Here is a 60,948-nt window from a genome sequence, read left to right on the forward strand (position 1 = left end):
TCACACGTGAGAAACGTGTAGATGGGGTCCCTGCCTGGGATAAAGGAGGCCGGAGAGATGGTGACAGAGCAGTGGTCCGGGGGCTGAGCCCAGGGCCCGTCCTACTTCTGGCTCTCCCGAGCTGTGTGACGGAGGCCGGCCACTGGCCCCTGCTGGGTCTCGCTTGCCCGTAGAACACAGTTCTCTCCGCAGTTCAGCAGATCTGTGCTCAGCGTCCGCCAGGGTCCCAGCTCCACATCAGGGTCTGTGGACGGAAATGAAAAACCCGTGTCCTAGACCCCGAGGATTTTGGAGAAGACAGTCTCGGGAGCCCATTCTGTCTCTGCCATGCTAAAAGCAGCTGAGATAAGCTGAAAAAAGACCGCAGGTTGACTTAAAAAAAAAAAAAAAGAAAAGACCACAGGGGCCAACAGGAAACCAGGTGGCAGGCATTGATTTTCTGTTGCCTTTTTTTAGTGATTCTTCCAGAATCTTAAAGGCAAAACTGGCCGCCCCGATTCCTCTCCAGTGCACGAAGTCCCTCAAAAACCCTTCTGAATGCCCTCCTTACCTTAGGGGAGGGGAGACAGCCACCCCCAGAGGGCAGCACAGAGCGCAGTGAGAGAGCAGGGCCTCAGAAGCCCCTTCAGGCATCCTACTTCTGCCCCCAGGGCCTCACAGGGAGAGCCTAATCTCTGCTCCCCCAGGCAGGTACAGGAAGGGGGTGATCACGTTTCCACAAACCCTCCTTTTCTAGGCCTTTCTTCCTGAACCCGTCCCCAGTCCTGATTCCTGCATTCAGGGGTCCCCAGGGGGCCGAGAATAACCAGAAGGGGAAAATGACAGGCAAGACGGGGTAGAGTGACATCGGTGAGCAGGGATGGATCCATGAGTTAATTTAAAGATCCAAGAGAACGTTGGCGGCCATGTCAACAGAAGCCCTTAGCCAATATGGAGAGACGGCAGGGAAGGAAGGGCGGCTTCCGTTTACAGGTGGGAGGGGGGTCCGGAGGCTAAGGGTGCTCTCCCTTTTCCCACCTCTGTTCCCACTTCAGTTCTCCCTTCCCCTTAGAAGGCCTGCTCTGAAGATGTGTATGCTCGCCCCTTGCCCATCCGTCACTGCCCAGCTTGAATGGCACCTCCTCCGTGAAGCCTTCCCAGATCTCCCAGTGGGGGTGGGGGTGGGGGTGCTTTGTCCCTCCTTCAAACTCTCGTTGCATTTTCCCTGCATTGCTCTAGACATTTAAGACTCCCCTGCTCCGTGTTCTAGGTGTGCTTCTACAGGAACACCGGGTCGTAAACTCCCGGGATGGTTTTGATTGTGTCTTGCTCATTTCCAAAGTCTCCACAGCACTGAACGCAAGGGCTTCACTGATGTTTGTGGGGTGAACCAGAGAGAGAAACAACAGCCAGCCCCCCGATAGGTGCTCTATGTGCATCATGATCCCATTTCAGCCCTACACACATTAAAAGCTGCAGATTGCTGTTCGGTCACTTTGCAGATGAGGAAACCAAAGCCCGGAGAGGTTCTCCAGTTTTTCCAAGGCTGCAAAACTCATTTATTACAGGGCTTTTTCTGTTCTTTTCCCCCAGAGCAGTCTGCTCTTCACATGTGGCCCAAGCGGTGTTTATTGTTTTTAAATTTTTTTTAACGTTCATTTATTTTTGAGAGAAAGACAGCGCAAGGAGGGGAGGGGCAGAGAGAGAGAGAGAGGGAGACCCAGAATTCAAAGCAGACTCTAGGCTCTGAGCTGTCAGCACAGAGCTCGACACGGGGCTTGAACCCATGAGCTGTGAGATCATGACCTGAGCCGAAGTCGGACGCTCAACCCACTGAGCCAACCAGGCGCCCCCAAGCAGTGGTTTGTTTGTTTGTTTTTAATGCTTGGTTCCCACTCCACTGGGGATGATTTAAAAAATTTTAATCCTTATTTACTTCAACGTTTAGTTGAAAAATGTAATCCACACAGTGAGCCTATTATTTCAGAAATGTTACTGCATAAAATGAGGCCAAAGGAGGTACATGAGTTGAAAAAAAAAAATCAGAAGCTTCATGGGGGATGAATTCAAATTAAATTCTAATTAGAGAGTATGCATGGTGAAATTGTCAATGTGGTTCCATGACTGGAGTTTGTGAAACACTGGTGAAAGGGAATCCAAAACTTCCAGAAGTGTTAAAAAAAATTTTTTTTTAAGTAGGTCCCACACTGGGTGTCTGATGCAGGGTCCGAACTCATGACCCTGAGCTCAAGAGTTGGATGCTCAACCCACGAGCCACCCAGCCCTCCCTCACCTCCACTGCCCCCAATTGTCTTTTTTAAATGATGAGGAATAGTGCTGCGTATTAACCGGAGAAAAACTGGGCAATTGAGGTAAGCCAGAAAAGAAAAGCTGAAGTTCTCCCCTACCCCACGGGGAGGTGCTTGTGCCACCGGCTGGGATAGCCTTCCGGGGGGAGCCGAGCCCCGGGCCCAAGGATGGCACTTCCTCGGGGACCTGGAAAACACATTCAGAACCTGGCCTGGACGCGGATGCCTTTGGCTCCGTGGATCCAGGCTGCCCAAGTCCAACATCAGTCGCAGACAAGGGGGGGCATCATCCTGTTTCCCCGTCCCTGCCCCAAGCATTCCGTGTAAGCCCCAGGGGCTCGTGCAAACTCTCTCCGCTCCCACCTAGTGCTGCTGCTCTGTCCCTTTGCCACCTCTGGTGGGCGAGTTTATTCACACATTTAGCATCCTCCTCCAAGCCTCTGTAGCTCTCGTGGGGTCGGAGCCCTGCAGGGCTTTCACGCAGGCGTTGGCACTTTGTGGGGACGAATAAATGAAAACTTTCGTCAGTGCAATCCTGTTCGGAGACTGATCTTGAAACTCGGTGGGGCCCAGAGGGAAACATCCTTGGAGTCTATACTCTTTACCTACGAGACAAATTGTCTCTCTCCCTGTGGTCTTCTTGGCTTTCACTCTTCCTAAAAAGTAATCGCGGGATATCTATCTACCTGGCTGTCTGTCTGTCTGTCCATCCATCTAGATCTGCAAGGAGGATAGTGTTTCTCCTTCGGGACACCAGGGGGAGGAGGGCAAGACTATGATTTCCTATTGTGTGCAGCTGTTATGTTTCTGACCCAGGTTACTCCGCGTGCTTTTTCTGGCTTTTTTTCATTCAGTCATCACACCTGTCTGAGATGTAGGGTCCGATTATCCTCCTTCCTTCTGCAGGCAGGAAGCTGACTCAGGATATAGTCTCATCCAAGGGGATCGTGCCTCGTCATGCATGTGGCTCACCAAATGTGTTTGGTTGACCTCCATGGCACACGGTAGGATTGTTCTTCCTTTGGAATTAACCTGTGGCCAGGTATTTGCTTTAGCCAGTGAATGGGAGTGCCGTGTCCCCTTCCACTGCCCAGACAAGCGGGGGCATTTCAGATGTTGGAGACCCTTGACAGTCTTAGTTCTGGAGGGAGGATATCGTGGGAGCCGCGCCTGCCTCCCACCAGCTTGCAAGGGACATGTAGCTTGAGTGAGAGATGGACCTTGTCGCAAACCCCTGAGTCTTGGGGATATTTGTTACTGCAACACAACTGAGTCCTTTCTGGATCAAACACGTACAAAGCGACTGAGTTGGCAGGGCTAGAATGTGAATTTCAGGAAGTCTGGCTCTAAAGCTATTGCTGTTCTTTCTATTCCCACAGTTTGTGACCAAGTTGATGCCTACATGTATCCTAAGAGAGCTTCCTAGCAGTCAAGGCGAAAATGGAAAGAGATGGGGTATGCACTTTTCATCATCCGTTGGAAGGAATTGTGCTGACATTTTGTGCTAAGGAAAAAGTCTGACATCCCAAGGAAATTAAAGTTGTCCCATGGCTCCTTTTATGAAGAATACTGTAGAGTGCGTGAGTTTTTGTAAGACTTTTTATTTTGAAATAATCAGAAAGTTATAGAAAAGCTGCAAAAATAGAACAAAGAACCCCTGTATGCCCTTCATGCACATCTACCCTTGTTAATATCTGTCTCATTTGCTTTCTCAGCCTCTCTTTAATTTTTTTAATGTTTTATTTATTTTTGACAGAGAGAGAGAGAGACAGAGCATGAGTGGGGAGGGGCAGAGAGAGAGGGAGACACAGACTCCGAAGCAGGCTCCAGGCTCCGAGCTGTCAGCACAGAGCCCGACACGGGGCTCGAACTCAGACTGCGAGATCACGACCTGAGCCGAAGTCAGAGGCTCAACCGACTGAGCCATCCGGGTGCTCCTATCGGCCTCTCTTTATAATGTACACTTATTAGTTTTCCAAACCCTTCGAGAATGCATTGCAGAAATCATTCCTCATCCAGATTCCAACCCAGACTCACACATTACATTCAGTTGTAACGTTTCTTTGGTCTCATTGAATCTGGAACAGTGCCTCAGTCATTGACATTTTTCCAGAGCAGATAAGTTATTTGTAGAATGTTCTCCAATTTCGGTTTGCCTGGTGCTTCTTTGCGTGTAGGTGTGGGCTGTGCACGTTTGACAGGAATATCACCAAAGCGATGCTGTTGTGTCCTCCTCAGTGTATCGTATCTGGAGGCACATGATGTCTTGTGCATCTCCTTGTTGTGGAGGTTGACTTTATCCTCTTGAGTAAGAGGGTGTCAGCCAGTTTTCTCCAGTATAAAGTTACTGCTTCTCTGCTTATAATTAGTAAGTGATTGAGGTAAGATACTTTGGGATGATGCATATATCCTATTAAACTGCAGATTTGCACATGCGAGTTTTAGCATTTCCTGATGATTCTCAGTGCAAATTTCTTAGCAGCGGTTTCACGAAAGCTTCAAACAAATTCTTCCCAAGACAATTTCTCGTACAGAATCACCGTGAACATCTGGGATATCACCTCTGCTTAGAAAGGCTATTTTCAACTCACTGGACTGACTGAGGGCTCTTAATATTCCTTGACTGCTTGTCCCCAGGAGGGGAGAAGGCTAGAAAACTTGGAGTCACTCCAAGTATTTGGGAGTAAGCAAAGGTTGCTACTCTTTGTAGGAATAGGTGACAGAAGGAAGGAGAGGTTCACATCTGGAGAGCCAGACCTGGTGTATCTATGGCGGTATTTTGCCATCATAACAAAATACCAGAGACTGGGTGGCTTAAACAACAGAAATTTATTTTCTGAGTTCTGGAGGCTGGAGGTCCAAGATCTAGGTGCTGGTAGGGTTGGTTTTCTCTGAGATCTCTCTCCTCAGCTTGCAGATGACCATCTTCCCACCATGGCCTTTTCTCTGTGGGCACACACCTCAGGAGTCTCTTCTTCTTAGAAGGGCATGGTTCATATTGGATTAAGGCCCCACACTTGGGCCTCATTTTGTCTTAATTGCCTCTGTAAGGCTCTATCACTGAATACAGTCACATGGGGGGCTGTTAGAGCCTCAACATATAAACTATGGGGGACACACGTGGTCCATAACAGCTGGATAGGGGAAATAATCAGGATGGCTAAAGAGTGATCTAGAGGCGTGTGAGTTCCTGTCCCCACGCACTCATGGGGCTGTTCATAGCCACCATGAGTGAAGAGCCCCCATGAGGGCGGGCCTTCATGCTCCTTCCTTCAGATCACGGCCAATGCTCTGGCAACCCCATAGTGTACAAACACCTCCTGTCTCCATAACGTTGCTTGCCTGAAGGGTCTTCCAAATCATTCCCGATTCAGGAATAGACACGAAGGATAGAACCCTAGTTCTGGATTAATCTGGGGTCCATGCCACACATTGCCCCCAAGCCAGCTTGCACGGGGAGTGTTCGGGAGGGCTAACCCATAACTACAATATTAAACCTATAGGAGCCAACCCTCAGACCTCATCATGTTTCTTCTTTAAATGGGGTCCTTGGCTCTCTGTGTACTTTCTCTACACCTTCTTGGTGACAATGAGTTCATCTATAAGGAGCAACTCCTCCAATCCAGACATGAAGTCTTTTTTCTTTGCTGGAAAGTCTCCTTTCCTCCAAGGCACATTCTCAAAGAGCTCCTTGGTGAAGCACATTGGGGAAGGTCCTCCCCGTATTCTTAGCTTCTTGAGGCTAAAGGGCTCCCCAGCAACTCAGTCCTGCTGTCTTGGGGTTCACTTAGCTTTGTCCCCCACGGCATCAGCCACAGCTACCTCTGGCCATCCTCCCTGCTTCCAGATTCTGTTTTCCCTCCCTACTGTCCTTCACCAAGTCTGATGCATGAAGCCCACAGCTACTCGAGAGCGGTCCCCAAATTTTTCTCTCTCTTCCAGACCCTACAGGGTGGTGCCATGTGGGCGGAGGTGGGGCGCAATTCTCCGCCTTCCTGCAACTCAGCAAATTGCAATTTATGAGTTTCAATCCACATGAAAGGGCTCCCACGAAGTCTCTCTGGATTCATTTGGAATGTTGAATTAATTTGGAAAACAAGGGGAAAAAAACAACTTGGTTTCAGCCCAGCGAGGGCTCATGACATTTTACCAAGTCCTGTCACCCCTTTGCATAAGGAATGAGCACAAGTAAAGCGGGGGTGGCGGCAAAACTCTTTTCTGTTGCAAGGGTCCCGTCGTGCGGGCCACCATTCACCCGAGAGGGAGGGCAGAGAGCCCTGGACTGGACGCAGGACACCTGGGGTCCAATCCTGTTCCTCACTAGTTACCTTCCCTGATCTTTCAAACGTCCTTAACTCTGAGTGAAGTCAAGGGACGCGTGAGGGGTTTACTCACAGGAAAGTGGCAGCTACTGACAAGGCCCTTTCCCCACGGGCCTCCTCCTACGCAGTCTTGTACCTCAGATCTGTTCTCTGCCTGGCTGCCGGAATGATCTGGAAACCAAAACTGGATGGCGCCACCCCACTGTGTTTAAACCCCTCAGGGACTCCCTGTCGCTCAGAGGACAAACTCTGCAACCATCCTTGTGACCTGGAGTCCCTGCATGGCCTGGCCTCCGCCCACCTCTGCCACTGCTTCCTGAAGCACACCTGCTCCCCGCTAGCCATCGGTCTCTCCATTCCTGCACGCCCCCTGTGCCTCTCCAGCCTCGTTGCATGTGCTGTTTCTCTGGCCTGGATGCTTTTCATCACTGTGCCCTCCGTGGTCAGCTCAGTCTTTGCTTCCTCAGGGAAGCCATCCCACGCTGAGTCAACCCTTCCCTTTACTCACCCTCCCCTCAGAAGCACTGACCCAGGAGTCATTCTACATTTCTGTGTGTGACAATTTCATGGACTTCTCTCTCTCCCACCGGACAACCTGGTCCAGAAGGCGGGGCCCATATCTGTTTGCTTTCACCATTGGATCCCCAGTGCCTAGTACAGTAGCTGAAACACAGGAGGTACTTGGGAACGATCGGCACATGAATGAATGAGTGAATGAATGAGTACAGACAAGGCATTGGTTTCTTTTTGTTTAAGCCATTGGTGGCAAAAGACCCTACAAGTTCTTCAAGAGACACCACAGGGGTCCCGCCCAAGCACATGGGCGTCTAAGCACAGGGGAATGACATCTCTTGAGGAGAAAGTGCAAAGCCCAGACGAGGACCAGCTCCTGCTCATCTGTTAGGTGGGGATAATTGTAGCATCCAATCATGGGGTTGATGAGATTAAGTAAGAAACAACATGTGTGATGTTTTGCACAGAACAAGGGCTCGGTGTGTGGCTCTGTTCTTTTCAGTTTCTTCTTCCTTCTGTTGACTGCTGATTTACTCCTGGAGTAGATTATCTAGAGGCCAGGCCCGTGGTCCTGAGTTTGCCTGTGCACCTTCCTTCTTTCCTGCACATTTTGTTAGCCAGGGCTCCCGCTGGCCCTGCTGTTCTGACCAGTGAAGGCACCTGGTGTCCACTGGGAGTGTTCACGGGGAGCACCATTCTGGATAAACAAGTGGATGTGGAAGTAAGGAGTTTTACAGGGAACATTTCTGATGATCTCGGTGCACACTGAGGGGTTTGGCCCTTTGCACATCTCTGCAGAGAGTGAGTGAGCCTAAGGGAAAGGAATTTCTAACGGGGACATTCTTGGCATTTGGGAAACATGAGCCTTGAACTTCAAGGCCTACAGCCTTGGATTTGAATTCTGCCTCTCATACATTTCTTGAGGATTGCCTTTCCAAATACCCTTGGGGGGTTGGGGCGGGGGGGGTTGGTGGAGGGGACAACACAACATGCCATCTGCAAACGTGTCCTGTACCTGTGCGTCTCTCTCCTCTAGTGCTCCCTCCTGAGTCCACAGGTCTCCCTCCTTTCCAGCTGCGCTCACTGCTGGTCTCCCTCTTTCCACTGTCCCCACCCTCCCCCCCTCAAACCAAGTCTCCACGAAGCAGGCAAAACAGTCACTGTAAGATGTAACTCAGATCACGTCTCCTCTCGGCCAGACCTTCCATCGCTTGTCGTCACACTTGGGTACAACCCAAACGCCTCGCCGTGGCACTGGGTAATAAAAGCTGGTCCCTGCCTTCCCCCGGACCGCATCCCCTCTCCCTGACCCTCATCCCCATCCAGGCACTCCCCTTCTCTCGGCCCCTCAAACCCACAGGCTCATTTGCCGGAACCTTTTTCCCCCTTCACCTGCTTGGCTCCTTCTGGAACTTCCAGGTGTTAGCTCGATGCCCGTGTTCCAGAGAGGCTCTCCCTGACCTGTCCATTGACAGACACGCCCCCCAACCTAGCCTGTTTTGTTTCCGTCGTTATTACCAATGGAAAGGATCCTCTCCATTTGGTGGTGGTTTTGTTTTGTTTATCGCCCGCCTCCCCCACTGGAGCACAGGGGATCCATGTGGATCCATGAGCACAGGGCTCTCTCTGGTAGGATCCATGAGCACAGGGCTCTCTCTGGTAGGTCTTGTCTACTCCTGTATCTCCAGGGGCTGCAAAGGTGCCTGGCCCATGGCAGTTGCTTAACAAATGTTTGTGGACTGAATGAATGACCAACGAGGGGGCAGGAGCAGACAATGAGACCCTCGCAGCAGTGGACTGGTGAGGGTCTGGTCAACAGCTGTAACAAAGAGCCCCCCCAAATACAGTGGCTTAAAGTACCTGTCATTGCATTTCTTTTCTCACATAGCAGTCAAGGCTGATGGGGCAGCGTGACCGTCTTTAATAGGTGGCTCTCACGTGACTGCTCTAATTCCAGCCACGTCCCCACCAAACAGGCAGAGGGAGGGCAGAGGGCAGGATCCACGGACCCAGCATTTTAAGGGCAAGACTTGGAAAGACACTTGGTACTTTCGCTCGCATCTTATTGGCCAGAACACAGCCACACGGTCAGACTGAGTTGCACAGGAGTCTGGGACGTGAAGCCATGGGTCTGGTTACAATTATATTACCAGGAGAAAGGGAAGAGCAGGTAAGGGGACAATTCCCAGGCTGCCACCAGTACCCAGAGCTGCCCTTGAGGGCTGAGGTGCCTCTTGTTCCCCTTGGGGGACACAGAGTAGACTCTCATGAACGTTGGGGAAACGAATGAGACAGTGAGGTCCAGAGAGAGCCCCAGCCACCCTGATCGAAAAAGCAAACACTCACGTTGCCTAGTCCTTCCTCAAATTCCACTTGTGTGACCTTGGGCAAGTCGCTTGAACTCTCCGAACCTCAATCACTTGATCTCTAACGTGGGGATAATAATAGATTAGCTTACAATATAACTTGCTTAAAACACTGCCTAGCACATAGGAAGCACCCAATCCGTGACAGGTACCAATATTGTTGTTTTAATAGAATTGCAAATAGTTGTTGATGCACTTTGTAACTGGGGATTTACTGTCTCACGGGGTGCAGGGACACTTACGGGCGGTGTCCTCGAGCACCCCCATGGTGGTGGGAGGCCCCATGTCATGCCCTGCCCTTAGGAGGCCTTGGAGAGTTGGAAAGAGCATGAACTTCAGTCAGATGTTGCAGAGTACGGGTCCCAACGCTGCCATTTAATTACTATGTGATTTAGAGCAAGAAACAAGGCCCAGTCTCTTCAGAAAGGAGGTACGAACAAACTCCCGATGGCTGGAAGGGTTGATGACACCCATCTGGTCCTCAGTAACGTTCCTCCCCCGGAGGGTCCCATTTGGCCCCTGGAGAAGGAGTCCGTGAGGGGTTCTGGCCCCGCTGCCTCTCTCCGTGCTCAGCTGCTAGGGCCTTGCCGTCTTGGAAGAAACGGAACGTTCTGGGGAAAATGACCCCGGCCAGGTTGCTAATGGCCAACACCCCTCAGAACTGGGAGGGCCTCCCCATCTCCTGAGTGAAGCTGGTTTCCTCCGGGCTGTCCCTCTCCCTCCAGGCCCTGAGCACAGGTAGGAAGGGCGGGAAACACATAATAAGGACTGGCAAGTAGCTACTGGCTCATGCGAGAACTGACCTATGCATCACCGTGGCCCCGCTGGCTGTTGCCAGTGGAGGGCACTGGTTAAATTCTCTGAGTCTGAGCCGGGCATGGGGTTCAGATCCTTACACCACTGTGTATTGTTCAAGCCCAGGGGGCTGCAGTCACACTGGATTCCATGGAACCCGGGAAGCTTAGCAGCTACGGCCCCTGTGTTGGTGCGGCAAACCTCAGCTTCCTCATCTGTAAAATGGGTGCAGGGTGACTGAACAAGACCACGCAGGCAAGGAGGGAGGTGAGCGTAGCACATGCCCGAGAAGTGGCAACTGGGGTTGTTTTCTTCTGCCTCTTTCCCTCTGGGTACCCTTGCTGTGTTCACTGTGGAAAGCCCTGAGGCCTCACTGGTCCGCCCAGAACAATTTCCCCCACCGGGAAGCATTGTTCTCGGCATCTTCATAAGTAAACACACCCTCCGGGGCGAATCTGCCCAGTGGAAAATACCCACGGTGGCTCCCAGAGACTCTCTTCCCTCAATTCTTCCGACTGGACAGGGGGGAGAGTCGCCCTTGGGTCCCGGCTACTGGGGTGAATTTAGGCAGCGGACTTCCACCAGGGGTCAGCTGGCCGTAGCCCCAGGAGAAGATGCTGTGGGACCAGGAGCGAAGCTGTAACTCCTCCCAAACTGGACCGTCACCTCTCTGAAAGGTAAGGAGAGGAGAGGCCTGTGACGGGCCGCCCCTCAGCCGTGGCAGCCGGCTGAGGTGGGGAGGTGAGGCCTCTCCGTTTGCTGGAAATGAATCCATGGAAAATGCTGGAATGATGTCCCCGCCTCTGGAGCCACTGGGAGGCCGCAGACCTCAGGGGCGGGGGGAGGGGGGGGGGCGGGACGGGCTGTGGGAACACACAGAGCAGACGGGGATCAAACTGACTTTTTGACACGTTTCTGTGGGAAGGCGGCCCTGAGTGTGAAGCCGGCTCCCAGAGCAGCTTGGGACCTTTCATGTGGCGTCTGGGCTGGTGCTGGAGCCCTTCACTGGATGCTGGGGCCCCGGGCGGCCCCGGGCGGGGAAGGCAGAGGGGGGGACGGGAGGGGGCTTGGGGGGGGGGGGGCTCTCACTTCTTTCTACCTCCGGCACCCTGGCGTCTTCCCCGCCAGAGGCTGGAGCAGCCTGGGCTCTGGGCTCAAATTCTGACTCAGCCAGTTCGCCGGCTGTGTGACCCGGGACAAGCCACTTGACTTTCTTGCTACTGTTTCATTAAGGAATGTTGTTGTATTGAAATAGATTGCATATATTATTATTTCATGGGATCAGAACAATCCGGCAAGGCAGAGATCATTAAGCCCACTTTACAGATGAAGAAATTGAGTCTGGAGCCTAAGAACACCCAGACCGTGAGGGGCACGGCCCAATGCAAACCCACGCCTTTTGCGTCCAAAGCCTGGGTTTTTTGTTTGTTTGTTTGCTTGTTTTTGTTCTTGTTACATCCAGAAACCTCTCTAGTTAAGGCTATTGATGGAAACATGACCTACTTTTGTTAGCGAAGCTATCGTGAGTACCTGGGGCACATAGCACACTGCACGGTCCCGGGGTTGGAGCCTCCGGACATTCCCCATGGGGACGGCGCAAATGTCCCCATTTTATGGGGGATGGGGTGACACTGGGGCTCATAAGACCAGTAAAGGGACCCAACAGGGAAAGAGCGTGGGTAGCATGGGCCGGTGCAATGTCCAATTCTCTCCTCTCCATGGTTCCTGTCCTGGAACCATGCCAAGCCTGGGAACCGTGGGGCTTTGGAGAACACCACTAGAGAGGACAGGCAGGAGGGGCCCACCCTTGGCCTCCCTGAAGCGCCCCCACGTAGCTGGGGAATGAGTCACCCACCCCTAGGGGACTTCCCTAATTGCCCACAGGTATGCAGAGCCCTGCGGGCCCAGCCTCTGCAGTGCTTGACAGAGTCCAGGCCCAAGTGCAGGGAGCTGGGAAGCAAAAAAGTGACTGGAGAGGCTCGGGTGAGGTCAGGGAGGGCCGTCCTCTTTGTGTCACCTGCCCTGGGACCACGTGGGAGGACGGTCAGCTTGGGAAGACAGACAGAAGTGGCCTTGAGATCCAGTTCTGCCACACCAGCTGGGGGACCTTGGCGGACTGACCGACCCTCACCGAATCTCAGCGGCCACTTCTGAGGAAAGGGTTAATAATGGTACACTCTTCACAGAGGTGATGAAGGACCCCAAATACTGTCTGGCTTACATGGTAATAAGGGGTTTAGCACATGGATACACTCAATATGGGCTGGCTGTTATTGTCGTTGCTGTTACCATCCTTGGGCCAATGTCCAGAACCTTCTGCCGGCTCAAAGACACACACTGAAGGGTGGTGCCCAGGGCTGGTTTGAGAAGTCAGAGAATCACGTAACCCCATTTGGGGGACCCTGAAAGTGAAGCTTTTGTTGGATGATCGAGGGATGGAGTGCGGGGCTCCCAGTGGGGCAGTCGGGGTGGGGATGCTGGCGGGGGAGCCTCAGCTCTGCCTTCATGGCCTGGCAGAACTGGCCTGCACTCCCACACTCTCATGCAGCGGTCTCTGGGATGGCACCAGAAGCCCAGGGTTTCAAATTATCCTGGGTTGCCCTCGATGCGTCCGCTGAAGGCCACTGACAGGACATGGCCAACCTTGCTGCTGAGGCGTGGTGCCCTCTGGGTTGCTAGAGGACTGTGGGGCTGGTTCACAGTGGGCTTTAGGCAAGACGAGGTCCCTCTCCAGGCCTCAGTTTTACCTTCTGAGAAGTGGGTAGAGGCTCTCTGGCTTTTTCTGCCTCCCTTGGAGGAGCTAAAGAGGACACAGAGGCTGGCCTCGGCTAGAGGGACCCAGGAGGAGCTCCTGGTCTGTTTGGGAGCCACGCTGGGTCCTTCTGGGCTCCGCAAGTTGGCGGCCTTGTCCGCACCAAGGGTGGTCAGCACATTCGAGGACTCCGCCTGAGCTCACACCGCCATAGCAGGCCCTTGCTTTCTGGGAAAGGAGTAAAGATTAATTAAGGTTGTCAGGGCCTAAGTAAAATCACCAATGTCAATTTCCTCCCTCTGGTTCTTGCTGTCAGAATAAATTGGACAGTCATTACCTAATACTCAGCCCTATTTTCCTAATATTTCGTGCATGCTGAAGCGTTGATGGGAAACAGGGAGGGTGAGGCCTTTTGGAGTGGCAGAGAGGGCAAGCCGTGTGGAGCTAAGGGTGTCCTGGCAGAATGGCCTTGCCTCCCTCCACTCCCTGGAATGGTGATCTCGGGAGGGGGCCAGGGGTGGGGCTCTGTCCACACAGGGCACTGTTCTGACCCAAATGAGACAGATAGACCTACTGGCAACAGCTCCCAGGGACCGTCAAGCAGCTGGTACCTTCGGGGACTTTGGTTTCAGACCAGGCTCCAAGGGCCACAGCAACTGGTACCTTCACGGACTCCAAGATAGCCTCAGTTTCTTAATCTGAAAAATGGGAATGAATGAAAGAGCTTCACTCACAAAAGTGGACAGTTTGTCCGTCCCCAGGTGCAGGTATCTCCCCGGGGAACACTCCAAAGACCGGAAATCCTTCAAGTACCAAAATAAGAGCTGAGGGTCCTGATGGTAGCCTTTCAAGGTCCCCCACGTAGGATTACGTGCCTCACTGACTTACGGAACCAGCCCTAGGCACCGCCTTTCGGTGTGTGGCCTTGAGCTGGCAGAAGGTCCTGGCAATTGGGCTAAGGACGATAACAACAACACCGATAGCAACCAGCACCTACTGGGTGGATGTATGTATATACTTGTCAGCTGATGACTGAGAGCATTTTGTGAGAGCGTTAATGGGGAGGGGGCAGAGAGAACTCTCTGGGGCGCTGGAAATACTCTATTTCTTGATCTGAAGGATGGATATCCCAATGCATACAAACAAATATTCACTGAGCTGCGCACTTAAGACTTTGCTTCACGTACGCTATGGGTCACCGAAACTTTGGAACAGCAAAAGGATTCAGCCATCGTTGGGATCTGAGTGTTGACCATAAGAGGCTCTGAAATACTGAGAACCAACTGAGGGTTGATGGGGAGTGGCGGGGGAGGGGAAAGTGGGTGATGGGCACGGAGGACCGCACCTGTTGGGATGAGCCCTGGGTGTTGTATGGAAGCCAGTTTGACATTAAATTATATTTGATATAAAACAAATACAAAAATAAAAACTGAAAAGCACTCTGTGATGCTACTTCCCTGTGGAGAAAGGGCTCTTGATTGGGCATCACCCTGGGCCTGGCATGGTGTGACAGGGCTCCACAGGCTCTCTTACCTTAACTCCGCTGGTAAGCCCATGAAGCAGGACTCGCCATCCCCAGTGCGGAGCAGGCAGCATGGCGGGAGGGGCGGGAGACCAGGTCTGCAGCCAGCCTCCAAGCTTGGGCAGGTAGGTCTCAGTCTGCACACCTGTGACAGAGAATGATGACAGAGCTGACCTCAGAGGGACAGAATGAGCCACTGCTGGAGGGAATGTCAAGTGGTATAAGCCCTATGGAAACCATACGGTGGTTACCCATAAAATAAAAAATGGAATTACTGTATGATCCAATGATTCTCCTTTGGGTATATACCCAACAGAGTTGACAACAGGGCCTCCAAGAGAGAGTTGTACATCCATGTGTACATGATAAACACTATCAAGAATGTAGGGGCGCCTGCGTGGCTCGGTTGGTTGAGCGTTGGGCTTCAGCTCGGGTCATGATCTCGCAGTCCGTGGGTTCGAGCCCCGTGTCGGGCTCTGTGCTGACAGCTCAGAGCCTGGAGCCTGCTTCAAATAGATTCTGTGTCTCTGCCCTCCCCTGCTCGTACTCTGTTTCTCTCTTTCTCTCAAAAGTGAATAAATATTAAAAAAAAAAAAAAAAAAAAAAAGAATGTAAAGTGCTTGCCTCAGAGAGGCAAAAAATGAAGGCTAAAACTTCAGCCAAGTGACTCCCCTTCTCTGGGCCTTGGTTTCCCCCTATGCTGGGGGGTGTATGTGTCAGTCCCCCTGCATGGATTGTCCCCACTGATGGGTGCCCCCAAGACCTGAAGCCCCTTGACCTGCAGCTCTCGGGAGTGCCCGGGCATCAGGGATGGACGTGGGCAGTTTTCTTTTGAAGAAGGCCTCTGTGCTACCCTTTCAACTGGAGCCTGAAAGGTTGTACACCCGTACTCTTCAAGTTCACAGCCAGCCCTGAGATCTTCTAACCTTACCAGGTCACTGGGGAGAAGTTGCCTCCATCTGATGGAGGCAGCCCAGGCCACTTTTGGACACAGGAGGACGGTGCTCATTTCTTTTGCACACTAACTTTTTGGAGTTCCTACGTGTGCTGGGCCCTGCGCTGGGCTCATGCAAGGTACAGACAGTATGTCAGGGATGCCGCCTCCAGGGAGCACAAGAGCAACCAGGATGTCAAGTCTTGCCCACAAATCTCCATAATCCAAGAAAATAAGTGATAGAGGTTGTGAGGAAGGGATAGAGTGAAAGTGGCAAGGGAATTCTGAGCTGCGGCCACCAAATCTTACACAATGATGTTAGTCTTTGTCAAAGGTCCCTTGAGCTGGAAAGGAACTTCTATCACTCAAGGACAGCAAACTGCCGGAAGACCCCCTCTAGACATTCGGACGGCCCTCTCGGAGTCCCAGGGAGTAGCAGCCCTACCTCGGGAGAAAACATTTGCAAATCATCCATCTGATAAAGGCTTCATATCCAGAATATAGAGGAAACTCCTAAACGCAGCAAAGGAATAAAAATTCAAAAATGGGCAAAGGACTTGAAGAGACAGTTTTTCAAAGAGGATATACCAATGGCCAATAAACACATGAAAAGATGCTCAGTGTCACTCATCATCAGGGAAATGCAAATCAAAACCACCTCACACCCATTACAATGGCCACTATCACAAACAAAAACAAAAACAGAAAACAGAAAAGCCCCAAAACAGAACACAAGTGCTGGCGAAGATGTGGAGAAATCGGAACACTCGTGCCTTGTTGGTGGGAATGTTAAATGGTATGGCTGCCGTGGAAAACAGTCTGCAGGTTCCTCAAAAAATTAAAAATAGAATTACCACACGAGCCAGCAATTCTACTTTTGAGTATATACCCGAAAGAACCAAAAGAAGGGTCTCAAAGAAGTATTTGCCCACCCATGTTCATAGCAGCATTATTCACAACAGCTAAAACATGGAGGCAACCCAAGTGTGTACCGACTGATGAATGGATTACTAATGAACGTGCACACGTACAATGGAATATTATTCAGGCTCAAAAAGGCAGGAAATTCTGCAATATGCTACAACACGGATGATCCTGGAGGACAATATGTTCGGCGAAATAAACCAGTCTCAAAAATATTGTATGATTCCACCTACACACGGTGCTTAGAGGGGTCAGAATCAAAAAGCCCGAGAGTGGAATGATGGTTGTCAGGCACTGGGAAGAAGGGAGAACGGGGAGTTTGGGTAAATAGAGTTTCAGACTGACGAGATGGAACGCGTTAGGGGGACGGATGGTGGGCATAACCACACAGCACCGTGAAAGTAGTTAATGCCACTGAACTGCACAGTAATAAACGGTTAGGTGGTAAATTTTATGTTGCATGCATTTTAACACAATGAAAAGAAGAAAAAATATCAGGGCGCCTGGGTGGCTCAGTCGGTTGAGGCTCAGCCTCGGTGCAGGCCATGATCTCGTGGGTTCGTGAGTTGGAGCCCCGCATGGGGCTCACTGCTGTCAGCCTGTCCGCTTACAGCCCGTTTTAGGTCCTCTGTCGTTGCGGCTTCCCTGCTCACGCTCGGTCTCTCAAAAATAAACATTAAAAATTAAAAAAAAAAAAAATTAAGCATGGAAGAGTGAGACTAGGCGCATCCTAGACATTCTTATGCTTATCCTGGGCGGGACCCTGAAAGAAAGATTGAGACCCTCCCTCAGTTTGGGGTGTGTGATGAGGGCGGGAGGGGGGGGGGCACCTCCTGGAAGGGAGCAAAGTTTGAGCAAAGACTGGAAAAGGGAAGGGAAGAACAAGAGGTCATGGAGCCTTGTTGTTTCTCTTCCTACCCAGTATGTGGGTCTAGAACAGACACGGTGTCACCCCGGTCCCCAAGTCCAGAGACACCGGCCTTGATGTGGACATGATACACGCCATGCCTGCCCTCTCCGAAGGCCCCGGCGTTCCCAGGCCTTCTTCAGTCTTGCTTAATTCCCTCAAATATACGCAGCCTTTAATTTATGGGGACACAGTAGTGGCCCCAGGGTCTGAACTAGAAATCAAAGCAAACAGGCATCATTTGCCATAAACAGGCCGCTCCCCAGTGGGTTCTGAGGCCCAGGGACAAGGAAACCCCGAGATCCTCAGATGGGGAGCTCACAATAGGCGCGGGGCTGCGGTCCAAGGCTCCGACCGCGAGGCCCCTCCCAGCTCCGGTCTTGGATGAGCCTCTGAGCCGCTGGGAGGGGCCGTGGACAATGGGGGGCGGAGTCCACCGGCGGGATGGGGAACAATGGGTCCAATCAATTCCGGAGCCTCCTCACTTGTTCTAAAGTAAGTCCTGGAGGTCTGGGGGTGGGTGTAAATCCCAGTAGAGAAGAGCGGCCTCGCCTCCCTCCGTTAGGGGGGTTGGGCTCTGGCCCCGAGTACCCATCGCAGCGCCCCAGCGGCCCGCGGGTGTTGATGTGCTTCTAAATGTTTAACAACCTGCTCCGGAGAGGGTCAGCCCTGGCCTGGAGGCTTTGCTGATCGCCCAAATGGAAAACTTCCCGAGGCCAATTTCAGGCTCCCAAGGCAATATCCCAGAAGGCAGAGCTGGGAAGAGGTCTGCGTCGGTGCACCATAGTGGGGTACTTCCTGCACATGCCATAGATACAAGTGATCTCGTGGCATTCATGATAGTAAATATATGTACTGGAGAGCGCCAGCAGGGGAGGGGCAGAGACAGAGGGAGACAGAGAACCTGAAGCAGGCTCTGTGCTGTCAGTGCAAAGCCCAATGCCAGGCTCCAGCCCTCGAACCATGAGATCACCACCTGAGCAGAAGTTGGACGCTCAACCGAGTCCCCAGGAAGCGATGAGTTTTGATTATTTGTTACCTTTGTTTTAATATAATGTATTTAACTGTGTGTCCATATCATTGAATTTTTAAGGGTGAAATTCCTGAAAACATGTCGGGGAGGTTCACGAGTTGGAACAGGTTTGTATGAGTTGGTGTGGGTCCAGCACACCGCCGAGCACAGGGGACCTGGGCTAGGCCCATCGCCACCTCCTCTGCAGCCTCTGGATGACCGTGAGCAGCATGAGGCCTTCTAGGGGCTTCGGCCCCCTCAGCTTGCAGGGCCTGGGGACAAGTGAGGCCCCTGACACCACTTGAGGTGAGGGAGGAGAGACGATGCCAGCGTTGCCGTAAGTGGGGCTCTAGCCCGTGATACTTCGGCCTGGGCACCGTGCTCCTCACTCAGGCTCCTCCTAAGGTGGGACCCTGCCTGACCCCAGCCTCCTCTGGCAAACCTCTGCTCCCCCAGCAGGGTATCTGACCAGAGTCCCCCATTATCCTGGCCACCGAGCGATGGGTAGTTCTCACAGAGGCAAGGTTCTGTGGCTTTCTCACTGGGAAACCCCGTGGCTTTATCATCGCTGGGCTCCAAGATGTTTCTGGTACCCCGTTCTGCCCACACTGCACCTTGCCTGCCTAGGACTACAATGAAAGCTCACACATTTATGGCCTGCTGCCTAAGTGCCAGGCTCAGGGCTTCCACAATGTGAGCCCATGTGGTAGGAGCCACCGTTAACCCGTTTTTGCAGAGGGACAAGCCAAGGCACTCAGAGCAGTGAAGCCATTTGCCCAAGGGCATGCGAAGCATATGTTTCGAGCCAAAGCCTGTTTTGAAAGCAATTATTTTAGTTTATATTTACTAAAAACAGTTTTGGTGTGTGTGTGTGTGTGTGTGTGTGTGTGTGTGTGTAAGTTGGTGCACAACTGATCTTGCCCAGATGTGCCCATGGACGTCCCGGGTGGAGGTGGAGGGACGGAGAGAAGCTTGGGGATGGGCAGAATGGCCCACACATGCCAGGAACGGAAGTTGGCCTGGGGGCAAAAACACACGGAAGGCATTCTGGTTTTCTCCTTTGGTCTGCTCGTCACCCGGGATCTGCTCCCTCATTGGGGGCTGGTTCCTAAAATACCTCAATGCCAGGTTTGAGTCCTGGCTTCCCCACTTGCCAGCTCTGTGCCGTTGGGCAGGTCGGTCAGCCTGAGCCTCATCCGTGGAAGGGTCCGCACAGTTGTGGTCTGTTGTAGAGAACGGGGCAGAGCGCTCACTCAGCACCGTGTTGGCTCTTTATTGCTACCATTCGTCTTAGGGCCCCGGTGACCTAGGCCGCAGTCACCATGGCCCTGACGGTAGCCTTTTCGAGGCTCTGGCCCCTGTCGCCACCCCTTCGCTGGCACCACTAGCCGCCTGCCTCTCTGGTCTTTTGCCAACAAGATTCAAACCCCCGTCTGCGTGCATGGGTCGGAAATGTTAATGGAGCTCTCGGGGAGCGGCGGCTGGGTTCCCCTGCTCTGGGGCCGCCTGGTTATTGGCGGCTTAAGTGCTCATGTGAAACGCCAGCACCTCACACTTGCCAAGCTGTCCCCAGTGCTGGATGCTGTGTTTGATCATGTTGAAAGGCCTTGACACAGACCATCCAGGTCTGGAGGCCAACAGGGGAAAGCGTGTCGAAGATCAAGCATCGACAGGGCACTCCTGGGACCCCAGCCCGGCCCAGAGCAGGGCCAGCAGCCCGCACCAGCCTGGCGCTTCTCACCAGACACAAACCAGGCCTGGGAACGGGTGAGGGCAGCCAGGAAGCCAGCCTGCCCGGTGCCACAGAGGCTGGGGATCTCCGGGACTGTCCCTGGACCTCCCTCCTCTACAGCAGCCACTCTGGCCCCTGCCTCTGAGCCCACACTCTTCATCCACAGGGGCCGGAGCAGTGATGGGAACAGAGGGGATCAGCACACCTCTCTTCCCCAACTTGGCCCCAGAGAGACGCCCTCGCCGCTCAGATTCTCTGATGGGGACCCTTTGACAGCTCTGTAACGCAACAGGCTTAGCTGCATCATCCTCACAACCACCTCTGGGAGGTGGGGGAAAGTCCCACTTCACAGATGGGTAAGTGGAGGCCCAGAAAGGTCCAGTGGGTCAGCTGTGAGCTGCAGTCCCTCCCCTTGATCAGCGTCTTCTGATTCACGGCCTGCTGTTCTTGCAATGAGGCCACCGCGGTTCCCATGAAAGTGACTGGGTGTGTGGCACTAGACGGAGGGAAAATTTCTTCTCGTCCTTCTTCCATAAGGGCTATGGCCACCCCAAGTCTGGCAGCTTTACAAGAACAGGCTTGTAAACTCAGCAACACCCCATAACCCTTTTTATGGGGCCTGCTGTGGTAATGGACGTTCATCAGCTCTCCCAGACTAAGCCTGGTGGGCCCTGGGGGCGAGAGGCGAAGGGGAGCCAGGCCCGCCCGTCTGTGCAACCCTCTAGCTGGGTAAAGGGTCCCAAAGGAGGGGCAGAGTCCACATGTTTCTGAACAACGCCAGGACTCTCAGCCAGGGGGTGCTGTGCAGCCAGGGCAGGGGAGGGAGATACAGAGGAAAATCACCCGTCAAAACACCAGCGTGGGCATCACCTTTGTATCTACCCAGAAACGAGTGAGCTGGGAAGAGGGGAAACATTGTCTCCAATTCAAATTCCCAGGCTCCTCTCTAACCTCTTGATTCAGAATCTCCAAAGGTGGCCCCAGGACTGTGTGGTTATTAGCCCTTGATGCAGCTAACATTGTACATCCTCTGCTTTAGGAAGAGGCAGAGGGTAATGGCGGGGAAGTGAGAGCTTGGTCAGACACCTAGATTGTCCATTTCCTCGCTCAACAAACCCTTGCTGAAATCCGGCCTCGACCGTGGACAGGGGAGGCCACCCTTTGCTTCCATGTGGGTAGGTAGCGTCTGCCTCCACCCTCACCTGTACAATGACCTTGGCCACTCTGCTGCCCTCCATCAAAGGAGAGGAGAGTCTGCAGTCCCTTCCAGCTCAAATACCTTACGATTCAAGCAGGGTGTAGCCGATGAACCAGGATTACCTTGTAATCCTTTAGCTTCTTGAGCTATTAGGGGACTGAGAGTAGACCCTGGAGAGACCTTGGACCCAGAGCTCCAGGCCAAAGAGCTTTCTCTTCTTTACATCTGCCCATTCTTCCCAAGGATGGGAGCTCGTGCCCTCTGAACCAGGACAGCCAGAGCACGACGGTCCCTCCCTCAGCCAAAGCAGAGCTTGGGAGGTCCAGCAATACAGTTCTGTAAGGGCCTCGCCTGGATGCCTTGACTTAACCGTGATCTTGAGGCCCCCCTAAGCAGTAACATTGCTTATTGGGTTCTCGTTTGTTTTGTTTAGTCTCATTTGGGTTTTAAAAGTTATGTGCAGTATATCTACATGTTTTTAAACCATGAGTGATGCTGTATTTGGGTAAAAACGTCTAGATCAATGCTTCTGAACTTTTAAAATGTGTCTTAACTTTCCCCATCTGTAAAATGGGATAATAATAGCAGAGCTGACCTCAAAGGCCTGTTGGGTAGATTAAATGGCATGATACATATAAAACATTTAGAACAGTACCTGGGACGTTGTAAACATTCCATATAAGTTGTTATTTAGGTGACACTCTGCCACTTTGTCACTCCTGAGCACAATCCGTGTCCTTGTTTGCTTGATACACTTCCTCAAATCCATTTCTTTTCCTTTTCTTTCTTTAATGTTTATTGATTTATTTTTGAGAGAGAAAGAGAGGCAGAGAGAGGGAGACAGAGAATCCCAAGCAGGCTCCACATTGTCAGCGCGGAGCCCGATGCGGGGCTCGAACTCACAAACCGTGAGATCGTGACCTGAGCCGAAATCAGGAGTTGGAGGCTTACCTGAGCCACCCGGGTGCCCCTCTTTTTCTTTTTTCTTTTCTTTTTTTTTTTTTTTTTTACCGAAGGAAATTTAATTAAAAAGGAAATGTTATGTCATTACTGTAAGTGGAAAAATAGTATCAATTGCATAGAGAGACTACAGCAGTAAAAAGTAACACAAAGGAAACAAAGCCATGTCGTTAAAACCTAGGCAGATCTAGATTGTGGTGGTAGTTACCAGAATCTACCAGGACCTGATACAATGGCGTGAAACCATACACACACATTGTCCACAAAACCAATGTCCATCTCCTGGGTCTGATTCTGTACTTCAGTTAGGTAGGACGTATGCACCGGGTGACGAGTACGTGAGACCTCTCTCGACTAGCTTTGCGACCTCCTGTGAATCTCTAATTTTAAAACAAAAAGTTAAAAAAAAAAAATCTTCGGCAAACTGGTGCTTTCTCTTAGCCTGAGGCGGAGTCTCTCCATTTAAAGAGGAACCAGGGGCGCCTGGGTGGCTCAGTCGGTTAAGCGTCTGGCTCTTGATTTCAGCTCGGGTCATGATGTCGCGGTTTGTGAGTTTGAACCCCATGCTGCGTTCCGTGCTGACAGCATGGTGCCTGCTTGGGATTCTCTCTCTCCCTCTCTCTCACTGTCCCTCCCCAACGCACACTCTTTCTCTCCTAAATAAATAAACATTAAAAATATTTAAAATGATTATTAAAATAACTTAAAAAATTTTTTTTAATGTGGCCACTTAAAAATTGTAAATTATAGATGTGGCTCATACGCGTGGCTCCCATTATGTATCTATCCGACGGCAGCTCTGAGAGCCTTCGGCAGATTTCCAAAGGGGTCTCGTCTGTGACTCACAAAATGCTCCAGCTTCTCCAAGTTAGTGATGGAACTTTGTGCTTTTTCAGGTAGCTGCCTGGATCCTGCTTGGGGAAGGCGCTTATGGGCTCTCGTGCGCACAGATGGGTGCCTCCCGCCGAATGTCCATCTCCTTCCCCAGTGGCTGCCCAGCCCCCATCCTTTGGCTGAAAGGCGCTCCCGAGAGCACAGGGCTTCCTGTCCCTCTGCCCCATGTGATTTTCATTTGTCTAATTAAAGCTAATCTGATAAAGGCAGGAATGGCAGAGATGCGTGAAAGCTCCAGTGAGCACAGGTCATGGCCTGATCTAAAGAGGGGGCCTTTGTCTCCCTCCCCGCCCCCCACCCTCCCCGGGCAGCGGCCAGCTGGCCAATGGGTCACCCAGGGGAGTGGGCAAGGGAGCCAAGACCGAGGAGGGGGCTCTTCTGGGACAAGCTGGACTGACATCACCGTATTTACCATTTGTAAACCAACCAGAAAGAAACCGAAGAAAGAAGCTAAAAAATGAGAAAACTCTGAAAATCCCAGGAGAAAAGCCCTGTGAAAAACAGGAAGGCTCAGGCAGCTCTTTGTGGACTAGAATCGTGGTCCCTTGTCACCTTTCTCTTCTGGTCAGTGGCAGCATCTAGGAAAGAGAGAGGCTGGGGCTAGGGTCATGCTCCCAGACAAAGGAGGAGGGTTAGATATGGCTGCCTCCTATCCTATAGCCATGGGCACCGGGTTCTCTCAGGCCTCGGGCTCTACCCAAGTCCAGCCCTGGAGCCAACCCCCCGGGGCTCCCCACAGAGGCACTTCTTCAAGAGCTTAGACCCCTGGAGCAGCCCTCCGACCACAGAGGACATTGTGCCGCCCACCTACCCACTCACTCACTCAGAATGCTGGGAACCGAAATGAGCTGGACACAGTGTGGAACATCAGAGATTTTTCTGTGTTTGCTTCACTTCCACAATTGAAAATCCTCTCCTTTCTCCCGGGTCGGGGGAGACAGTTCAGTTGGGGAAAACCAAAGACGCTGCCCATTAATGAATTAACCAAACCAGAAGTATTTACCCAAGAGCTGGTGTATACCCGGGCCTCTGCCGGGAATTTGACGGAGATGAGAAAGAAAATAGGAGTCCCACTCTCACTGGGGGTTGAACTCACGCACAAGAGAATAAGATGGCCAGACGGAGCGGAGCACAGCCAAGGCTCTCGGGAGAATGGGGAGAGGGCAGAGGAGTGGGTGTCAGGGCAGACATCCTGGAGGTGGGCTTGGGCCGGCCTCATGAAATGAGGGTAAGGATCACGGAAAGAGGAGGACAGTGGCCTGCGTTCTACTAGGGTTCTTATACCAACTCGGTGAGGTTGGCCAACACAATCTCCTCCCTGGGCCTCATCTTCCTCATCCGTAAAGTGAGAGTGGTGAGTGCCTTGGCATCCTTACTGACCATAGCGTCCTAGGATTTGAAGCACCAGAGAGAAGCAGGTGAGAATTCCAGGTGGGAAGAAGCATTGGAACAGTTCTGATAGGACCAAGAAACTGTCGGTGGGTAGAGGAACCACGGCCAGGGATGCTGGAAACAAGCTCCCCAGAGCCGGGGAGAGTGGCCCAGATCTTTCGCTCATTCCAGCCCATCTCAGGGCACGCAAGGCCTATGGCCTCGGCGGGGTCTCAAACAAGTGGCTATATTGTGTGTGCCCAGCTGGGGTGCAGGCCAGGGCGGGTGTCATGGGAACTGCCCCTCTGCTTCTGAGGGGAGAAGGGAGCTCTGGCCTCAGAGGCCTTGCCTGGCGCCTCTGTTCTTTGCCGACAGAGATTTGGCCACTTCCCTAGAGCCCCTCTCTGGCCTTCACCATCATCTTCCCAAGACAAGCAGAGCCCAAGTCAGAGCCGATGTGCAAGGGGTGCAGGAGGGCGTCAGATGTGGATTCTGGAGAAGTGTTCAAGATGACTTCCGCCATTTTGGTTTCATCCATATTGGAGCTCCATCCAGCCACAGGCCCTGTTACGCCAGCTTGGTTTTAACCTCTGAAAACCTGTCAGGAAGATCACGACAGTGAGCGTTGTTTCCTCCTTTGTTCTTTCAACTGAGCAATTCGCAGGTGGTTGTGGAAGGCTGTCGCGTAGCCAAAAATCATGCCATACAGTTTGCGAGCCTAGCTCTTCCAGTGCTGGAAGATATTCCGCATGAACCACACCCCGGATATGGGTCTCCGGTGCAGGGAGTCTGAGGCTGTGTGTCTTTCCCCATCCGTTACCTGGCTTTATCTTCTTCACACCCTCATCACTGTCGAAATTATCTCACATTTATTCACTTGTTTACCACCCGTGCCCCCTGCCCCTACCACCCCCCCCCACATTAGCATATAGCCTGCCCTGTTTACTGCCGTATCCTTGACCCCTTGATTACCTGGCAGGTGGTGAAGAAATGTTTGTCGAAGAAATGAATGTGCAGACACGGATATGCGGCCTCCAATCAGGACGGTGTCGAACAGTGGGGTGGGGTGGGTGATGGAGAAGAGCTACGATTACGGCTGGCATCAGCCATCGGGTGAGGCCCTGGTGGGAATCAGAGGACATACTTGGGCAGGTTAATAGAGGGGAGCTTAACGAAGGGCTCCTTATAAAGGCCCGGCCAGTGTTAAGGGAACGGTACAGGGATGGGGAAGAGGAGGGCGCCATCCCCCAGGCCTGCAGAGCTAAGGGAGGGGGCGGTTACTGGAACCCAGAAAGCAAGCCGTCCAGTGAGGGGAGCCTGACAGGAGCTGTCGCCTTTTGGTAGAGTGGCTCTGTGACCGCTGGGACCTGGCAAGGAGGAAGTCAGGAAACACATGCCTCGCTCAACCTGCTCCCCATGCAGTGTCCCCCGGAAGCCAGAAGCCTGGGGAGCCCAGTGATGCTGTTCACACAGAAGACAGGGGGAGGGGAGGTGGCCTCTTGGAGCCAGAAAGACAGGAGGAGGGTGGACAGGGATCTGGGGGGACAAAGAGAGGATGTCCAGCCCAGGCAGTGCAGGGGACCATGGCTGTTTCCGTTACCGTTGCCGCAAAACAAACCTGCCTGAAACTCCGCGGCCAGAAACAAACACACTCCGTTCAGTATCTTTCACAGTTTCTGTGGGTCTGGAGCCCAGGAAGGGCTTTGCAGGGCGGTTCTGGTTTGGGGCCTCGCCTAGTTGCGGACAGATGGTGCCTGGAGCTGAAGCGGTAAGGGGCTGGAGCAGTTAGGTGGGAGCTGGCCAGACGTCTGTTTCTTCTAGAAATCTCTGGCCTCGCCGAGTGCTCTCTGCACGTTCACGGCAACCTCACTGTGGCAGGGCGCCTGGCACGGGACCCAGGGCTTCGGCACAAGTGTTTGGTGAACCTGAGAGTAGCAGCGTGGCCCCCTCTGACCCACCCTTGGTCACCTAGTGCCACCTCCGCCATAGTCTGGTGGTCTATCAGTCACTAAGCTCGGCCCAGAATCCAGGGGAGGGGCTGCAGTCCCCACCTCTCGAAGGGAAGAATGCGGAAGCATTTGAAGACACGTTTTTGAAGGCGAGAGAATGCGGGGCCACATGAGTTCCGGTTGAATATTATTTGGGTGTTCACCAAAGAAGCCCCTGAAACGTGCTGGGAGGAGACAGGAACAGGATGAAAGCTTGCCATGTGGTTAGGAAGTTCGAAGTCGGATCTCTCTAATCTCTCCTCTTCAGGAGCAGAAGGACAGAAGCTCAGAGACAGAAAGTGACCGCTCAAAGGTCAGAAAGGGCTCCAGGCTGGAGGGGCAGAACCCTTGCCTGGGTCTCAAGATTCTGTGCTTCGGGGTAGAGAAAAGCGGGAGGGAGGGACAGTGCCAACCGCACAGGCTTCGAGGGCTGCTCATCCAACGCCAGAGAACCAGGGGCCGGCCGGGTGCTTCCGGCTAATCTCCTCCCTCGTTCCCCTCCCGGGCTCCTGCAGCCTCCCTCCCTGGAGGGAAGGGAGAAAGAAAGGCAGTTTGGAGACTATCAAGGCAGTGGCTTTCACTTTCAGGGAGCGGGCTGGGGAAGATTGCTTCCAGGTGGCCTCTCGGGGCCCCTCCCCGCCTGGCGGGGGCCGAGGGTGGGCCCGGAGGACGGGCCGTGGGCCGGGAGGGCGGGAGGAGCACCTCCCACTGCCCAGAATGTTTTTTTTTCCCAGAGCTGGCAGGCTGCCCGCTTCTTAATCGGGTCTCGGCTCAGAGCCTCCCTTCTCCGGGCCTTCCCTCATCACCTCAACCCAATCGGCAACCCTGCCCCGTGGCTACCTATAGGACCAGCCTTACAGCCTGATGCGGAGGGCCCGCTCCGGCTGCCATCCTGCTCATGAGGTGTGAAGTCCATGGGCCAAGGTGACGTGCCTTCCTGGAGAACAAATCCTCCCATGCAGACGCCACTCGGGGCCCTGAGAACGCCGGCACTCCCCGTCCAAACATCCTGAGCCTGCTTGCAGGCATGGGGACCTCTTCCCCTGGTCTGGTCCCTGAGGGGTCTGGTCCCCTGGTCACCGTGTCGCCTGTATGCGCAACCTCAAGGGTTGGCCCAAGGGTTGGCTGGGTGGTGTGTGTGGCGTGGTCGGCAGGGGAAGCGGACCGAACTGCTGTGTGTCCACACTGCCCATGAGGCCCCTCAGGATGCAGGGTGGAGACCTGGTAGGAGAGAAGGGGAATGGGCTGCGACCTCCATTTATACTTCTGCTGGGTCCCACGAGTACCCAGGATATTCCTGGCTTTCTATCACATCATGTTTTAATTTTTTTCAAAAAAATTTTACATCATTTTCCCCTAAATGTTTATTTATTTTTGAGAGACAGCACATGAGTGGGGGAGAGGCAGAGAGAGGGAGGAACAGAAGATTCGAAGCGGGGTCCACACTGATGGCACAGAGCCCGATGTGGGGCTCGTACTCACGCACTGTGAGATAGCGACCTGAGCCGGAGTCAGACGCTTAACTGACTGAGCCACCCAGGCGCCCCCTTTTCACATCATTCTTTAATTTACTCCTAGTGGTTTCTGCTGTCTGACACTTGTCGCCCCTGGTTTTCTGTCCCTCTTGCCAACTGGGATACACATCCAGCTGGAGCCGGGGCCTTGGGTTGCGTGGCTGGCTGCCTCTCACTTGGGGTCCCTCCGTCTCCTTGGCGAGGGGTGGGGTGTTCGTCTGTGAGAATGTCCCAGGGGGAAGGAGCCTTGGAGGGTCTTAATCCCAAACTGCCCTTTTACAGATGTGTATACTGAGGCCCAGAAGGGAGAGACCTGCCCGAAGTTAACCCAGTTGGTACGTGACAGGAGGGGGCACGTCCCAGATTCGGGTGCCGACTCCTGAAGCTGGGACAGTGACTTTTTGGCCAGGTGACTGAGCGGCCCTAGCCCCACCCCAACAAGTGACTGGAACTCCTCCAATCAGGCAGCTTCCAAGTGGGAAATGTGTTAAAAATACAGATGCCCAGCCCCATTTGTCCCGTGCAGGATGCCTGCCGGGTTGCCAAGATGTCTTTGTTCCCAGCAAACACCACAACGAGGCGGGGGTGCCCAGTGTCCCGGGGATGGCGGGGGCATGTCAGGGCAACCCTAGGCTCCACAGCCCTCGGTGACAGGGAGTCCCTTCAGAGTGCTTTCCAGATGTTGCCCAGGCCCTCGATCCCTCTTTCGTGGGAGAATATGATGCCGTTAGGCCTGTCACCAAAGCCCCAGGGCGAGCTATTTGCCTTTGCACAAGCTCTGGCTGAGCAGCAGGGCAGGCAGTGAATGGACGTGATGAGGCCTCTCTCGTCGCCTGCTCACCCACTTGGGGGCCACGTCCCCACCCGTCAGCCCCTCTCTCCCGGCTGCTGCCTCTGCTCCTGGAGGGCACAGTGCAGGACAGTGAGGGAGTAGCCACCTTCATTTGTCTGTCCTTCAGCCGAGATCCTATAGCTGTCACTGTACCTGGCCGGGAAAGCATGCAGTCTGGGGTCAGGAGACCTGGGTTCCGACCCCGGCTCCGCTCTAGGCAAGTCGCTCACGTTTCTGGGGTCCTCTCCCGAGGAGGATGTAAAAGGGAGATACGATCGTGACGGCGAAGGTGTCCTGAGAGCTCAGCCCCGCGTGTCTGCTTATGTGACTTAGCCGTGACCGTGCTGGAGGAAAGGATCTAACTCAGCCCCTGCTCTGAGCGGACGTCCTTAACGCACAGAACAAAGGCAACATAAAATATTTAGACGAATATCAGATGAATGGTGTGAACAAGAGAAGGCGTGCAGGAGAGCGTGAAATAATGACAAAGATAAAAACAGCTCCGAGTTGCACAGCACTTACTATGTGCCAGGCATGGCCATAAGTGCTTCCCGGTCCCACGAATCAGGTACTATTAAATAACGCCCCTTTTACAGACAAGGAAACTGAGGCACAAAAAGGCCACAGAACTAACCGGTGGCAGAGCCCAGACTTGGATCCAGGACCAGCCGTGTGAGCAGGTGCAGTGAGGTCAGGGAGTCCCCTCCCTGCGGTGGGGCACGCAGAGGCCATCAGGAAATTCGCTAATTTGCTAATGAATAGGATCGTGCAGGCCTTGTCCTAGACCTGAGGGAAGATAAGATTTCTTCCGACTGACAGGATGGCCCGGGACGGAACACAGCAGAGCAGGAGCGAGCATGCTGCGCGTTCCCAGACTCACGCTAAGCCTCTCTGTGCTGGGCACGGCGCCCCCGAGTGTTCCTGGGGTTCTCCGGAACCCGCCGTGCCCTTAAGCCTTGCTGTGTTGGGGGCTGGGACAGGTCTTCTGTCTCTGGCCCCTATCCCCCTCCCTGTAATGTTCTGCCTGGCTTGACACCCAGTAGGTGCTCACAGAATATGAACTGGGAGTAGGTGCTCGCAGTAGAGCCCTGGGAACAGGCTCTCCCAGGGAAGGAGTGCCAGACCTCAGTGCTGCCCCTCCTCGCTCCAGCATGCCCCCCCTGTTTGCCCCCTCAAGATGTCCTAGCAGCCCATTCTCTCCTTTGAGCCCCGTGGGGCGGGGGCAGGGGGCAGGTAGGGACTGAGGGACTGTTTCTCGGGCAGTTGAGGATGATTGTCCTTGTGTCAGACCTTCCCCATCCCACGTAGCCTTGTCAAAACGTCACCTCAGATGCCAGCTCCTTTCAGGTGTCCTCAAACCCTCCCCAGCAGAGGCCACCCCACCCACATCACCCAACTCATAAGTTATTAGGCCGTTGCAGGACTTGGATTTATTTTAAACTGTGGTAAAATATGCATACCATAAAACTGACCATTTTTAAAAATATTACTTTGAGAGAAACAGAGAGAGAGCGAGCAGGGGAGGGGCAGAGAGAGAGAGGAAGAATCTCAAGCAGGCTGTGCTATCAGAGCAGAGAGCCCAAGAAGGGGCTCGAACCCACAAATCGTGAGATCATGACCTGACCCAAAATCAAGAGTTGGACACTTAACCCACTGAGCCACCCAGACGCCCCTAAAATGGACTATTTTTAAGCGTATACTTCAGTAGTGCTAAATATATTCACATTGTTGTAAAACAGATCTCCAGGACTTTCTCATCTTGCAAATCTGGAACTCTATACCCATCAAACAGTTCCTCGTTTCCCCTCCCCCCAGCCCCTGGCACCCCACCATTCTGACTTCTGTCCCTTTAACTACTGTAGGTACCCCACATGAGTGGGATCACACAGTATTTGTCTTTTGTGACCGACTCATTTCACTAAGCGTAATGTTTTCAGGGTTTAATCCATGGTAGCAGGTGCAAGAATTTCCTTCCTTTTTTTGTTTAAAGGATTTTTTAAAGTTTATTTCTTTATTTTTGAGAGGGAGAGAGAAAACAAAAAGTACGAGTGGGGGAGGGGCAGAGGCAGAGGGAGGAAGAGAATCCCAAGCAGGCTTCGTTTTGTCAGCACAGAGCCCGAGGTGGGGCTCGATCTCATGAACCGTGAGATCACGACCTGAGCCGAAATCAGGAGTCGGATGCTTAACTGACCGAGCCACGCAGGCGTCCCAGAATTTCCTTTCTTTTAAAGCTGAATCATATCCCATTGTATGGATATTCCACATTTTGTTCACCTATCGACACGTGGGTCACTTCCGCCTTTGACTATTGTGAATAACACTGCTGGGACTTTGCTTTTCAGATACACAAGACTGTGCCACGTTTTCATTTACGACCGGGTGCTTTCGGAACTTTTCTACAAAGGCTATTCTTGTCTCCATTTTATAGTGGAGGAAATGTTACCCAGAGGGTATGTCACCCGCCCCGAATCCCATAGGCAGGAGGCAGCGGAGCCTGACTTCGTTTTGTATTTTTATTTATAATTTTTATAAACATAGATATTTTTATTTTGAGAGAGAGAGAGAGAGAGAGAGAGAGAGAGTGTGTGTGTGTGTGCATGAGCAGGGAAGAGGGGTGGAGGGAGAGAGAGACAGAATCTTAAGCAGGCTCCGTGTTCAGGGCAGAGCCCGAGGCGGGGCTCGATCCCCCGACCCTGGGATCACGACCTGAGTCGAGATCAAGAGTTGGACGCTCCACTGACTGAGCCACCCAGGCGCCCTAGCAGAGCCTGACTTTGAATTCATGTCTGCACCGACCCCCACATTTGGCCCTGCTTTCAGTTACCCCCCTCTCTGAAGGGTTTGTTTTCATCTCTTGTTCTGCTGGGGAGCTATACAGGAGGCACAGGCTGCCTCCGAGGCCAGCGGCCAGAGCTGGTACGGGACAGTAAAGCACAATGGTTAAGATCAAGGACTGAATTCACACTGCCCAGGCTCAAAAGTCGGCTCTTCTCACTTATCAGAGGGGTGAGCTTTGCCAAATTACTTAACCTCTCTGTGTCATGATTGATTAGTGATGTCTGCCGTGAGCTGGGGCTAGGAGGCATGTGCCTCTTGTCTGTCTCAGGCACAAAAGGAAAAGCTTGCTTGAAACCACACCCCACCCCCAGGCTCCTTCTAGATTCTTGGTCTTGGGAGCAGCAATCCTTCCTACAGAACTGTGAGAACAGAGTGGCCCTGTCTGAGGATCTGGGCATGATTCACCCCCGGGGTATTTGGTTTCCATCAGAAGTGGGAGTGCCTTCCCTGGCTCACAGTCTGTTTACCCTGAGGCAGTGGGATTGGGTCCCCAGCCCTGGGCCAGCAGGCCCCAGGTGGGGAGATCTGAGCACCCGGGGCCCCTTCCCCACACAGTCCTTGGCACACGTTGCATCCGTGACTGTCCCTTGAGCTGTCGCTCGTTGCTGGAGGCCTGGCCGCATCCCCAGTGCGTTTATAAGGCCCCTTGTGGTTCCTTCCTCCCCAGAGCGTCCGCGGCCCTCAGTTCTGTCTGCCTCTCCTTCCGGTCCCCTCCCTGTCAACGCAAACCTTCATCTGAGGTCCCGGGAGAGGCGGCGTGGGATCTCCAGTTTGGTGTTGCCCGGAACGGGACCCCCGCTGGCCCGAGTGGGAGAGGAAATGGGTTTGCAGGCCGTGCGGTGGCGGGCTTGGGTGCCGCGTGGGGCGCCTGTTGGGGGGTTCGGGCCGGACTCCGTGCCGCTCCGGGACGCCGGCGAAGGGCAGTGAAAGGGGCGTCTGTGCAGGCGTGCCGCTGTAGGTGACCGTGTGGTTGTGCGTGGCTGTGGGCGACGAGGTGACGGCAGAGAACACGGGTGGGTGAAGGCCTGAGGAGGTCGAACTATAGTGGTGGCGAGTCAGCAGGGGGTGACAGCGTAGGTGACCCTCCAGATGTCACCGTGAATGACTGACGGAGCCGTCCAGTGGGGCTGCGGGAGGTGAGCCTGTGAGCGGGCGACCCCGCGGTGGCCGACGAGGAGCCACCGAGAACCGAGGCGGGCGGTGGAGAGTCGGCGCGGGAGCGGGTGACGGGTTGGCAGGCGCCGGGACACGGGCTGGTCGGAGCCACCGGGAGGCCCTGGGCTTGTCTCCCGGGGACGTCGTTCGTGCCGGAAAGGCGAGAGCAAATGTGTTTTCTCTGCCTGTTGAAAATGATTCCGAACGAAGGGCCTCGCCTCCTGGCCGGCGCGAGCCTGACTCCGCTGTGTCAGAAGATGATCTTTCACAGATGCTGAAAAGTTAGGAAGTGTAATTATGGGGAAATTGCACTCAGGCAAACGAGTACAAGCCGAAGGCTGCCAGGCCCCATTCCTCACCTGAGCCCCCTGATTGTGGCCGACAGCCGCACATCTGTATGTGCTTTGCAGCCAAAAGAGGAAAGAAAGGGGGAAGCAGCAATGGTTCGGGGAGAAGAGGGGGAGGTGAGGGGACCTTTGGCTGCCCTGCCAACTGCTCCCCCAGCTTCCTCGGGCAGGAGCTGAGAGGAGGCTGAGGCCCGGGGCACATTCCTGGGTTCGGAGGGCCTTCGGGGGGCCACGCTCGCTCCTGGGGAGATGGGAGGAGCCGGGGCCGACTCCGGGGGAGGCGGAGGCCACTTCCATCCGACCTTCTCATTTCACTGGCGGGGAAACTGAGGCCCAGGTCACACAGTCAGTTAATGGTGCAGGCAGGATGCCACCCTCCCCGTCCTGACCAGCCGGGGCTCTCTTCCCACACCGCCCGGAGCAGGTGGGGGCGGGCAAGGGGTTGTCCTGGTGAGCAGCCGGGTACCCCTGCCCGCCGCCCAGCCTCTCAGGCAGAGCCACCCAGCACCCGCCGCGTTCCCGATTCCTCTGCGTCTTTTTCACACTCTGGATTCTGCCTCTTGGCATCTCCCTGCAGGGGAAGCTGGGAAGCTCCCTGGAGGGGGGCCTCTGCCTCCCGGCTTGCTGTGAAGACCACTGCTCTGTCACCCCGTTAGGACCCAGCTCCTGGGATGGCCCCTGGGATGGCCCCAAGGACTGGGAAACCCTTCTTGTTCGAACCATCCTGGGCAAACTCCTCACCACTGCTCCCTGGTATATGGAAACTATTCTTTCCATTGAGTGTGCTCCCCATTTCCATTCCTCTGGTAATAAGTCTCCCTGCCCCAAGCCTCAGACCTGAGCACAAGTAGACCCAGGCTGGGCCAATCATCCCACCATCCTTCTGGCCCCAGCGACTGGGTCCGGAGTGACGCCACGGCCCCCCTCCGGCCCTGGGGTCCACTAAAGCTCTTCCCTGTTAAGGGAACCAGAGCAAGAAGATGCCTTCCTTCCCACTGGACTTGGTCCACTGGGAAGCTGGAGACTTGGGAATCCGAGGCCCTTTCTTTATCTTGTAGAGGAGCCCATTTGCGAGAGGCAAGAATGAGGCACATACTGACAGTTGGGGGACAGAGGAGGGAGAAAATCAATTACTAGCATTTTTAACTCTAGATTTGGTCTTATCCCCATCCCCACAGCTATCAGTTGTAGTGGCCAATTTCTATTCTATTCCATTCTACTCTATTCTATTCTAGTCTATTCTAATCTATTCTATTCTATTCTATTCTATTCTATTCTATTCTATTCTATTCTATTCCATTCCATTCCATTCCATTCCATCCCATCCCATCCCATCCCATCCCATCCCATCCTATCCCATTCCATTCCATTTGGCTTTCAATGCATTCAGCCTGTGTTTCTGTCACTTGCAATCAGGAGACCTGATTAATGCAGCAGCCACAGAGCTGGAGCTTGGGTGTCCTGGGAGGTGCTAATGGGTAAGCATTACCCATTATTGGTAATGGGTGCTAATTGGGTAAGCATTACCCATTATCGAGGTGGGACCAGTGCCAGAGAGGAGGGTGGTCACGTCCTGGCTGGGGACGGCTTAGTGGGGATGGTAGGGCATGATAGAAATTTGCTAGGGAGTAAGTAGGCACAGAGGTATTAAACAGGAAGTCCCAACATGGAAGGAAAGGGGCAGCGTTCATGTCCAGCTGCAACCACTGAGGGCATGCTTGTCTGGGAGAGAGAGAAGCACTTCCCCAGGAGGAAAGGGCATCGGGGGAAGGCTGGCCTTCCAGGCTGTACTGGAGAGCTGGGAGGCGTGCCTTTACTGCCCGGCTGGGGGCGGTCCCAGGGTGCTCCTGCGGTAGCTGCAGAGGACGTTTCTTTACAGGGAAGGGAAGAGCCAAGAACACTCCAGAGAAGACCGAGTGGCACCAACTTCATCGCCACCCACCCAGGACCTGACTGGGACTGCACTGGTTTCTGGCTATCCTGGCTAATGGTTCCCAGACCCCTCATGAGGAGGTATTGGGGCTCACCTTGGCCGTGAACTTCCTTACCCTCAAGGAGGCGGTTGAGTGTCCTTCGTGGCATTTTGTAGGCCAGGTTCTGTTCTCCAGAGGGAGCGTGATGTGGGGGAAACATCAGTTTGGAGACACACAGATCTGGGTTCGAGTCCTGGCTCTGCCACTTTCTTTTTTCTTTCATTAAAGTTTATTTTTGAGAGAGAGAGAGAGAGAGAGAGAGAGAGAGAGCCAGAGGATTCGAAGCAGCCTCTGGGCTGACAGCAGAGAGTCCGATGCGGGGCTCAAACTCACGAACTGTGAGATCATGACCTGAGCTGAAGTCGGACGCTTAACCCACTGAGCCACCTGGGTGCTCCGTGGCTCTGCCACCGTCTAGCCCAGAGACCTTGAGCAGTTTCCTTAGTCCCTCTGAGCCTCAGTTTTCTCGTCTATGAAATGGGGTACTAACATCTCCCCCACGAGGTTGCTGTGGGATTGGGTGAAATCACAGATGTGGTGCGAATGCAGTGAAGCGAAGGTGTGTGCGTTTGCCCAGCACGTGGCAGGCACCCCCCAAGCCCCCTCCTTGCCCCTTGTGTGCTGTGATCTTAGCAAAGCCCTGAAGTAATAAGAACCACGTTAGTTGTCATTAAGGCGAGGTACCGAGCATCACTCGTCAGTACTCAGCTGGAGCTGCCCGAGCAAGGGGCTCCCCAACCCCTACCAACCAGCACTCAAGGCAGAAGCCTTGGGAAAGCCGGGCTCACCAAAAGGGCATGAGACTCGACCCCCTGAGCAAAGAGGAGAGGACTTGTGGACTTGCTGGGTTTGAGGCTATTCAACGTCATCAGGAGGCTGTGCGTTGGTGAATCTTGGTGATGGCGAGAACCTAAACTCCTTGTCCACCTTGCCCTGCTTCTCCCTGTGCCAGTTCCTCTCATCACACCTCAGCCCCAGGCACGCCGCAGCGGGACTCTGCAACCTTCAATGGCTCCCTCTTCCCTTGGAATTAAACACAGCTTCCCTTTCCCTGGCGTTTCCTGCTACCCCCACCTGATCCCAAGTGCTGTACCAGCCTTAGCTCCCACCATTCTGCTTCCTGCCCCTCGTTCTCCGGTCCGACCGAACCACTCACTTTCAAGCACACCCTATGCTCTCATCTCTCCGCCTTTGCTCAGGCTGTGCCCACGGCCAGGTCTGCTCTTTTTACCTTTCTCTGTCTGGAAACCTGATCCTTCCTTCACAGGGTAGGGCGAATCTCATCTCCTTCGTGAAGCCCCTCTTTATTCCTTAACCAGATGTGATTCTTTGCTCCCCCTTTCTGCTGAATCCCGTCTCGGGAAGTCCTTGAAGCCCGGCTTCACCACCAGCTCCTATGACAACACCCAGACCCCAGGAAGGGTCGGTCTCCCCCGCTCTGGGCCTGCAATCTGCTCTTCTCGGCAGGTTCCTAGGACGGCTTGTTCAAGTGTCTGTTCCCTCTACCAGAGCACAGGGACTGGCGCTCTCGGCCCTTGCCTATACCTCTCTGTGCCTTCCCTGAGGGCTCTGACGTGCTCCACCCGCGTTTTCCAGAATGATGGTTGGTGGCCCCAGAATGTTGGCTGTTCCCCTTCTCTGCGTCTTCCTAACATGCCTGCGGTTGGAGTCATGGCAGGAGCTCCAAGAAGAAGGGGCCTCATGCTCTGTCTGCCCTCCTGGGGTAAGTTACCTCCCCACCCTGAGCTCGGATGTCCTCAACAGAGACATGGACAAGCTGGCCAACATCATCTCTAACATTTCACCTCAGGCTCAAAGTTCTCCCAACAGGCTCTCAAGGAGGTAAAACAACGAGTCATGGTGCATATATAGTTAATATACTGGATTATATATTTGGAAGTTGCTAAGAGACATCTTACATGTTGTCACCTCCAAGAAGAGAAGTTAAGGGGCGCGTGGGTGGTTCCGTCGGCTAAGTGTCTGACCCTTGAACTCGGCTCAGGTCATGACCCCAAGGTTGTGGGATGGAGCCCTGAGTCACGCTCCGTGCTGAGCGTGGCGCCTGCTTGAGAGTCTCTCTCTCTGCCCCTCCCCCCAAACTTGCATGTGAACGTGCACGCACTCGCTCTCTCTCTCTCTAGAAAAGTTATTCACGCGACGGGTTGGGGGCGTTAGCTAACCCTATGGTGGTGATCACTTTGCAATACACGAGCGTATCAAATCAACATTTTGTCCACCTTAAGCTTGCACAACGTTACATGTCAATTACATCTCCAGAAAGCTGGAAAAATATATCATGGAGGATAAACATCCGAGAGGTCGAATTCTCAGCACCTCAACAGGCAAGTAAGTGAAGCAGACAAGAATGTGCAGGTTGATGGGGGTGTTGACAAGGTTGATAAGATTTATGATTATCGTTTATTAGGTGTTGCTGTAAGCTAGGCACTTTGTATACTCTATCCTGGATCTCCCCAGTAAACCTTTGAAAGAATACTAAACCCCATTTTATAGATGAGGAAACTGAGGTTCAGAGAGGTGATGTGGCTTTGCCATTATCCTATCAGCAATGGCCATGGCACAACTTGGAGCCGGGCCCACCAGGCTCCCTCCCGTACTCCTCTGGCGCATTCCAGGCGGGCCGAGTGGCCGGAGCAGGCCCCGCCTGCCTCCCCTCCTGCCCTCTGCGGCTGTTTCGCATCCTGCTGGATTCCTGAGGTGTCAGGCCTCATTAGAGCCTGTGCCCCAGCGAGCGCCGAGAGGCAGTTGACAGGTATACAATCTGACCGCGGCTGCCTTCAAATCATCAAGCTGTCTTCAGGCAGGAACGTGCCGGGAAGCTGGGCAGAGGCCCCTGGCTTGGCTGCATAATCGGATGCACATTAAAAACATCTTTCGGACGCCTTTGCCTCTCTGCGTGCTCATTCTCACTCTCTCGGTTTGTCTTTTTCTCCTTCCAACAAAAGCTGATGAAGTTAGCCAGCGCTGCGAGCTCTCCAGCCCAAGCAGGGTCTCTCTGGCCAGATGGCTACCTGGGAGTGGCTGTCACCCTCGGCGTTTGGCTGGCATCTGGGTGAGAGCGCCTGGGATCTCGGGCCACATCTGGGCACCTTTCAACAGGGACCAGTAGGCTCTGGGGAGTGGGTACAACTGTACCTCATCCATCGGTAGAAAGCCCGGACCAGCCATCATCACGAGTGGCAGTGCGCAAGTGCTTGACTTGAGAGCTGAACCCCTTTTTGGGTTTGAAGAGTTCCCCATCCTATGCATCAAGAAGGGGAGGAGAGCCAGCCTTCTGCCCAGAAGCTGAGAAAGCCAATCCTAGCTTTCCCAGAAGCCCTTGCAACCCAGAAGAGGACATGTGACTGGGGCCAGCCAATCCCACGCTCCTGCCCAGCACTTGCTTCAGCCCAGGAGCAGCAGAGGGTCTGTCCCCAGAGCGGCCAGCGTCCTGTGGCAGGGCCACAGATGGCAGCAGCAGGCACTGGGTGCATAGGACAGTGGGAGGTACACAGGAAGCCTCGTTGGCACAGTTCTGCCTTGTTCTGACGTTTTCTGGCCCTAGATTTCCAGCCTTCCTGATGACTTTACGAGCGGCTGCTTTTCTGCTCAAAGCAGCAGAAAGGCAGCTTCTGTTGTTTCTAGCTAAGGTTCTCTGGCTAGAATTCATACGCTAGCTTATATATTTCTTATATGTTTCTCACGACAACCCTTGAGGTCCCTTGTTAGTCTCATTTTACAGAGGAAGAAACTACGGCACGGAGCGATTAAGTAGCTCAAGGTCACACAGTAAGGGTGTGGGCAGGGTGGGGATGCAAATCCAGGTCTGTGGACGTTAGAACCTGGGCTGTCAACCACTTCAAAAACGAGCTTGTGGTGGGCTGAAGGACGCCCCTCCCCCCCAAAGATGTCTATGTCCTCATCCCTGGAACCTGGGAACACGTTACTTTCCAACGCAAGGGGGAATTCACAGATACGATTAAGGATCTTGAGAAGGGAAGGAGAGATTCTCCTGGAAAATTCGGGTGGGTCTAATGTAATTCTAGGGGTTCTTATGACAGCGAAAGATGTAAGGGCACAGTCAGGGAGGAGAGAAGATTCTACCTCACTGGCTCTGCGGATGGAGGAAGGGGCCAGGAGCTACGGAATGCAGGCAGCCTCTGGAAGCCAGCAAAGGCAAGGGGACAGGTTCTCCCCTGGAGCCTTCAAAAGAAACCAGCCCTCCTGATACCTTGACTTTAGCCCAGTGAGATTGGTTTTGGACTTCGGACCTCCAAACCTGTATGACAATAGATTTACGGTGTGTTAAGACACTAAGTTTGTCGTTATGTTGTTACGGTAAGAGTAGGAAATTCTAGGGGCTACAAAAAGTTTTATATCCTTTATTTTATGTCCTTGTTGAAGGTGGGCTATTGAGAGAACAGCGCTCCATGGGAAGCCTAGCACAGCGCCAGGCTACGGGCTGCCGTTCAATATATCCGTGTTGCATAAAAAGACAAATGCATGCAGATTTCCTGATCCCCTGGCCTGGTTTCCAACCAGGGAAGATGAGGCCAGTAATACATTATTCTAGCTAAGGCTTTGGCCCCAAGACCGAGGACGAGGCCCTGGAAGCCAAGTGAATTACACATGTAGAGATTGGGGCTGACCTAGATGCAAAGCAGACCAGGCTACCCATCCCCCACCCCCTGCCGCCGTCTACGCTTTTGCCCCCTCACCCAGGCCCTCTGTGGCTTAGCGCTCCCACGGTGAGCAAAGGCCAAGATGGAAAAAGTGACTCAAAGAGAAGAGCAGGAGTTTGTTTCGTAGAAGACGCTTCCCTGAACCTGGGGGACCGTGCTTTGCCACTGCCCCTCTGTAGATCCCATCACCTTCCTCCTGAACACCGCTAATTGCATCCCAAGGCCAGGAAATCAACCCCACGAGTCTTCCTGGGGCCATCAGTTCCATGCTTACCTTGGCCCAAAGATGCAGAGCCCAAAGGGCCAGGGCTCGATCCCAGTTTGGAGAGCCGTTCCATTTGCTTTTTGAGGTTCCTTGTAAAATCAGGCCCTCCTTGTAGGACAAGGGCCCACAGAGGTGGTCTTTGCCTGACTGCACCATATTGACCTCTTCCGATAACCTTCCCATGGGGTCAGAGCTGGAGGGAGTGTGGCTGGGAACAACCACCATCACGAACCTCTTTTGTGGTCCCGTTTCCTTTGTCTTCTTTCTGGGGAAACAGCACGTTCTTCAGGCATGTGTTTAAAAGCCCAGCTGTAGTCCCATCTGGCCTGTCGTGCCCAGTGGCTCCGATGGCTAGAGCTGTGCCCTGGCAAACTCCTATTCCTCCTTCAAAACTAAGCTGGCCAAATGCAACCCGTTATCCCGGAGTACGTGCTGGATTGGGAAGATGGGTGAAATCGAAACAAAGGCTGTAGTTTAGTGAATAGGATTGCATCGATGCTAACTCCTTAGTTTTGATAAAGGTAGCATGCTTAAGTAGGAGGTTCATATTAGGGGAAGGTGGGGGAAGAGTGTATGAGAAGTCTCCATAACACCCTTGCAACTTTTCTGTACATCTGAAGTTATTTCAAAATAAAAGAATTCTTTTAAAAAAAATTTTTTTTTAATGTTTATTTATTTTTGAGACAGAGAGAGACAGAGCATGAACAGGGGAGAGGCAGAGAGAGAGGGAGACACAGAATCTGAAACAGGCTCCAGGCTCTGAGCAGTCAGCACAGAGCCCAATGTGGGGCTCAAACTCATGGACTGCAAGATCATGACCCGAGCCGAAGTCGGACGCTTAACTGACCAAGCCACCCAGGCGCCCCCAAAATAAAAGAATTCTAAAAAATAAACAGACAAAACGATTAAGCTGGCCTCGGCATGGCCCTGAGTGGAGGCCCCTGTGATATGTCCCTGCTCTGCCCATCTACATGCCATGTTCCTTTCTGTGGCTTAATTCATCCCACGATGCGACTGTCTTTCCCATTAGACCAGAAGCTCCTGAGGGAAGAGGCTGTGTCTTACTGCGCTTTCTGCACGTGTCCCAGAGCATTTGTTGTCCCAGTCACCTGCTAAGACAATGTACGCGCTCTCCATCTATGAACTCCTTTAATGCCCATGGCGACCTGGGGGGTAGGTACCACTGTCATCCCCATGTCACAGACAAGCAAGCTGAGGCATAGGTCAAATAGTGACAAAAGCCACAAAGCCAGGAAGGGGCAGGGCTTTGACCAGGCTTTGACCAGCCCGGGCTGCCTCGCTTCAGAATTCAGTTTCTAACCCCTCTGCCACCGGAAGCCGTGGAGCCTGAGGGCTGAGCCGACCAGTGGCATCACGTTAGCATCCCAGCTCTCTCAGGTGCCAGCCGTGTGACCCCGGACAAACTACGCAACCTCTCTGAGCTCAGTTCCCTCCTCTGTGAAATGAAGCTAATAGTAAAGCCTACTTCACAAGGAGTAAATGAGACGCACCAAGTTCTCAGCGCGGCGCTGGGCACGTAGCAAACCCTGGTGATGGTGGTAGGTGGTAACCGTGGGGATAAGGATAAAGGTAGTAAACGGTAACCATGGTGATGGCTGAATGTGGTGATGATGGTGATGATGATTTAATGCTTGCTGACCGAGTGAACAATGCAGGAGGAAAAGGGGGCTATTATCAGTTTCTAGAAGACTCCAGACATGATAAACTGGGTGTTGGAGGAAGAGGAAATGGCAGCCGCAGGTCAGTGACCGTCCATCCGGAGACCAGAGAGGAGAGAGTGGGGTAGGAGTCCAGGCGCAAGGGAACGTGGCCAGCGGAGGGGGAGTGGGGGGAAGGAAAAAGCAAGCAAATCAGGCAGGGGCCCTGGAGTTGGTGAAAGGGCTTGGTCTGTTTGTTCCACAATTAGAAACGGGCTCTTGTCCCTGCCGGAGCAGGAAGCTTTTGTTTGGCAGGAGGAGGAAGAGCCGGGCCGCACCGAGAGGAGCCCCCAGTGCCACATGTTCTGAGTTCCTCCTACCACGCCTGCCAGAGCCCAGGTGGGCGTGGGGCCCGAGGAAGCCCTTGCCACCCAGCGAGTGGGGCTCCAGAGGCCGGGCACTACCACCGGGAGAGGTGACAGCTGTCAGCACCGAGGAGAAGAACATTCTGAGGCCCAAGAATAGCCCGACCGCAAGACAGGGAGGCGCTGTCTCTGAAGCATCGCCCTCCTCCCTGGAGCAGAAAAGACTGCATGTTTGGAGACCCCGAGGTTTCCTGGAACCCCCAGGAGAAGAGGCTGTACCCCAGGTAGACCAGTTTCCCTGGTGGAGCCCCAAAGCCCTGCGCGTGGGGCCAGCGTCCTTGTGGAGGGGGGTCCACGGCTGTGCTGGTGCATGTTCTGTTGAAGGCACCCTCCTCCCACAGCTGATGTTGGCGACAAGAAAGCGAGACTTGTGCAAGCACCATTAGAAGACAGCGCATGCTTTTACTATGCACGCGAGACCCCGGGCCGTAAGGAAGTGTTGGCAGAGCCTGGATCCCACCGCAGACTTCAGAAAGCACAGGGAAACTTCAGATATACCCCAGTGCTTACTTACATCCTTGTGCGTTTGATGGTTTGCTTGTTACTAACACTTGAGTGCCTTCGTATCGGGCCCTGTTCTGGGAACAGGGAGGCGGGGTGGGGTGGAGTGGCAACTAGGAAGGACCTCTGCTCTCCTGGAGCTTACATCTAGGAGGGGGACAAGAGACAATGAAGAAGGAGATAAAGACAGACAGGAGATACTTTCATACAGCAATCAGTGGCATAAAGATCTTAAGTGTGGTCATGGGACAGAGATGTCCAGGCCTGGGTATGGGGTAGCTGCTCCAGTTGGGTGGTCAGGGAGGCTTCCTGGAGGAGGTGACATTAGAACGGATCTCTCCGAGGTGAGAAACAGCCAGCCATGCAAAGATCGGGTGAAGGGTACTTTGGAGCACACACCCCATCAAGTTGCAAAGTCCCCGAGGAAGGAGCAAGCGAGGAAGGGGAGAGTGGCTGGTGTGAACGGGGGAAGGGGCACCAGATGGGGTTGGCGGGGTGGCAGTGGCTGTGTGGACATGGAGCCAGATAACTCAGGGGTGGGGGGGGGGGGGATGCCAAGCGGCATGGGAAGCCACTAGAGAGCCATAAAGAGAGGCATGGTGTGATCTGCCTTTGCCTTCCAAAGTCCGCTAGCAGCTGGAGGAAAGTGGGTTACAGAGGAGCAGTGGGAGGAATCAGGAAGACTTCGCGGGTCCGTTTCAGTTCCAGCTGGGGAGGATGATGGCACGGACCAGGGAGGGAGAGCGCTGGGCAGAGTCAGGCTATATTCTGGAAGGTTGAGCCGACAGGCGCTGCCATGGCATGTAAGATGTCAGAAGATAGAAGGCAGAGGATTCAGATTCGGGGCTCGAGCAGGTGGCCGGATGACGACGTCCGTTTGTTGCGGTGGGGGTGGGGGTGGGGGTCGAGGGAGTGCCACCTTCAACCGGAAGCTGCACATCAGGGCCCGACCCGGGTTTTCAGAGCATCGGGGAGGGTTTCAGGTTTGTGGAGCTGCCACAGGGTGTGGGGAGACTGTCAGAGAATCAAACCTCGACTCAAACACGACTTCTCTTCTCAGCTATTTTGGAGATAAACATGATCGTCAGTGATTCAGGGGAGAAAAAAGCGACCGTTCAGCCTGATGGTCGAGACGATGGCTGCTGACACTGTGTTCATACCGATTTTATTCCCAGCGGCCGAAAGGTGGAAACAACCCAACTGCCCGTCAACACGGGAATGGAAAAACAGAATGTGGTGTGTTCGTACAGCAAAATACTATTCAGCCACCCGAAGAAATGAACTCTTGATAGATGCTACAGAGTGGGTGGGCCTGGGAAATGTGACACTAGGGGAAATAAACCAGACGCAGAAGGACAAATATTGCACGCTCGCTTCCATTAACGTGAGGTGCCTAAAATGAGCAAATTCAGAGAGACAGAAAATAGAATAGGCGTTACCAGGGGCTGGGGGGCGGTGGGCGGGGAATTTAAGGGGGAATTTGTATTTAACAGGTCTGGGGTGTTTTGTTTGGGATGATGAAAAAGGTGATGGTTACACCTGGGGCACGTGGCCCCAGGTCCGGGCAGATTTGTAGATCTGTGCCACCAAGAAGAGTGCCCCCAGGTGGACGTGCACGCAGGTGCACTTCTGTCTCTACCTGAGCGCCATGCCCCCTGTGGCCTTGCCTGAGCTCGGGTGGCCGCAACCGAATACGGTAGGCTGGGGGCTTAAAGAACACAGTGAGTTCTCACAGTTCTGGAGGCTGGGAAGTCCAAGATCAAGGTGCTGGTCAATTTGATTCCTGGGGAGAACTCTCTCTCTGGCTTGGCAGAACTTCTCGGTGTCCTCACGTGGCACAGAGAGAGGGAGGGAGGGAGCACGCACTCTGGTATCTTCTTATAATGACGCTAATCCTATAGGTTCAGGGCTCTGCCCTAATGACCTCATTTAACCTTAATTACTTCCTTACTCCAAATACAGCCACGCTGGGCTTACGGCTTCAACATACGGATTTTGAGGGGTCACGGTTCAATCCATAGTGGGTCTCAACCTCAGTGCGGCTTGATCCAATCTGTCCCCTTGCCCCCAAGTCAACACGTCCCTTTGACTTCTCTGTTGTGCCGGTGGCAGCTCAGTGCTCCCAGTCCTTCAGTGGTGGCTCCTCCCTCTCCCTCATCCCCATGTCCCACCTGTCACCTGCTGTCAGAGGGATCTTCCTAAAACACCAGTCAGACCTACCATTCCTTCTCTGTCTGCGTCATCCATGGTCAGACACCCCCAGTGGCTCCCCATTGCCAACCAAACCTTTCACCCTGGTTTTCACGGCCATCCTATAGAATGGTCCAAGCCTGTCTTTCCAGGTACTCCCGGTCCCCTGGTTAACTGTTATACTTTTTCCACACCTCTCTCCCCGTCTCTGTTCACACCATCCCCTCCACCTGCAATGCTCCACCCCCTCCTATCTAGAGGATTTACATCCTCCCAAATCAAGTTCAAGGTCAACATCCTCTGAGATACCTCTTCTGACTGTTCCAGCCGGAAGAGACCTCTCCCTCCTCGACGTCTTTTGTCCCTTGCATTAGTCAATGACACCTTTGATAACAAACAACAGAAATGCAGTTCATGTTGGTGTAAATCCCTATGGGGAATTAATTGGCTCGCGTATCTGCAAAGTCCAGGCTTAGAGCGGGTCCTGGAAATGAAGACGTCAGGATTCTCTCACCTTTCGTCACTCGACCCTTTTCTCTGTGGGGACTGCCCTCACTCTTTCCGGCTATAGGTGGAGTCCCTCTGGGAAGTGGGGGCAGAAAGTGGGAGAGTGGGGCAGAAAGAGGAGGGGCTCCTGCCATCCCAATGCAGTGTCCCCCCCCCAAAAGAGCATCAACCTACACTCCTAGGGAATGGTTCTGACTGGCCAGGTTTGCGTCACGTGCTGTCCCCAACCGGCCCCTGAGACCAGGAGAATAGGATGCCGTGACGGCCAGGCAAGAGTCACATTGCCAGCTGGTGGGCTGGAAGCATATGGAATATTGTCACAGGTACCTTACCAGTAATGGAGCGTGAGAGAGGCAGCTTCCCAAAGGAAGGGACGTGTGGCAGACAAAAAACAAATGTCTATCATGCCACTTCTCCTTGTTACATACCTTTTGTATTTGTGATTCCCTTTGCACGTGTCTGCGTGCATCTCACACGCCAGACTTGAACTTTTGGGGGACAAGAGAATGTTTCTTATTTTTCTCTAAAGTTCACACTAGGGTCTGACACATAAGTGCTCCACAAATACTACTAACTATGCATACAGTTGCCCTCTTCCCCCTACAATGACCTTTCAAACAGTCCTTGGTGGGGGAGGGGACATCGACTGGGGACTAGGGTCTTCAAATAGTGCTACAGGCTTGCTTACGAGTTCTGAGATATCGCCCGGGGGGTCCTCCCGGGAAAGACAATGAATCATCAGGCCTCTGTGTTGTTCCATTCCTGTTTTTACCTGTTCTGCATAAAATCCACTAGATTTCTTATACAAAATAATTTGAAGAAAGTGTTCTGTGTCTTTCCGAAAGTTTGAAAACCACTGTGTTGGGGGAGGGGGTTCCACGAACGGTTGTTTCTTTGAGCTGCCCTTCCCCGAAGGTTTCCATGGTCAGATGAGCTGGGGAAACTTTGTTCGCTATGGCCCCTTTTGAAGATTTAAAAAAAAAAAAAAAAATGCACATTAACATATTAAATGCTCTGAGAAGTCCTGCAGTGAACATCTTCTTGGATTGCTTAGTTCACTGGTTCTCAAGATGATTTCATCATAGAGTCCTTTTGGCTGGCAATACCAATGCATACCTTGCAGAACCAGTGCGGCTTAGAAGCCAAACTGAGAACTTCCAGGCGGGGAACTCCCAAGGCCACTTCTGGCCCTGCTGTTCTTGGGTCCATATGAGGAGTAGCTGAAGGACCTGGACACAAGGAGCTTAGACGCAGTCACAGTCTCCAAATCTCTGAAAGGCTGTCATGGGAAGAGGCGGCTGTTTTGCACAAATCCCTTCCCCTCCCCCGCCAGCCATGCCTGCCTTAAAAACCCGACCTCTCCTAACTTGCTGGCACATTGGGTCAGCTTTTCTTTAGATTGTTTTAGCCACGTGTCTAAAATCTTAAAAAGATGGGCCTCCATTGTTCTGGCCATTTCATTTCTGAAACTTCATCTGAAGGCAGGAATGGCGCAAATGCACAGGGAGAACACGAACAAAGATGTTCATCACGTATCGGTCGTTATCCCGAAAACCATCAGAATGTCCAGCATCGCATAAGAGACTGTTAAAAACTGAGAACAAACTGAGGGTTGATGGGGGGTGGGAGGGAGGGCAGGGTGGGTGATGGGTATTGAGGAGGGCACCTTTTGGGATGAGCACTGGGTGTTGTATGGAAACCAATTTGACAGTAAATTTCATATATTAAAAAAAAAAAATTAAAAAAAAATATTTTAAAAAATAAAAAAATAAAAAAATAAAAAAAAAATAAAAATTTTGAAAAAAAAAACAAAAACAAAAACAAAAACAAAAAAAAAAAAAGAATGTCCAGCATCGAGAACTGGTAAACAAAAATTGGGGGACAATGATGCCATAAAAGCGAGACAGCACTAGACACAATGTGAGGCGGTAAGGGAGACACAGAATGAAGACAGAGCAGGGAGCGAAACCGGATGTTTCTTGGGGCGCCTGGGTGGCTCAGTTGGTTAAGTGCCCCCTTCGGCTCAGCTCACGATCTCACGGTTCGTGGGTTCGAGCCCCGCGTCGGGCTCTGTGCTGACCTCTCGGAGCCTGGAGCCTGCTTCGGATTCTGTGTCTCCCTCCCTCTCTGCCCCTCCCCTGCTCGCGCTCTGTCTCTCTCTCTCTCAAAAGTAAATAAACATTAAAAAAAAAAAACACGGATGTTTCTTAAAATAATATCGATATTTGTGCTTCTCAGTCTACCTATCCTTGAAGGACCGCTTTGTGATTTCTCTTTGGTTACAACCCAATACTTTTGGCAAACACGGTGATTTGGCCACGTCAAATTGCGATAGAAGTTTCTACATGCTCACTCGTGTTTTTCGTACTTTCTCTTCGTGAAACGGTTTGCAGACCACACTTAGAATTGCCCTGCTTCCCATCTTAGATAAAAGACTGGGAGGAAATGCAATACAAGGTCAAAAGTGATTTTCTCTAACTAGTGAGTTGGGGGTGATAATTCCTCTTCTTGTCTGTATTTTTAGCTTTGCTGGGATGAATATGCATTGCTTGATGGAGTAGGAGAGAAGGTGCTCTGGCACAGGGTGAGAAGCCAGGAGCCGATGGCCACGGAGCCGGTGGCCACAGACCAGACCCGTGGCTGCCTTTGGAGGACACATCGTGACTCAGCGGCTTCTTGCGGGCACAGCAGCAGAGGCCAAAGTCTCCGGTTCTTTTCTGAGTCTGGAGCATCATCCCTGGCCCCCATCTCTGCGGTCTCTGCCACTCCGTCCCCATCCGTGGGCACGGAATTTTCTGGAAACCCGGAGTAGCACGTACGTCACCTGCACAGCACAGCCCCGCGTGCCAACGCCAGGCCACCAGACATCCCGTCGGCGCATCCAGACCAGAGGCTGAGCCGCGGAGGAGGCATCCTGAGTCCAGGACCCTGCCAAGGCCCCGGGCACCGTCTGCTGGCTCCTCAGCCACGGGAGTTTTCCCAGGGACCTCCACCCTGCCGGCCGCCAGCCGGAGAAGGAGGGAGGGAGGTCAGGGGCTGTACAGTTGTGGTTAGCAAGGCGGAGGGGGGGGGTGGTACGGAAAGGCTCTCCCCACCACCATTCCTGTGGGGTGAAGGCTGCACTATCCCCCAGGACAGGAGTCCCAGCTTTGTTGTCTCCTAAAAAGAAAAGCCAGAGATGAGTTTCCACATGCACCAAATGGAGAAGAATGTAAAAACCCCCCAGGGGCTGACAAAGCCTCTTCTTCTGTGGAACCCGGGCCCTGTGGATGCCTGGGGGCCAGGGGACCTTGGCAAACAAAGCCGTCTGCCTGGAGCCGCCACTCATTCTGGCCCCAAGAGGGAGGGCAAGCGACCTCGGGTGACTGTCCGTCTCTCTGCGCCTCCCCAACGTCAGGCACATCATGGTCATCAGGGCACAGATTCAAGGATTACCTACCCTCTCTGAGCCTCAGGTAATCAAGGAGGATGTACCAGAAAGTGGGCTCACTTAGGTCAGAATCACCCGTAAGTGATGTGATAATTGCGGGTTCTTATATCTTCACGCCAGTGCCAATGGATGAGCCTGTCTGGTGGGGGCGGGTGATGCCTGGGAATCTGCCTTGTGAACAGATTCCTCAGGTGATTCTAACAGCAGTAGAATTTGACAGTCCTGACCTGGAGGATGTCTGAGGTCAATTTCGGGCTCTGCATGTGACGGTAAGGTAGCGAGCATTACCTGTCTCTCTGTCTGCCTCTCCACCCCCAGCCCCACCCAAGTTCCCTGTGCCCGACAAGAGGCAGCGGCGGAAGGCCAGGCACGCAGGGAGCCAGGGCTATCCCAGCGGCCACGGCAGGACGGCAATGGGTGAAGTATTGGAGCCTGGGTGGGGCCCCTGCTTCAGCCCACACTGTCCTGGTCTGTTCCAGACCCCTCCCTATGCCACAGCTCTGGCCCGGGCACCTGACATCGCAGGCTCTGGAGAGCCGGCCGCTGGCCTAGATGTCTCTGCCCACACTTAGCTGTGCTAAGCTCACCCAGCCGTCCTCCAGGGGTGCTGCCGGGTGATGCCGAGGACGAGGTTTGAACCAGATAAGGGCGAAAGGCTGGGCTGGGCCATTCCATCTGTCTCCAACTTGGGAAAACAAGTAGAGTCCTAGAATTCTGGCTGGGTTTCCGGAGTGACCTGGGATTCAGGTCAAGTCCTTGGAAAGACACCAGCAGCAACAGTCACGTGGGGGGAAAAGAGCATCTTACAAAGTAGGGTTTATAGAGCAATCCCGTCTTTGGGAACACACGCCTTTCAACGAGTGTTTGTGCGTGCGAATCCGTATCTATATCCGTACGGACCTGGAGTGGAGCCAAGCCTCACAGGAAGAACGCACAGTCCTCCACCTGACTGCCCTCTCTTCACACTCCAGCCACCAGTTTGCTGGTCCCCAGGGCTACCTTCACTTCAGACCAGCCGGCTACAAACTGGAGGTCCCCATGGACTCCCTTTGGGTTCATTAATTCTCTAGAAAGGCTCGTAGAACTCAGAAAGGCACTGTAGTCGCAATTAGCATTGTATGATAGCAGAAGGATACGCATTAGAAGAGACGCATGGGGCTCAGTCTGGGAGGGTTCCAAGCACCATGCTTCCCTCCTGGCATCCGTGTATGACACAATACTGCCAACAAGGAGCCCCACCAGAGCCTCAGCGTCCAGGGTTTTTAATGAGGCTTCATTACATTGGCATAAGGGACTGAGCTCAATCTCTAACCCCCGCCCCTCCCCGGAAGTTGAGCTGACATCACTCGGCTCAAAGCCCCGAGCCTCTAATCACACGATTGGTCTTTCAGGCATGGTCAGCCCCCACCCTATGTCATCCCGTCGGCCTAAACTATCAGGTCTGGTCCGATGGGCACACCAAGGATAGCAAAGGCACTCCTGTTAGCCAAATGCTTTATTACACAAAATGTACGTGGCATAGAAAACAGAATGGAAGGGGATTCCCCAAAGCACGAGTGGTGCTTCCCGGAGCGCTGAAGTTCAGGATGTGGTGGACCCCGTGGGATCCATCCCTCTTCTTCTGGACACATAGTTAGACTCCATTTCCCACCCTCCATTGCAGTCGGATGTGGCCATGTGACTGAATTCTGTCCAATGAAACGTGAGCAGAAATCATACTTGCCTTTTCCAAGCTGAACCCATAAAACCTGCAGCACAGTCGTTGACCTTTTTTCCCACCCGCTGGCTAGAGACAAAGCACCCAGGGCCCTAGAGTATGATGGAGCCACAGAGAGGAGGATTCTGGGTCCTGGAATCATCCAGAAAATGGCCACGTAAGAGACACCGTCATTGGATTTTTGCTTGAGCAAAAATAACCTATTATGTTAAGCCACTGAAATTTGGAGTTGTTTATTAACAGCAGGTGGCCTGCCCTCATTAATGCGTGGGCAATCTTCTTTTCTTCCCCTTGTGTGAATTTTCTTAACATTCTATAACAAATGAGCATTCTTTTTGTAAGAAGCAAAAACAAACACCAAAGTTATTTTTTAATGACAGCATACAAAACATTAAATTAGATGGTTAGAGTGGAGGGCGCCTGAATAATTTTAAAATGTTTTTGAAGAAAAATTTAATAGAAACGTTTGATAGCCCAGGAAAAAAAGCTTTGTTTTTCTGGAATCGCTAGACCCTGAGGGGCTCTTCCCCTCTCTCAGTGATCCACTCAGCAGGACTTAAAGTAGCTTTTCTCCTTACTGTTGCTTGTGAGCTGCCTCTGCTCCTACCCAGTCCTCTCTGACCCTCTGCCTGGGTCACTGTCCCACCCAGCGCCTCCTGGGCATCCACCCTGGCGGGTGCCTTAGAAACTTTAGAGTCCGAGCCCTTATTATACCTTATATATGGGGAGACTGAGGCCCGGGATGTAGAAGGGAACTTAGGCTAGGACCCCAGTCTTCCCTCCATCCACAGTGTTTCTCTGCAACGTAGGTCCTTGGGTGTAGACAATAGTCTAGGCTCCTTTCAGACATCACCCCAAACTCACTACCCGGACGTTTTCCCCAAGAAGGAGCTTTCTGGCCTTCTGCTCAATCTGCTGTGGTTTCACAGGGTAACAAGACACAGGTCTGCCCTCCCACCTCATCACTCCAGGCCTCCCCAGGGTCTGGGGCCCCAAGGGTCTACTTCCTGAGGATATACTTCCAGTTCAATGTTAAAGAACCCTGCTGAAGGGCGTCTGGGTGGCTCAGCTGGTCTGACTTTGGCTCAGGTTATCATCTCTCGGGTTTGTAGTTTCGAGCCCCACATCAGGCGCCATGCCGACAGTGCGGAGCCTGCTTGGGATTCTCTCTCTCTCTCTCTCTCTCTCTCTCTCTCTCTCTCTCTTTCTCTTTCTCTTTCTCTCTGCCTCTCCCTGACCTGTGCTGTCTCTCTTAAATAAACAGCAATTGGAGGCAGCAATCCAAAATCTGCAGCGTCGATCAGCAGGGTAGAGACCCAGGGACTAGCCATTCTTGTGGTTCAAGTACCAAGGCCGTCTTGTGGCAAAATTTCCTCTTGCTTAGGGAAGATTCATCTTTTCTTGTAATCAAGCCTTCAACTGATTAGATGAGGCCCACCCACATTATAGAGAGCGGTCTGCTTGACCCAAACGCCACCAATTTGACTCTTATTTCATCCGTCAACACCCTCACAGAAACCTCCGGAATAAGGTTTAACCAACGATCCGGGCGCCGTGGCCCAGTCAAGTTGGCACATGCAATTAACCACCGCAGGATCCTTGAAAACCCAGCCTGTAAATCGGTTTTTCCTGACACCTAAGACCTCGTACTCCAGGAAAGTCTGGGACCGTGGTAATCCCAGCCACCTGGAGCATGTCACCTGCTGGGTGCCACAGCGGACTCCTCGCATCAGTGTCTCCACCGTTATTATCATCACCGTCATCGTTCCCATTTTACCGAGCACGCGCCCAACGTTCAGAGTGACTCAGCGACATCCTTCTGTGGCCGAGAGGAGAGAAGGCTGGACTTGAGCTCAGACACGGAGGCCAAAGCCACGCGCTTTCGGTTACACCGTGCTGGCTCTCTTCAGGCGAACGCAGAAGCCTCCACAACACGCACGGCACCGTTCTGGGCATTGATGGGCACCCACTCACGGAATCCCTCGGACGCCAGTCCCTCTAAGCCCCCGTGTGACAAATGGGAAGAGCAGGGCACAGGGTGTGGCAATCCTGGCAGCCCAGCAGAGCCCGAGGCTGGGCCACGGCCCTGTCCGGCCTCCCTCCGGTGTCCCTCTGTCCTCCCCTCCCCACACATACTTTTATCTCGTTATTTTTAAAAAAATATTTATTTATTTTGAGAGAGAAAGGGTGTGAGTTGGCGAGGGGCAGAGAGAGACGGACAGAGACAGAGAGACAGAGAGAGGGAGAGCGAGGATCCCAAGCAGACTCTGTGCTGAGAGTGCAGAGCCCAGTGCAGGGCTCGAGCTCGTGAACCGTGAGCTCGCGACCTGAGCGGAAACCAAGAGCTTAACCGACCGAGCCGCCGGGCGCCCCACACATACTTTAAATTTTAAAGACATTCTATGGAAAAGAAGAGTCTGAGAAGCGTCAGGCTCCAGCTCTCTGCATCCCCCAACACCCCGAGCCTGAGCCTCTAAAACAAATGCCCCTCGTTGTCACTGCGGCCACCAGCGTTTAGGGGCTCTGCCTCTTGCACTGTCACCCGCCCATTTCCTCGTATCCACAGAATCGGCGTGCTGTCACCCCTGTGGCGCTGTGTCTCTCAATCTGAGGACTTCCCCGGGTGTTTGCCAGCTCCCCCAGATTGCCGGGGGTCACTAGGAGTGAGAATTTTCCAGGAGCCAACAGGGGGCCAAGTACGGGGCTCGGTTTGAGCCCTCTGACAACCCTGCGAGGTGGGCACTTCATCGTCCCCGTTTCACAGATGAGGCAAGTAAGGCACGGAGCCATCAGGGGAATTGGCCAAGGCTGTGTAGCTACTGAGCGTGGCCCAGTCCAGGTCTGCCCGACGTGACAGCGGGAGCTGGTCCAGGAACTGGCCGGGCGGACTTTTAGGAGACGTCAACTGAGGTCCTGCTGCGTGCCTGGCCTCAGTGTGCGCCAGGAACCTAGGTATGTGTGAGAGGCAGGCCCTGCCCTCCTCTGCTCGCGGTCTGGCCGGGCAGCATAGAACTATCTTATCTAACAAGCAAGCGGCTGGCCGGGACCCCGCGTTGCGATCCCTGGCCAGCCTCTGGGTCACAGCTTCCCAGCCTCAAGCTTGGGAAAACAGCTCCATTTACAAATATTTGGACCGCGGAGCGTTTCGCCCCACTCAGCCTCAGCTTGGGCCTCAAAATGAAGCCTTCCGAAAGGGACCCAGGACAAGGCTACAGGCGGAGAAAGGGGAGGTCTCTGATGAAATCATCGTTTTCCCTAATGGTAACTGCACACCCCCATGCCCCTCCCCACCCCAACTCAGCAGGGCTGCTGGTGGTCTGGAGCCCCAAGGGGGGCAGGATTTCCAGATAGCAGGGCTGAGCTGGTGGGGTACGCCCCCATCAAGACCCCAGGCCCCTCCCCATGACAACAAAAGGCTTTTCCCTTTCCCCATAACTCCCTCCCTGTTCCTCTCCCACCCTCCCGGTTCTGCCAGTCACCACTGTGGCCCTCCCTGGAGCCCTGCGGGCGTGGAGAGCAGGTGACCTGGGAGTAAGGGTCTAGCTGCGTGGTGACCGGGCTAGTTCTTCCAGAGGGGGGTGCCAGGTCTTGCCGGGACAGAGCTGCGTCTGAGCCACGAGTCTCCCCTGAGGACTCACAGGCAAGAGGCAGAGCCGTTCAAAGCTGCCAAGAAACACGATTCATTCACTAGTCAATTACCGAGTCCCTATTCAGGGCCAGCTCTGAGCTGAGAGGTGGTGAGAAATCACACTGATAGGTGGGAATTAAAACCAAGGAAGCGCTGAGGACAGGAGGAGCTTGATTCTACGACCCTTGAAACGAAGAACCAGATGGGAGTCTGGGAAGGCTTCCTGGAGGAGGTGATGCATGGCCTGTGTTTGGTCACATGAGTAGGAGCTAACCAAGGGAGGAGACAGGAGAGTGAGAATCGCAGTTTGGATGGGCAGGGAGGTTTGGAGGCAGTGAAAGAAGTCCTGGTTAGTGAGAGGACAGAGATGAGGGGGAAGGTCATAGCGGATGGGCTAGAAAACCATGGAGGAGGGAAGGGACAGGCAGACCAGGCTTTGAAAGATATATTAAAGGTCACAGAGGGGCATCCAGGGTCTTCACCAGAGTCCATGTGCCTAGTGGGCAACTTGCCTAATGCCCAGGGTGTCTAATGTCCATCTCTCATGGGAGGATTTTGACATCCACATAGGTTCATTATTTATTTTATTTCTTTTTGGCCATTCTTTCGTGTTTTTTTTTTTTTTAAGAAAATGTTAAATAATTTAGCCAAGTGCTGAAAAGTTGTTGAAAAATAGAAAAATGTTTTTAAACACAACAGTTGTAAAAAGTCTTATTATTTGTGAAAGTTGAATTATGAAAGCACTATTGAGTGTAACCGTTCAGAGCAGACAGACTCGGGTTTGAACCCCAGGTCTGTCCTTCATAAGCTTCCGCTTTCCCAGATTCTGTTCTCATGGGGGGGGGGGGGCGGGGGATGGGAACGTATCTATTTCACAGGATTATTGATATGTTAATGGAACTAGCTTAAGCAAAGAGCAAGCACATTGTGTTCAATTAACTATAGTTACCATTGTTCTCATTATCACCCATGAACTCTCATTTCCTGGCATCAACAAACCTGTTCCAGCCCCTGTATTTCTCATCTGGAAAATAACCTCCCCACGTAACTAGTATTTTTCAAGCCAAACTTCTAGAAGTCACCATCGAGAGCTCACTTTTCTTTTTTCTTTTTTCTTTTTCTTTTTGCTTTCTTTTTCTTTTTCTTTTTTCTTTTTCTTTCTTTTTCTTTTTTCTTTTTCGTTTTTCTTTTTCTTTTTCTTTTTGCTTTCTTTTTCTTTTTCGTTTTCGTTTTTCTTTTTCTTTTTGCTTTCTTTTTCTTTTTCTTTCTTTTTCTTTTTTCTTTTTCGTTTTTCTTTTTCTTTTTCTTTTTCTTTTTGCTTTCTTTTTCTTTTTCTTTTTCGTTTTTCTTTTTCTTTTTCTTTTTGCTTTCTTTTTCTTTTTCTTTCTTTTTCTTTCTTTTTCGTTTCCTTTTCCTTTTCCTTTTTCTTTCTTTTTCTCTTTCTTTTTCTTTTTTTTTTTTTTGAGAGCTCATTTTCTTTACTCTCCAGGGCTGATCCACATGCAAATGGCACCACTTTCTAAATCTGCCGCCATGTCTGCATTTTCCCCATCCCTCTCCTTCCAATTCTCCGTCATCACCCCCTCAGCTCCCTGCATGGTCCCCTAAGTGGTCTCCGGCTTGCCCCCCACCTCCCCAACCACCCACTCTCCACTGCATGGCCACCGTGACCCTCATATCCTCACGGCTCTGGATCCTTCCTAACAATCGAGCATAACTTAAATTTCAGCTCCTCAGGTAAGTGTCTCCTGACCACTTGTCTTAAGTCACTCCCCCTACTCCTCACTTTCTATCCTTTTACCTTACCTGTAGCCCTTCCGACTATTTGAAACTATCTTATTCATTTATTTGCTTACTTGCTGTTGCCTAGAAGGTGAGTTCCTTGAGGGCAAGGGTCCCTCTGGCTTATTACTATATCCCCAACACATGATAAGGGCTTGGTAAATATTTGTTAAAGGAGGGACTAACATCAATACTGGTCATACTGAATTAATTTGGAAATGCCTCCAATGTCACCTCCTCTCTGAAGCCGTCTCTGATTTCCCAGGGAATTTTGTGCCTGTGTCTACTGGCTAGCTGCCCTATGGTTGAACTGGAACCAGACCAGTGGGTCCAGAGCTGCTGGTAGGAGCTGCAGGGTTTCTCTGGGAGAAGCGCTGAACCCCGTTGCCTCAGAGGCCTGGAAACATCGCCCAGAAACAGCCTAGCACAAGCAAGGAGCCCCATCCCCACCTTGCGGCTGAGGTCAGGGCCCAAAACTAGCAACAATTTTCAAAAGAGGGAGAAAACTCCAACCACCGACCGCAACGTAATGAAATGAGAAAGCCACCCAGAGAAAATTTGCATTTTAAAAACTGCGATCTTCCAGGGCTTGGTTTTACCAACTCAGTGTCTGGTTGCTGATCCATAACTCAACTCCTCACCCCGTATGTGGAGCCTCCCCGGCTGCCTCTGCCTGGCCGGTCTGATATCCTGGGGCTGCCTGGAAAGCTGGGAGCCCCTGACTTTTTGAGATGGAGAAAAAAGAGACAGCAAACTCTGGTTGATCTGGGCTTGGGACGTGGAGGTTATTCTGGGGTTTTGAATAAGGAACAGATTTCCACACTACTATGGTGGCTGTGGGTAATGGCCTTTGGAGTCACTGAATTCAAATCTTGGTTCCCCAACTATAAGCTATATGACCGTGGGTAATTCACCCAGCCTTTCTGTGTCTGTTTCTTCGCCTGTAAAATGGGGCTATAGCAATTGTGCCCACCTCTAAGAGATGCCTTGAAGATGAAATGAGCGAATGCATATAAAGTGCGACGGTTGTCTACCCACAGTTTCAGTGTTTGCTTTTTTTTTTTTTTTTTAATTTTTCTTTTCAACGTTTTTTATTTATTTTGGGGACAGAGAGAGAGACAGAGCATGAATGGGGGAGGGGCAGAGAGAGAGAGGGAGACACAGAATCGGAAACAGGCTCCAGGCTCCGAGCCATCAGCCCAGAGCCTGACGCGGGGCTCGAACTCACAGTCCGCGAGATCGTGACCTGGCTGAAGTCGGACGCTTAACCGACTGCGCCACCCAGGCGCCCCAGTGTTTGCTTTTAATATTATCCTTGATCCGCCCCGATCGACTTCCCACAACACAATCTTAAAGCAAGTCATGATAAAATTAGATCTCAAGCAATTGAAGATGCCTGTTACCGCATTGCCCTTTCGACAGGCAGGTGCTATGTCGGGAGTCTGAGTCTCGTCAGCCAACCTGAAAGTTTAGAGTCCTAACTTAGATCATCAGAAAGAAAACATACTCGACCCGATAGGCCGTTTACGACTAAGACCCACCCTGTGTCTCCCTCCTCTCCTACAATCTAGCATAGAGAATAATCTTTCTGAAGCATAGATCCAAGAGGCAAGAAGATTCTTTTCATCCACCGGCAAAGAGCGAGATAATTCATGGAAAATCTGTTATAGACAATAGGACAGCTTGGTACGATGTTTAGTTACGAAATAAGTGTACAAAGCTCGGTAGCTTTCTTATAGAGCAACAATAACCAGTATAATGGAAATTAAAAATCTGTCCACAGAGGCAAGAATAATAACAATAATAAATGAAGTGTTGGGAATAAATTCCATAAAAACGTGTAGGCTTATATGAAATGTATGCTTATATATTTATTATACGCGGGTTAACGATCTGGGTCTTGGCCACTGAGGGGCATCCAAGGTCTTCACCTGGGTCCATTAAGCAACTCGCTTAATGCCCAGCATGTCTAATGTCCATCGCTCATGGGGGGGATTTTGACATCCACATGGACGCATTATTCATTTTATTTCTTTTTGGCCATTCTTTCGGTATCTTAAGACAATGTCAACACCTGTGACATATACATGTAAAATCCCCAAAAGCATAGAAATGAGGACTTGAAAAAATAAAAACACACTGTAGCTTGTTCTTGTCTGGAAGGACCCAAAATTATACAAATGCAAATTTTCCTAAAAAGTATCAAAAAACTCAACCCAATCTTAACCAAAATTCCAGCATGGTTTGTTTTTTTTTTGTTTTTTTTTTTTTTTACTTCTGGAGCCTGACAGCACAGTCCTGAGTTTTACCCAGAAGAATAGGTAGAAGAGAAGAGACGTCTGGGGCCAAATGAGAAAAGAGGGAGAAGTTGCACCAGCAGATATTGAAACACACTGTAAGGATGGACAGTACAGATGCTTGGATGCGGGATCAAAAACAGGCAGGTCAGTAGAATGGAGCAGAAAATGCCACTTCATATGGAAACCTAGGACACTGGAAGAGACTTCTAATCAGAGGCGAAAGATGTATTATTTCATAGATGATGTGGGCAACTGGCTGGCCATTTGGGGGGGGAAAAAAGATGGATTCATACTTCTCTCACCAGAATAAATTCCAGATGGAATAAAATTTAAATGGAAAAACCCACACCATAAAAGTATTAGAAAAAAAAAAAACTATGGAAGAATATTTTATGAGGATAAAGCCTTTATAAAGTGGCAAATGAGACCCAGAAGCCTTAATGGAAAAGATAGGCAGTTTGAGGTTTTACAGATTTTATAGTAAAATACGTTGCAAGTAAAGTTGAAAGACCAGCTTCGCTTGGGAGAAAATAGGACAGAGGTAGATTTCCTCTCCGTAAGATAGAAAGAGCTGCTACAAATCAATGAGCAAAGAAAAAAGCAAGGAGCCTGAACAACATTCAAAAAAATGATCAATCTCTCTAATAATAAAGGAAATGAAAATTGGAACAATGAAATGTATTCTCCCCACGACACTGACAGTTTGCAAAGATCAAATACTCAGAGTTGGCTAAGAGGTTGGGAAACAGGCGTTTTCATTCGCTGCTGGTGGACGTATAAATTGGTTCAAGCTTTTCAGAGAGAAATTTGGCAAGATCAACAAACATTTTAAGTGTGCCAAATGTGTAGAATACGTCTCCATCCTCTTTTAGGCTCTTAATACAGATCTTTCCCTGGGAGAACAGCTGTGGTGTGGTGGGCACTGTGGTGAGTCGCCCAAAGCTCCCTCCAGCTACTGAGAAGATTGACGGCTGAGGGCTCACAGCTGTGACCAGCCCCACCCAACCACCCAGGGATTGCTCTTGGCGGGAACGGAACATCTTGCCCAAGGTCATGCTGGCCTCCTGGGGCAGCCTGCGGTCCAATGACTGGTTAAGGGAGGTACTTGAAGATCTAAGCTTGTAGCCCCAATCTGGGGTGACTCTTCAGGGTTGCTCTGGCTCCGGAACTCCCTGCGGGATGGGCCGAGGCTTCTGTTGTGTCTGCATTGCAGCCCATTTCTTCCTGGGCCCAAACGTGCTTCCTGCACCCCTTTCCGACGTTGATGTTGAGAACATCTCCCGATAAACCTCCCACAAGCAAATCTCTGTCTCAGAGCCTGATTCCCAGGGCCCCTGACCTGTGACGTTGGGTGCCATGAGTGATCCAAGAAGGCAGACTTTATTCTTTTTTAATTTTTTTTAATGTTTCTTTATTTCTGAGACTGAGAGAGAGAGACAGAGCATGAGTGGGGGAGGAGCAGAGAGAGAGGGAGACACAGAATCCGAAGCAGGCTCCAGGCTCTGAGCTGTCAGCACAGAGCCTGACGTGGGGCTCGAACTCACAGACCGTGAGATCATAACCTGAGCCGAAGTCGGATGCTCAACCGACTGAGCCGCCCAGGCACCCCAAGAAGGCAGACTTTAAAGTGGGATCTCGGGGCTGGATTATTTGACGCCTGACGGCAGTGGGGACCCATCACTGTTGGTTTGTGGAGCGTTGGCATCACTAGTCTTTGACTAGTGGTGAACTAAGATGACTCAGACAATGTCATGGGAGTTTGACAAGTATGGGGGAAGGAATTCTAAGGACAATGGAATTGAATGACTGTTGCTAGGGCAACAGATACCCTGGAGATAGACAAGGCCAGGCTGAGGGTGTTGAATCAGCAATGAAAAACTAATTGTGAAAGCCAGAGGGCCTCTTTGGCAGCTGAGGGCCAGAAGGCAAGAAAAGCTGAGGATCTGGTCCAGGACATCTATGCTTAAGAATAGAAGAGCTCCGGGGCGCCTGGGTGGCGCAGTCGGTTGGGCATCTGACTTCAGCCAGGTCACGATCTCGCGGTCCGTGAGTTCGAGCCCCGCGTCAGGCTCTGGGCTGATGGCTCGGAGCCTGGAGCCTGTTTCAGATTCTGTGTCTCCCTCTCTCTCTGCCCCTCTCCCGTTCGTGCTCTGTCTCTCTCTGTCCCAAAAATAAATTAAAAACGTTGAAAAAAAAAAATTTTAAAAAAAGAATAGAAGAGCTCCAGGGGCGCCTGGGTGGCTCAGTTGGTTAAGCGGCCGACTTCGGCTCAGGTCATGATCTCTCGGTCCGTGAGTTCGAGCCCCGCGTCGGGCTCTGTGCTGACAGCTCGGAGCCTGGAGCCTGTTTCAGATTCTGTGTTTCCCTCTCTCTGACCCTCCCCTGTTCATGCTCTGTATCTCACTGTCTCAAAAATAAATAAAATGTTAAAAAAAAAATTAAAAAAAAAAAAAGAATAGAAGAGCTCCAGAAGAGCTCCAGGGCAGGAATTGCTATGAAAAGCCAGAGCTTTGTGCAGGAGTAAAACCCTGAGACATGAGGTGGGGATATCTGGATTGATACACATGAAAATCTTCTGTCCCCAGATGACCTTGAATCTTCTGACCATTGTTTGCAGGCAATGAAGAGGTGTCTGACTCACAAAGCAATATATGCCTTCCTTAGGATGTCCCCTTACCTTCCCTCCTGACCTTCAGACCAATAACTAGGACTGATTCACAAGATAACTC

General features: G+C 52.4%; 1 protein-coding gene and 3 long non-coding RNA genes across 10 annotated transcripts; 2 read left to right on the plus strand and 2 right to left on the minus strand.

The window, feature by feature from the left end:
- Positions 1-9,657: 9,657 nt before the first annotated feature.
- Positions 9,658-17,621, minus strand: LOC122200730. The gene is made up of 5 exons (XR_006193912.1): positions 17,335-17,621; positions 14,570-14,703; positions 13,648-13,734; positions 13,032-13,264; positions 9,658-10,954 (listed from the first exon to the last, which is right to left on the minus strand). It is a non-coding gene; the product is annotated as an uncharacterized LOC122200730 (long non-coding RNA).
- A 113-nt stretch (positions 17,622-17,734) lies between these two features.
- On the plus strand, positions 17,735-23,276 carry LOC122200731. 2 transcript variants are annotated; one of them, XR_006193914.1, is made up of 4 exons: positions 17,735-17,818; positions 18,417-18,672; positions 20,234-20,423; positions 23,122-23,276. It is a non-coding gene; the product is annotated as an uncharacterized LOC122200731 (long non-coding RNA). The 2 variants fall into 2 exon arrangements; XR_006193913.1 differs by having other exon boundaries at positions 18,417-18,641.
- A 9,666-nt stretch (positions 23,277-32,942) lies between these two features.
- LOC122200732 lies at positions 32,943-41,638 on the minus strand. The gene is made up of 3 exons (XR_006193915.1): positions 41,568-41,638; positions 40,314-40,513; positions 32,943-33,091 (listed from the first exon to the last, which is right to left on the minus strand). It is a non-coding gene; the product is annotated as an uncharacterized LOC122200732 (long non-coding RNA).
- Positions 41,338-48,539, plus strand: LOC122200728. 6 transcript variants are annotated; one of them, XR_006193907.1, is made up of 4 exons: positions 41,338-41,842; positions 42,009-42,388; positions 42,506-42,684; positions 43,726-44,016. XR_006193907.1 is itself a non-coding variant. In XM_042906457.1 (3 exons), the coding sequence occupies exons 1-3, from the start codon at positions 41,800-41,802 to the stop codon at positions 48,172-48,174; spliced, it is 711 nt and encodes a 236-aa protein (XP_042762391.1). In that variant the 5' UTR covers positions 41,338-41,799; the 3' UTR covers positions 48,175-48,539. The 6 variants fall into 6 exon arrangements, 1 of the variants encoding a protein (XP_042762391.1); XR_006193909.1 differs by having other exon boundaries at positions 43,841-44,016; XM_042906457.1 differs by lacking the exons at positions 42,506-42,684; positions 43,726-44,016 and adding an exon at positions 47,887-48,539.
- The last annotated feature ends 12,409 nt before the right edge of the window (positions 48,540-60,948 follow it).

The sequence above is a fragment of the Panthera leo genome, chromosome D1 (assembly GCF_018350215.1).
Source record: "Panthera leo isolate Ple1 chromosome D1, P.leo_Ple1_pat1.1, whole genome shotgun sequence".
In the NCBI taxonomy this organism is placed as follows: domain Eukaryota; kingdom Metazoa; phylum Chordata; class Mammalia; order Carnivora; family Felidae; genus Panthera; species Panthera leo.

Coding starts and splice junctions, on each gene's coding strand:
- LOC122200728 (XM_042906457.1), top strand. CDS start 41,800: ATGATAAACTGGGTGTTGGAGGAAGAGGAAATGGCAGCCGCAG. Junction 41,843..42,008: donor AGAGGAAATGGCAGCCGCAG/GTCAGTGACCGT, acceptor TTCCACAATTAG/AAACGGGCTCTTGTCCCTGC. Junction 42,389..47,886: donor GAGAAGAGGCTGTACCCCAG/GTAGACCAGTTT, acceptor CTGTATTTTTAG/CTTTGCTGGGATGAATATGC.